The following is a 72,089-nucleotide window of genomic DNA, read 5'->3' as shown; positions in this document are numbered from 1 at the left end:
ATAAAACAGTGTCTGTATAATTACATGCGGCAGTGTCTGTGTTTTTACATGATACAATGTCTGTGTTTTTACATGCGACAGTAGCTATGTTGTTACATGACTCTGGGTTTGTGTTTTTACATTACAGTGTTGTGGTATGTGATGCAGCGTCTGTGTTGTTACTTGATAGTATCTGAGTTTTTACATAATGCAGTGTCTGTGTTTTCATATAACTAAGGATCTGTGTTACACGATGCAATGTCAGTGTTGTTACATGATGCAGTGTCTGTGTTGTTACATGATGCAATGTCAGTGTTGTTACATGATGCAGTGTCTGTTGTTACATGATGCAGTGTCTGTTGTTACATGATGCAATGTCAGTGTTGTTACATGATGCAGTGTCTGTTGTTACATGATGCAGTGTCTGTTGTTACATGATGCAATGTCAGTGTTGTTACATGATGCAATGTCAGTGTTGTTACATGATGCAGTGTCTGTGTTGTTACACGATGCAATGTCAGTGTTGTTACACCATGCAATGTCAGTGTTGTTACATGATGCAGTGTCTGTGTTGTTACATGATGCAATGTCAGTGTTGTTACATGATGCAGTGTCTGTTGTTACATGATGCAGTGTCTGTTGTTACATGATGCAATGTCAGTGTTGTTACATGATGCAGTGTCTGTGTTGTTACACGATGCAATGTCAGTGTTGTTACACCATGCAGTGTCAGTGTTGTTACATGATGCAGTGTCTGTTGTTACATGATGCAGTGTCTGTTGTTACATGATGCAGTGTCTGTGTTGTTACATGATGCAGTGTCTGTTGTTACATGATGCAGTGTCTGTTGTTACATGATGCAGTGTCTGTTGTTACATGATGCAGTGTCTGTGTTGTTACATGATGCAGTGTCTGTGTTGTTACATGACTCAGTATTTGTGATGTCTGTTGTTATTTTACATGTTGTTACATGATGCAGTGTCTGTGTTGTTACACGATGCAGTGTCTGTGTTGTTACATGATGCAGTGTCTGTTGTTACATGATGCAGTGTCTGTGTTGTTACATGATGCAGTGTCTGTGTTGTTACATGACTCAGTATTTGTGATGTCTGTTGTTATTTTACATGTTGTTACGTGAGGCAGTGTCTTTGTTATTAAAAGTTTCAGTATTTGAGTAATTGAATGTTTCAGTGTCGATTATAAGATGAAATGGTAGTGTTATTACAAGATGCAGTGTTTGTTTTATTACATGATGTCATATTTTTACCCACTGTGCTAATACACACCTCCACCTCTAGTGAGGTGCTATTACACTTTGTAATTGTTGTTAATACATGATTGAGTACTTTATTACATGATGCACTGTTATTACAAACTACAGATTCTGCTATTACAGTTTGTTTTGTCAGTTATTACGTTATGCTCTGTTATTATATGGTGCACTGTAGAGTGTGTTATTACATGTTGTGGTGTTTGTCTAATTACTTGATTCAGAGTTTGTGCCTCACAACTAGCAACAATCAATCAATCAATCAATCAATCAATCAATCAATCAATCAATAAATCAATCAACATTTATTTGTATAGCACCTTACAACAACTCACGTTAACCCAAAATGCTATGCTTAAGGCATTGGACGACGGTACGGAAGATCCCAGGTTCAAATCCAACAACCACCAAGTTGCCACTGTTGGGCCCTTGATCAAGGCCCTTAACCCTCAACTGCTCAGATGTGTAATGAGATAAACAAAAATGTAAGAGCGTCTGACAAATGGCTAAATGTAAAATAAAACATAAAATAAATAAAAAAACACATTAAATTACAAATATCCAAAGTTATATCTCACTACTTTAGCCATGCTAGCAGGCCTGGTTCTGTAAACATATTTTAAATTCAGGTTACCAAAATTTAGGAATTCTTAATGTTAAGACCATCAGTTGTTTCGTGTAGAGGAAGGCTGGGTACAGAGCCAATAGTCTTATTAGTGTTAATACTGCTGTACTGTACCATATTATGGCTAGAAACACTTATTTAAGCAAAGAGAACAGACAGTCCATCATTACTTTAAGAAATGAAGATTAATCAATCTGGAAAATCTCAAGAACTTTGAATGTATCCCTAAGTGCAGTCACCAAACCCCTTAAATGGTATGATGAAATTGTCTCATCCTAGGAAAGTAGGACCAGGAGCAATTGCAGCAAAGAAACCATTACTTCAGAAAAACAACAAGCATAGACTTGGTAGCGCCAAGAAACACAAGAAACGGACATTAGATCAGTGGAAGACTGTCCTTTAGTCTGATGAGTCCAACTTTGAGATTTTTTGACCTCTAACCAGATCTTTGTTTGACCTAGAGACAAAGGTGAACAGACATTTCCTGAATCTGTGTTTCCCATTGTGAAGCATGGAGGAGGAGATGTGATGGTGTGGGGTGTTACTCCTGCTGGTGATACTCTTGGCGACTTAGTCTAAATTGAGGGCGCATTTAATCAGCATGACTACAACAGCATTATTCAGTGACATGCCATCCTATCTAGTTTGCACTTAGTGGAAGCATCGTTTGATTTCCAACAGAACAATGACCCCAAACACACCTCTAGGTTACGTAAGTGCTATTTGTCTAAGAAGAAGACGGATGAAGTGCGACATCAGATGACCGGGCCTCCACACTGACCTGATCTAAATCCAGTTGAGATGGTTTGGGATGATCCGGACCAGAGGTTAAAATAAAAGCAGCCAACAAATACTCAACACCTTTCTGAACTCCTTCAAGATAGTTGGAAAACCATTTCAGGTGACTACTTTATGAGGCTGACTCAGAGATCAAATCATCGCATCAAAGCAAAAGGTGGCTGCTTTGTAGAAACGAAACTTTAAAATATGTTCTGGGTTATTTAACACATTTTTGTTGACCACATAATTCCATATTCGTTCTGTCATAATAACATATATTATATATATTACACTTACTCACTCTCATATATATATGAGAGAGAGAGAGAGAGAGAGCAGATACAAAAGTGAATTAAATATACAGTCAGTATTTGGCAGACCTACTGGAAATGAAGATATCTTCAAAGACAGAGAGAGAGAGAGAGACAGAGAGAGGGAGCACATATGGAAGTGCTCCTTCTGTGTCTAATCCTAATTGGAGTCAGGCAGAAGGCAGACGCACTGCAGGAAGTAAAGCTTGCCGCCTCTGAAGGATCATGTGCCGAGGGCGATGAGCTAAGAGGGCGGCCTGCAGTTTACTGCGTCCTCATATATGTACTCGTATACCCTCTGGATCGCTTCAAATTAACAGTTCGCTCTCAATAGCGGCGACGAATGCTGTAAATGAAAAGGCAGCTGGGGTGAATTTAAAACAGTGACACCAATGTGACAATTATGCGCACAAACACACAACACTAGAGCTGCAGTCGAAGTAGTTCCTCCTCTGCCTCTCAATCTCTCTCGAACTGTTTGGCAAAGGCAACCCAGTGTTAAGTGGCTTTTCTAGTTTATCTTAAGAGGTCAGTGGGAAAAATAAAACATCACTCGAGATGTGCAATTACAGCCCTCCAACATGACAAACGTCTGCTCTGACTCCCCCTCCACCTTTTTTTTTTTTTTTCTTTTTTAAAGCGGTTCCCCTTTTTAATGGCTGGTTCTTGACACTGCGTAAACAAACATGGAGGGCTGGTGGTGTGGTGTGTATGTGTGTCTCTTCAGGAGCAGCCAGCACAGGCAGTAGCAACAGCGACGGTGGTTTCGTGGTGAGTGAATTACAGCCTGCTGCAAAGCTGTGGTTTATGCTGCACGCACACACACACACACTCACACATACACACACTGAGCCTGACGTGGTCTCTGTGATGCTCCATTGACTCACTGCTCTCTCATTAAAGGCTCGTATTTCATAGGCCCTGGTGCGTAGCGTCGCTGTAGGCCATGGACAAGAACACACACACACACAAACACACACACACACACCAGTGGTGTGCACTCTTACTTGGGTGGGCCCTGGGTAAGAACCTAAGCTACTGTAGATTCAGCTTAGCCACAGGTGCTGCTCTGTTCTGTCTGTGTGGGCAGCGTGACTACACACACACAGTGGCTCATTACTAAACTGTTTTCACTACAGCCCTGGACGTAAACTCAGCCAGATTTATTGGAGTCTGTCGTCTGCCCGCCTTTCTGGCATGTGCGTAGTTGCGGCTGCGGAGAAAGAAATTAAGCCACGTCCGACCGCACCGTAAACACAGGGTTGATGTTGGAAGCATGAGAAGCATATTATGATGGAGTTTACCCATTAGATTTAATCTGCGGGGAGACTTTTGACTCTTACTTTGGTTGATTTTGAAATTTTGACTGCGGTTAGCCTAAGCTAGCTGTTTTGAAACTTTAAAAACCTCACCCCCACCCCCCCACCCCAACAATAAAAAACGCACGTCTGTGTTAAAATGATTGAACGATTGCTTTATGATTTAACAAGTAATCCGAGAGGCCTTGTCCTGAATGGTTGGATGCTAGTCATCCACATCATTTGTATGTTTTCCAGGCTAGACAGTAATCAAATCTTTTTCTTCTCTTTGAGTAAACGTGCCTACAGTCTGGGCACAGCTGTCAAAAGTTGTTGCAATCATTTTTGTCAAACAGCCAAAAAAAAATGCCATGGAAATAGTTTTCCCAGACCAGGCTTCAATCCAGTGGTTGAATTTTCTTAGGAACGTCCGGCTGGTGTTGCACCTGACCCCGATCCTGCAGGTAGTGAGCCCAGGAGATGGCTCCACAATGCCACTTCCCAGTTACAGACACTTGCATGTCTATGGACATGGTGTGTCCTGGTCCCCTAGTCACGTTTCACGTCTCATGGAGGTCATTAGCATTGCCCTTTATCTGCTCACATTTATCACCCCTCACATCGGTTCACCACAAGTGACCCAAGTAGGAGTATTAATCTCACGAGTTACATGAGTCCTTTCAACCTGACAAGATCTCCACTCACGAAGGGGTTTTCCCAGCCTACTGTGCATATTTAAGTTTTTTTTTTTAGACTAGTGTCACAGTATGTAGGAAGCCAGAAAAACCCGATATTTTTTTCAAATTATCTGGCTCTTTGCCAGAAAACTGTCATAGTGATATCTGATGGGTTTTCCCACCCTGCCATCCATCCATCCATCCATCCATACATACATGCATACATTATATACAGTATGGAATGGGGACTTTATAAAATATTACAACAAATTCCTTTGACTCCACATTAACATCAAGCCACCTTTCATCGTACAGTATAACTGCCTATCAAACAGGATACATCAGCTATATTTTTAGTCCGGTTCTGCAGTTCTCCTCCTGTTCTCGTAGGCCCCAGTAAAGGTTTCATAAGGTAGAAGTGAGAACAACATCAGAGTGTTTTCTCAAACCGATACTCCGCTCTGTATGTCTTGCAGACAATAGATTTGCTAACGGCTAGGTTTCGGTGTCTGCGCCTCATGTTGCTGTGGTTAAAGTTAAAGCTTCTGAGTGGTCTGTTTGTGTTCCACTGCAAAAGTGCACTAGCGCTGTAAGCGATACAAATTTTAGACTGCGGTCAATCTGTGGTGTTCCAAGACATGCAGCAGCCCTGCTAATCTGTGACGCACTTCCTGTGTAGTGCCATTTTCTGTTTCTCAAAACTCTTGACCTCAGCACCCACTTCCTGTTTGAAAAGAGCATGTTCTCCCAGGGAGAGTGGAACATGGAGGCGGTAAAGTGTCCTCAAAAGACAGAAAGAGAGCAAAACAATGTATATTGTTTGTTTTCTGCTGATTCTCGGAAATAATCATGTTTAAATAAGGCCTTTTTGCACGCTTACGAACCGCTGTGCTAATTTAGAAATGAAGTAACATATAGAGCGCAGATATTCTGTGTTTTATGAAGGCTTTCATCTGGTTTTGGTGTTTTTTTGTTTTTTTTTGCTGATTCCAACCTATTTGTTTTTCTTGTCGTCTGCATGCTCATTTTGATTGACATGCATGTGCTCAGCGTACAGTGCAAGAAAGTACTGTACTGTCTTTCATTGCAGCAACTGAATCCGCTGATTAAAAACAAAATCCCTCCCCTACTGCTCCCTTGCCTTCCAACTGTACTCTTACACACAAGTGTGCATAACCACAAGTTACAAAACGCTGATTTAAAAAAAAAAAAAAAAAAGAAGCACAGCTGGTTGCATTGACATGTAAGATGCTTCTGCCTTTTTGTGAGCATACTATTAGCTAATTTCTGCGAGTAAGCCACATTACAGTTAAACAGACTACTACTGATAACCTGTTCCTCATTTTGAAGCAATTAACTTTCAGTGACTCAAGTATAAAATTCTCTTTACTATAAAAATGTTCAATGGATATCTCCTAAAAGAAAATGCCACCATTTCAGTTTTTTCTTCGTTAAAAAAATTTAATTTTATTACTCTCACTAGACTTAGGCGTAGTTTAAGCAAAACCTCCTCCATACAAGTCTCAGGGAAGGAGTTACTACAGCACATTACATTATGTGCATTGATACAAATGGGGTAACAATCCATGACAGGGCACACATACACACACTCACCCGCTCATTTACACACAATCGGCAATGTGGGAGCGCCAATGAGCCTAATTTGCATGTCTTTGTGGGAGGAAAACCACAATGCACAGGGAGAACATGCAAACTCCATGCATGCAGACCTTGAGGCGGGAATCGAACCTGGAACCTGGAGGTGTAAGGCAACAGTGCTAACCACTAAGCCGCTGCGCTGCAAATTAGAAATCTATCGTTGGAATAATTGCACTGGAATTACGATGGATGGATGGATGGATGGATGGATGGATGGATGGATGGATAATTAATTCATAAAACCTAAGGTGCCATAGATACCGCTTTTTTACATTTGTTTTTATCATAAGGAGAACTTTACCACATATAAAAAGTCAGCAAATGAAAAAAAAAGAATAAAGCCCACGGCCTAAAGATTCCACAGGAAGGATTACGGCACATTATTTTCAAGCCTCTCTTAGAGAGAATACAGTTGTTTACATCCAGTAACTAATTGGCAGACCTCAGTGAGTGGTTTTAATGCAGCTCTTTGCGGCTGCTCCTTCACTGGTCCCTGAAGCTCATTATCGATAGAGCTGTTGTGTAGTCAGCATCCTCTTGACACAATGCATTCACCGGTGATGCACACACACACACACACACAGAACACAACACAAAACATCCCTGGCCAGAAATAAGAAGGCAATGCATGTGTAAAAAGCTGTGGTAAGTGTTAGTACTGTGTCATTGGGCGATATGGATTTATTGGCCTGTCCAAAAGTGAAAAAAAAGCACTTGGGGAAGGAGGAGAAGAGACAAGCAGCTCAGCACATCCTTACAGTCGATTGCTCACCGGAGCTGAAAATGTGTTTTCAGATCTGGGTTTGACATGCCTGTTGTCCCTTGGGGGAAGGAAGGACGAGTGGGGCTGAGAGAGAGAGAGAGAGCGCGAAAGCGAGAGAGAGAGAAGTACTCAGACCAAACATCTTAGGGGTGACTCAATGTTTTGGGGAGGTCAGGTCTCTCAGGGAGAATACCAGTAGAAATAGATTATTTGACATCAGGGACATCTGGGACATCAGGGACATCAAGAACACAGAACCTGTATGTGTGAGATTGTGTGCAAATGTGTGTGTCTGTGAATTGATGCAGCTAATAGGCATGTGGTCAGGACTCAGTAAGATGGCCTGCATATTTGATAGACAGTTAAGTCACACTGTGTGTGTGTGTGTGTGTGCGTGCGTGTGTGTGTGTGTGTGTGTGTGTGTGTTGTAGTGAGTGCAAAGTGTCAAACTGAGAGCCCTCAACCTGACAGAGACACTCCACACTTCAGTGATTGCCATGCAGCGGGATAAAGCGGAGAATTTACCCATCATGCCGTTGTTTTTCCAGTGTGCTGACAATCTAGTCTGACAGCCAACTGACGAGCCAGTGTCAAAAAACCCAGTGCAGTGTAAGTTAACATTTGGAGTATTTCAATTCTGTATAGAACAGAATATTGATCAAGATATGGAGTAGAACAAACAAAAACACTTCAGATGTAAAATTTTTATATCTTATTTTGTGAGTTTATGTTTAGAGATATTTCTACTTCTGATGGTAAAAACATAAAGTCTCCAGAATGGGGTCCTCTTGAGCCATCGTGCTACTCAGGTCTTTAGGAATTATCCTCACTTACCCAGCCTCGTTCACAGTCTTGCTTTGCAACCACCTACTGGTTAGCAAGTTACAATTTTTTGCTAATTTATACTGTATGTTTTACCTCGAGGGGGAAAAAAACTCCTGCTTTTTTAATATCTTCTCAGAATAAGTATAATGTTAGATATTGTGCACCATACCTGAAGCAACTGAGGCCTTGTGGAAAGAGAGGGAATATATATATATATATAGTAATATTTACTAAAGTCAAGTAAAAAAAACTTGGTTTTATTACATATTTGTAAAAAAAAAAAAAAAAAACATAAATATAGATGCAATCTAAGGGTTAACAAGCTTATAAACCCATGGTATTAGATATATTAGATCTTGGGAAACGATTTCCCAGTCACCTAGTGGAGAAGTCATAGGCTAACACAACCCCATAAGGGCAGAGCACCACAAAGTTTGAACTCCATTTCAATATGTACCACATGACCTGCATGATCTGTGAATATGGATGTTGTTTTAAGTCCAACTAAAATCAGACTTCAAGCTTTGAAGTCTGGTTAAGCTAATCTTGTACGTATACCTCAAGCAGACATAGAAATCGACTGTGCACTCTCCGCCTGCTCCACAATTCCTGCTACGGGCTTTGACCCGGATGTCGAACAAAATGTGGACAAGAAGAAGACACCGCTAACAATACGGTGGTGTTGTCCGCCTTTGGATAACACCATAACCACAAGGGACAGCCTGCATCCAACCCACTCACTCACTCATTGTTTATACCACTTTATCCTGGATACAAGGTTGCAAAAAGCCTAAAGCCTCTCCAAGGAGACTTAGAGCCCTTAGGATGGGGAACACCCTGAATAGGTTAGGGTTAGGGTTCGGGTTCGGGTTAGGGTACACGCATAGACACACACTACGGGCAATTTGGGAATGCCAATTTGCCTAATCTGCATGGCTTTGGACTGTGGGAAGAAACCGGAGTACCTGAAGGAAACCCACCAATCAAAGAGAAGGGGTAGCTCAGTGATTAAGGTATTGGACTATGGTTTGGAAGGTCCCAGGTTCATCCCAGGTTCAAATCCTGTGACCACCAAGTTGCCCCTTGAGAGAGTCCTTTAACCATTAACTGCTCAAATGTATAATGAGAAATGGATGAGGATGTCTGCTAAAAGAAAACATGCAAACTCCATACAAACAGACTCAAGGCAGGAATCAATCCCATGACCCTGGAGGTGACAGTGTGCATCTAATTTATACATAAAATAAAGTGTGCTTGACGTAACAGTGCATGTAAATGTATTGAATAAAAAATAAATAAAATCACTGAATTGTCTTAAATGTGGCCCTAAGTTAATTTGCTCACATGTGAGGACTTTTGGAAACATGACCCTCATATGGTACTCAAAGACTACATTATGCCCTAGCACCTTGTGTGTGATGTTTTGACATAGCCAACAGCAAAACATCCTAATAAAGGTCATCATACAGTAATCAGCTGCCCACACCAATGTGTTCTGTCTGATCCAGGAGCTCTCTCTTTTCTCAGTCCGGACAGTTGTGTTTCCAGGGCAACAGCTGCATGCAGCTTATTACCAGCACCGCGGGTATGAGTCCCGCAGCCTTGGTAACAGTTAAGCATTTATTCAAGGCCAAAGTATTATCGACAGCATTGCTGAACTGGGGATTCATGCTTGATTCAGTTATAATCCTTGCCTCAACTCTGTTCAAATCCCCCATCAATTGCTTGAAAACTGTACAATCCAAAAGCAGGGCTAATATGAACCCCGGCTTGCGGTTGTGCTTCATTTCCCCAAGTAAGTTGTTTTGGCTGCACCGATTTGTTCCAGTAGAGACAAAAAAGATGAAGTAGAGGGCTGCGTCCCAAACCAAACTGCCATTTGGGACTTAACCCAACACATATCACTGCTCAGAGCAATGATTAAAAGAGTCGTACCTCTAGCATGATGTCACATCCATTGCCTGGCTCGGTATCATTAAGCTGTGAATGCAATCATAACAGCAACAATTGGACTCCAAGCCTAACTGAACCGCTTGTTTCTTGCCAAGCCTCACAGCTCAACACGTGGACAGAGGATATATGTCACAAACAGTGACATTTATTACCCTGTAAATCAGCGGTTGCTGCTTCTGCGCAAACTCTTCCAAATATCGGCCTTCCTCCAAAGTCATATATTCTGCATCATAAGTCTTAGTAGAAAATAGTCCTGATGGTATATTCCACAGCCTTTGCCCATGCTAATCTGAAAGACTGAGGTGAGACCATACTCTATCAAGGCGTGTGTAAAATGAGATTGGCATACAGCCATTAAAAGCTTATTGCACCATCATGGTGTTCAGGGCTTTAATGGATATCCAGGGCAAAGCCAGGCTAAAACATTTATACATCAGAGAATGAAAGAGCTGCCATTAAATTCACATATTTCAGAGCAGTAACTGAATATTACATGACTTTATCTCATTAAAGCAAACTGAGTATTCTATTTGTTTATAGCTTGCCATCAGTGCTACTTATGCTAATTGCCAAGAAACCGCAGGCTAGTTGGAGAGACATTAACATGCACAGGCTTGTAATTAGAGAACTAAGAGAAAGCACATTTTTAATCTCCTTTGGTAAAGAAGACTAATGGTTTTTGCCTCACACACACAGTCAAAGCATTAATCTCTGTTGATTTGGCTAATTGCTTTCTGTCTCTCACATAAAGACCATAGAATGATGATTATAGTGCTGCCTTACGGGAAAATATGGTTATATCTGAAGCATCAGAGTTGCAGTTTTGTTTTTGTTTCTGCCAGGGCCTGGAGGAGAGTGTTGTAGATCAATGGCTCGAACAAAGTCATAACCCCAACGTTAAAACTCAGGGAAAGGATTCGAAAGGAAGCAGAGAGACTGAAGTGTTTAACAGGTAACAGTGCATGCACAGTCAGGCTAACTAGCACTGTGGTTATATGTACGATAAATCTCTGAAGAAACAGTTTGATTATTGAACATTATGGAAGGAGTCTCCAGTGTCAGAGTTCGCACAAATAATAGGCAAAGCTGTAACTAAACATTTTCTAACTCCGTAAACCCTTCAGAGGGCCCCAGGAAAAGGTGGCACGGTGGCTTAGTGCTGTGGCCTCACACTTCCCAGGGTGGGGTATTTGAAATCTCGCCTCTCTGGTCCTGTGTCTGGGTGGAGTTTGCATGTTTCCTCTGTGCTTGGTGGTTTTTCTCCCACAGTTCAAAGACATGCATAGTAGTTTGAGTGGCGTTTCCATATTCCCCGTAGTGTGTGTGTGTGGCTTGCCACAATAGATATTATGGACAGGGGACAACATTTTCCAGACTGGGCCCCTCATCCGCTCCCAGTCCAGCACCCCCACCACCAAGCTGTACTGTCATTTTCAAATAAGTGTGGCCTGCACCCATTTACAAATTCATAATGTGAAAGTCCCATCCAGGCCATGCTCTGTTTTGCATACATATACTCCATATGGTTAGAAATCACACATTATGACACATAACTCAATGGTCATTTCAATTCACAGAGAGAAAAAACATCAGATTGATCTATAACAATAACATTAATCTTTTAATCAGACAACAAAACAAGGAGGAGCAAAATAGACCAGAGAATAATAATTAGATGAAAGTGAAAGTGTTTTAGTCCTTACCTGACTTTTCTTGCATCAAACTCTCTAATAATGTTCTTGAAGTGTAGTTTTTGGACCTTTTTTGTCAGTGGAACAGATGGGAGTCCCTTAATTGTTTCCTGGCTAACTATGGTTTTCATATAGTTTTAATATGGGCGCATATAGTAGTTTGATGTTGTCTAAAGCACGCTCACCCTAAGGACCAATAACTGACAATATGATTGGCCAAGGGTTTAAACCGCACAGTTGTCACAATAACAGTGCAGGAGGGGTATAAAATGACAAATTATAATCATAACATGAAAATTTATTCATCATGTTTATGATCATGTTCATCATTATTACACATCAGAAAGTAAATTGCTGCACTTGATCCCATTTAAGGATCATCCATGGGCCTTTGCATGGGCCCCACTGGGACTTGGGCCAGGATCATCTGTACCCCATGACCCCTTCGACAGAATAATAGAATCACTCATTGTTAGCTTATACTGTAACAAATATCATTATATTTACTATAATTTAGTGTTAAACGGTTAATTTTATTATGACTGCTAGTATAATTCTTGGCAATAGCCCCAGATTATCCAAATAACTTACAACCAGGATAGCATATACAACCATGTTAGTAGGGCCTCATTATGATGGTGTATTACATTATGATTATGTCCCACATAATTATCAATCAGTACACCAAAATAATACTGGCAGGTGAACAATCTCTGGATTTTGTTTTTTAAAATCAAATACAGACTACTGCCACCACCTGGTACGGAGAGTCGTTTCCTTAGACACAAGCATGGAATCGAGAGACTACATGAACCACAGTTACGCATTGTCTAACTGCCAAATATGTTGCGTCTGGGAACTTGGAACACACTCAGACTTCTGCTATGCACACATCATTTCCATCAATCCCACCTCCTTCAGTATGTGTTTGAGAAGTATGAGTGGAAGGTTTTTGTTTTGTGTGTGCGTGTCTGTCTGAGTGTGTGTGTGTGCGTGTGTGTATTCTGTGAGGCAGCCTCAGGCTTGTCTGATCCTGTGTCTCAACCCCTGCTTGGTGCTGCTTGATAACTCCATGTTCAGAGGGCACACTGTTTTCCCACTGCTGTCAGTTTTCTCGTTCCTTTTCTCATTCTTGCCACTCCTCCCCCGCCACACACACATACACACATACACATTTCATTCTGTATTCGAGTGTGTTCTGACAGGAGGTGCAGCTCGAAAGCAATCCATTGCTGGTGAAGGAGATATTTTTAGAGAACTCATGTCAGTCACCAGACGTGGAAGTGATCGTGTGAAGTCAATTTCGCCTGGAGGGGAACTTCTCGATCTTAGCACGGCAGTGTGCATGAGACACAGTGAGTGGGGCTTGAAACAGTGAAAGACGGCTTTTTCCGTCTTTTCTTTCTCTCTTTATTCTGGTATGGTCACAAAATTAGAACCTAGGAAGGCTGACAGACAGAAGCCCTGCAGGGACAGATAGCCTTTATGTGCAGCATGCTGCCTGGTACTGAGAGTGAAATACACTGGGCTTGATTGTCTTGCCATGTCAGCCTGCTCCAGTCTCCTCGCTGCTCATGCACATTAATACTTCCTAAACAGCGTCCAGCCTGAGAAATGGCCTGCGGGACACACAAGACAATGCGGTAGTTCAAATTCGATAAAGGAATAAATCCACAATAATAACGAGCTACTGGACTAATTCCAGCTTAAAGGAGCACTCCAATGTTTTTCAGCTTTATCTCCGTCCACCACATTTAGCACACATATCCTGATCTCCACGGATAAATTCAGCTTTCCTATTTTGAGAAAAGTCGCATCAACCATTTGAAAAGTATGACTATACAGTATCACACAGATTCAAACCTACCAAATGTTCTCTTAATAAAGAATTAAAAAAAAATTACTCTTAATAAAGTTCTAGTTGTTTTTTGGGGCTTTAATGCAAGTTTCCATTTTTATGATGTTTGTAACTAATTACTCTAAAAATAAAATTGTGACTTGCCATGCATCGCACCTCGGGTCTGCGTACAAGGAGTTAGCTTGGTGGGTTTTTCCTTCTGGTACTCTGGTTTCCTCCCACATTCTAAAGACTTGCAGACTTGGCATTCCCAAATTACCCATTGTGTGTGTGTGTGTGCCCTGCAATGGATTGGCACCCTGTCCAGGGTGTACTCCACCTCATGCCCTAATCCTCCTTGGATAGGTTCCAGGCCCCAACGATCCTGTACTCAAGATAATCGGTCTAGAAGATGAATTAACGAATGAATGGCTTGCCATGGTTTCCTCATGGTCTCATGTCATTAGCTACGGCAAGGCAATGAAGCACTTTATCAAAATGACTATATCAAGATGTTACACTGGATGATCCTTCTATACAGATGCTTTCAATCAACATCTGCTTACAGAAAAATTCATCATATTAACGTATGATGATTTCAGTTCATGTCACAACAATAATTAGTTCATTAAAGAACAACTGCATTGATAAAAACAGTGACGTGACGCTTTCTAATCTGTGCTATTATATAAAAAATCAAATTGTGTTTAAAAAAGCTTTTTCGCAGATAACAACTTCTCTTAGACTGCCATTATGCACTGATCAGCCATAACAGTAACACCAACTTCGGGTCAATTAAATAACATTGGTTATTAATTACATACCAGTAAAATGGTGACAGGATTATGGGCACCCATGCCTGTGAAGACCAAAGACTCGCCCGTGTGGTCCAATCCCACAAAAAACCCAATGCAGCATAACTTGCTGGAACTAAGTTTAATCTGGCTATGACAGAAAGGTACCCGAACACCCAGTCCATCACATCCTACTCCATGCGTGCCTGCAGCTCTAATTTTAAATTGTGAGATAATCATAATGTTTTTTTCTAACTTTTTTTTTTATAACATCAAGGGTTTCAATGAACATTTCTAGCTTATTTACTTCACAGTTGGCTTACCTTGTATGTTAGTTGGCAAATGAGTAGCCTTGAAATTAGCTAAAGAAAACAATTGAACATTTTTTCAGCTTTTGAAAATAGAATGATTCTGCCAAGAGCAACGGTAGCACCGAGTCTGGCTTTGAAATGCAAGCAGGAGTCAGAGTTTTATGGTGGTGTTGTATTGTTAAAGTGCAAAAAAAAAAAAAAAACTTTTGTTCTTGCTCACTCACTCACTCATACCTGCACATGTTGGACCTAGACATTAAAGGTATGTAATAAGATGATTTTCATTTATACTATGAAATAATATGAAATATACATTCCTGTACAGTATATGCATAATATGCACTATATAATCCTGCCAGGGAAAAGGTATAAGGTTGTTGATTCGGCTTACAAATGTATCAATCCGATCGGGGATCCACGGGCATCCTTTGCAAACAAGTCTGATCCACGGAGGCCCCAACTTGCAACAGCTTTAAAGGATCTGCTGCTAACATACTGGTGACAGATACAACAGCACAGGTCTTGTAGAGTCGTGCCTTGGGGGGAACATACACAATATCAAGTGTGATGTGGGTTTTATGGTTATGGTTATACGAGTAAGGTTTGAGTAAAGAGAAATCTAATATGATTATTAAGTTTCAATCAAGCAAACCATCAGTACGCTTTGTTGGTAGAAATTTGATTGTGACCATTACTTTATCGAATTATTTCACAATTGAATGTAGTGCACATGATCGTAGAGGCACATTCTTAAATTCTTAGTTTTCCTCCTTTGGCCCTTTATGAGAAAGGTGCAAAGAGAAGGTGGCAAATTAACTCACACGTTTAACACTTAGTTAAAACCCATCCCAAGGAGTTGCCTTCCTGTAATTATCACTTACAGCCAGCGGTATAAGATGAAGATGTTAGTAAAGCATCTATATATAAACCAGCAAATCTCCGCTTCACTATGGCACCGCCATTCCGCTCCCATCAGCGGCAGATTGGCTCTCCACTCCATGCAGATACATACGCAGCAAATTAGGGCTCACTACAGATTGCTTTGAGGAATTGCATGCTTGTGTGTGTGTGTCCGTCGATATTTCCCAGCTCTCCCTCCTACTCGAAACACCCTTCACGCAGCTGAAGTGTATATATGTGTGTGAGAGATAGCCAGACAGAGAGGCTCTTGGCTGTGACCTCATGCTGTTGATCACGTTTTGTCTGAAACTCATCTGCTCTGGCCAGGCTCTGAAGAGGTCTGTGAGAGTCTCTGTCATTCATAGGGATCCACTCGAACCCTGATGCCCTCAGCCTCCCCAAATCCCAATTAATGAGCAAAAAGCCTGAGAGGAGGTGCTTGACTTCGACAGACGTACTTTAATTGTTCTTCTCCATCCCCCTGGAAACTGCCTGTCTAACAGACACGGACTCGGACACGCAGACCCGGCCTCTCTCGGCTTTCTGTGTGGGTTGCCAGATGAAACACTAAAGCCTGATACGCACAAAGGAAATGAATTGTTCCTGCGTGCTGTTTCTTTTTAAGTGACTTTTAAGTGTTTTCTATACATTGTTTGCAGCAGAGATCATATTATATCAGACTAGACTTGTATTTTTCACTCTGTCTCAATCACCAGACCTTGAAGATCTCTTTATCTCCATTACCACTTCATCTTATCCATCCTGAGCTCATGGGAAATTTGAATGAAATGGAACAAGCAAGAATGATGTAGTTGGATTTAAATTTGTTTCATAATAAGTTTAAGGTGCAAAAGAGAAAAGAATCCACAAAGTACATAAGAAATGTTTTAACTCTTTTTTTTTTTTGTGCAAACTGCTCCACATTTCCAGACATTTATTGTGTAAACTTTGAAACTTTGGACTAAACTTTAGATATATATTCTTTGGAAAGTCGGAAAAGCATTTCAGAGGATGTTTGGAGAATTTGCCATCTCAGAAAACTCGTCATCAACTCGAGTTATTAGCCTGAAAAATGACCAATTAACAGCACCTCAGATTAGAGGCATTATGAAGTCTTTACAGAGCAGAAGTAGCAAAAACATTTCAACATTAACTATTCAAAAGAGATTACTGCATTTTTTGGACGCCTTCAGTATTTCTTTACAATGTAGAAAGAAATAAAAATCAGGAACCATCATGGAGTTAGAAAGTGTTCCAAAACTTTTGAACGGTACTGTATATATAGCATTCCACTCACGAAGGTACAGCCTTCTTTAAAGTATTTAAACCATTCAAAAGTTTTACTGTGGCTAAAAATCACATCCCTATTTTGTGCTTTTAAAGTCTTCTGTAAATGTCATCACAAGTCCCGGGTTGACTTAAACACCTTTTGCACCTGCATCTCATCCAGAGTTTATTCCTGCATTGTGTCCAGTATTCCCGGGATAATCTCCACAGTGATTCCAAGGTTAATTCAATTTAATTCAAATTTATTTGTATAGCGTTTTTACAATTGTTATTGTTACAAAGCAGCTTTACACAATCAAAAGAATTATTTAAGTTTGTATGGAATGTGAATGTCCCTGATGTCCCTGCAAGCCAAAGGCGACAGTGACAAGGAAAAACTCCCTGAGATGGTAATAGGAAGAAACCTTGAGAGGAACCGGACTCAACAGGGAACCCATCGTCATCTGGCTGAAACAGAAAGCGGGAACTGATCTACATTCATACTGTGTGTTAGGTGGCAGCCAGTTCAGCATAACAGTTGATGTTAATTGATGTTAATATGGAGTCCAGGTAGTTGTTGTAGGCTCAGGTAGACTTCCAGTCCTGAACTATCGAGCGACTGCAGACAAGTCAAGTCCTCAGAGAAATGCTGTCAACATCAGTCAAAGCCAGAACCATCTTCATAGTAGAGTGAAACTACTACTGGCGTCCCCAGACACCAGACTTAGCCCAAAGAGACACACGGGGCATCCATGTGACGAGATCTCCAACCAGAAGCGGGACACCAGGATGAGTCAGACAGGTCCAGAGGGAGTCTGGATCACTGGGAGCTCAGGAACGACAAGTGTAGCTCGACAGCGAGAGGAAGAGAGAGAGATAACAGTTAGGTATGGTCACAGTTACATAATGTATAATGTGAATGTATATTTACTCTAGAGTGCAAGAAGGGACTCCGACAGGACTAACCATGACACCATAACTAAAAGGGAGAGCCAGAAGGAAACACAGACATGAGGGCTTTCTGAAATGTAAAGCAACCAATCACCTTACAGTCAACAAACCTGAGTGATCAATGAGAGTGAGGAAGACAGCATCTAAACATACCAGTTCACCATAATACTCTACGTCCATGAGTCCCCCAGATCTGCGCCTTTACCTAAGGCAAATCTATTTACAAAAAATGCTTGGCTAAATAAATAGGTTTTTAGCCTGGACTTAAACACTGAGACTGTGTCCAGGTCCTATTTGGAAAGCTATTCCATAACTTTGGGGCTTTGTAAAAACTACTGCTGTAGTTTTCATAATACGCAGTACTGACAAGCAGCCTGCATCCTTTGATCGAAGTAGGTGTGGTGGATCGTAAGTCACTAGCAGTTCACTCAGATACTGCGGCGTGAGACAATTTAATGTTTTATATGTTAAAAGTAGCATTTTAAAATCAATGCGGAATTTCACAGGGAGCCAATAAAGTGAAGATAAGATAGGTGTGATGTTCTCATATCTTCTGGTTCTAATGAGGACTCTCGCTGCTGTCTCACTGTGTGTCGTCAGCATAACAATGAAAACTAATACCATGTTTACGGATTATGTAAGGTTACTGAAGATGCATGAAATCTATAAAGACTTTTGCTATGTAGCATATATTATAATGTAAAAAAAAAATCCCAACAGTGTTTGATTGATGGTACTTCTATTCAGTAACCTAGTGAACCAGTGTAAGGATATATTTTTTAATGGCGACTTAAAAGGTACTTATGTAAGTCGCTTTGGATAAGGGCGTCTGCCAAATGCTGTAAATGTACATGTAATGTCGCCGGCAACATCTCTCTGACTTTAATGTACCTAAGCCGAATTGTCAGAGTAGTTTATAACTTGGCTAAGCACATTGTTACAATAGATTCTACAAACACTGCTGAGATTGTGTCATTTTCTATCATCTTCTTGGGGAAATAGCGGAAAACTGCAATATAAACTGCGACATCCTCATCCCTGCTGAAGCGTGCCACTATTTGGTTTAGACAGATAAGAGTGAAATGTGCTTTCACTTATTACTACATGCTGTTTTCCATCCCACTTGGTTATTGGCATGAAAATTGCCTACTTTTCTGAAAATCGTCATCGACTTTCAGGAGCTCGTCTTGGGTGCTTCTCAAAAGCACTTCTAAAGAAGCATTTACCTCAGTATGGGATGCTGGAGTGTGCAGAGTACAAAGTTTGCCTCTACATCTTTTTAAGACACAGGTTGCCATTTTTCGAAAACGCTGAGCCTCTTTGTAGCCTATTGGCATTCACTTCTCACTCAAGGTTACATGCACTGATATTGATTTGACTCACTTTGTCTTTTTTGTCTTAACAATTTTTGAGCAATTTTACTTATGTACGGCGCAAATCAGATTTCATGGCCGAGGACACGGTCCTGCACAGGCTTTTCTTTTCTGGTAACCCTAGTGGGCTTCTGAGAATTAATCTTGTGGCGAGGAACCTGATCCGAAATCAGATTTTTCACCTCTCACCTCCGTGAGTCTGTAAACACACCAGTGATCAGAAATTCCCGTTATCTCCTGGCCCCGAGCTACTTTTAAACTCGATTTAATACCCCATTTGTGATTAAACTGTGTGTGAGAGAGAGTTTGTGTTGTCTGTGATACATTGCAGCTTGAGCCTCCATCACTGTGCCATTAGAGCTTCATGCATGCTAGGAAAAGTGCTGCGCCGACCATTAATGGAGGCTTTAAAACCGAAGGTTAAAAGCGTTCCATCTTGCTCGGATCAATTCTTTATTGTGCCTGATGAACATGGCCGCCATGACTTTTTCACCTTGTTAACATAATGCAAGCTTTAAAAAGCAATTGAATAGATTTTTTTGGCATAAATAATGCAAGTGGCAGGAGCTCACTAACGGCAACAGGTTATGAGTAAGTCATCGTTTTTAGAGCTGTTTCAGTCCAAGCTTTTAAAAGCTTTTTTTAGGTACAGAGTGCCTTAAGACCTAAAAGAAATACAAAAGAAACACACCAATTTTTATACGAAAAGTACAATACCGTCCACGTAGAATAAAATGACCCGACTGCAACATTATTTGTTTAGGTTAGTCCAATAATTTCAAATCAACCCTGTTTATGGAGATCTACTCATCTGCAGAACTTAGTTATAGCATTAGTTCTACACAAATTTAATTTAATTATCAGGCTGCTACATTAAGCAGTGTGTCACATGTTTCTCTTTGGGTCCTACAGTATGCATGATCTGTGGGATATATGACAGTGCGTTCATTTCCCAGCATCCTATGTTTCAGTTCATGGTTTCAATGAACCATGTTTCGGGTCATGGTTCATTTCCTGTGTTATTTCCTGTTCGCGTTTTTAATCGTCTTCAGGTTTTGCGTCATTGTTATTCTATGCTCATGCTATGTTAGCTCAGATGTCATTTCTGCTAAGGCTGAGCTAATGCTATGCTAATTGCTATCACAAATTCACGGCCAAGTCCTGAGTTTTTCTTTAACGTTATGTTTACCTTTGGTAAACGGTTCCTTGCAACCTAACCCCCCTTTTCACCAATGCACCAAACACCAGATTTATCCCATGATCACAAACAGTCTAAGTTAGTGTCCCTGCCATTAAAGAGAAATATGATTCTGAGGATGTTGGGCACTGATACAATACTCACCTAAAAGCTACCAATAATAAGATGCCATGTTAGAACCTAAGGACCTTTTTTTAAATTTTAGAAATGTTAAGGGTCTATCATTAAAGGATCTGAATTGTGTAATCTGGCATGGAAAGTATATTTTAGAATTCTGTCAGATTGTATTGGAATTATTTGTACATTGAGAAACCACACGGTCCTAAACTGGCTTTTTGTTGGATTTGATTAGATTTGGGTTTAAATTCAAATTCAAAATGTTGGTCATTCTTCAATACTGGACCAGCAATCACTTGTCTTACTTTCAATAGTTTTGAGTTTTAATCAATTTTTTGACTAATAACTCATTCTACGTAACAGCTAGAATGATAAGAGCTACTGTACATATGCTAGCATAGACTGGGCAATATAGTTAGCACAAAATAAAATGACCACATTCCTCTATTTAACCCAGAGACTTTTTTGTCATTTGTCTTTAAATAAATTTTGCAAAGTAACATTATTACGTTATTAGGTAAAGATGACTAGGACTTATGTCCTAGGGTAGGATTATATTGTATGCAGCAATTTTTAGCCATAGATCCTAGCTAGCAAAATTACCGATGGTGATTAATAAGCAAAATGTTGACTAGTAATACCTAGATCCTGGTTTCTTGCTTTTGTCAACTTGGAAAATATAAACTGGATAGCTGCCAGTTAGCTAGTTGATTATGCAATCAAATAGTGTTAATTATAATTGGGCTATTTAATACTATTGTATAATTGTAGTCACATATCCTTGCATGTGTATCAGAAGGAAGATATATGGAGGTCCCTGGGAAAATTTGTGAACATGGATAACTTTTGGGCATTGGTGGTTCAGTGGTAGGCTTCACGCCTGTTATGAGGAAGGCATGCGTTCAATACCCAGCCAATGCCAAACCCAGCTACTGGATGCTGGTCTCAAACCCAGATTAAAAAGGGAGTGGTGTATCAGTAAGGGCATCCAGTGTAAAACCTGTGCCAAGTCAAATGTGAGGATCGGATGGGACAGGATCAGCCTAAAGAGCAACACTCGAACATGGATTGTTTTTAATACGGAGAAAATAAATGTTTGGGTTTACATTATGATAATAAGGTGCAGAGTGGCCATGTGTCCGTGTTGCTGGTTGTTTTTCTATATTGATGTAGGTCATAAATGTCAATGTATTTAATTACTGCATAACATCAACATTTACTTTTTAAATATGCCTAATAAATACATTTAACCACTTAAACTCTCTAAGGATCCATCACTGCATCCGGGGTAACATTCCTCACACTCATAGCTACATAATGTTCCTACTAGACGCACCTTAATGATATGCATTAAACGTATAAAATGAGAGTTTAAGTGGGTAATGAGTGTCCTTTTACTGAACACTTAACCTCAGTGCTCCTACTGCGTCCCCCTCTTGTGGTCAGCTTTTGGGAAGTAAGTCTTGCTGTGTAATGGAAGCCATTCAAACATTTCAGGCCCCTATTGATAAACTAATCATCCATGAGGCATAAGACCATAGTTATAGGTTGGGCAAATAAGGATCGAGCTCAGTGGGAGTTCTCGGATCTTTAGCCAAGCAAAAGTAAGTTTTACTTTACAGTCTGGCTATAATGAAATTTATATAGAGCCAATAATGGTATTTGGAGTGATGTGTAAGGGGATATTTGAATATAATGAAAGTGGATGTAGCATGAAATGGCCATAGTGTGTGTATGTGTGTGTATTATAAAGGCAGTAGCAGTCAGAAGCCTCTGAGTGAATGAGATGGACCTTGGGCAGTTTTCCAGGCTTTTGATAAGAGGACTAAAGACTGATAACTGGGTAGCGGCAGCACTCAGGGAAGTCAACAGCGAGGCAGGATGGGGATTCTCCCAAGCCTAAGATAATCCTACCAGCTCCCATTTAGAGCCACATTAACATGCTAATGTGCTGAGAGCTGTTGGTTGGAACCGGGTCAGGGGCGTGAATAAGCCACACACACATTCGCCTGAGATTCTCTCAAATCACAAAACCACATTATCGCCCTTTTAATGATTGAGTTATTCATTTTGTGCAGGCGGCCGTCATCTATCTCGGTTTTAGTTGTGTTAAATCCTCAGTACAGCTGCAGGCACTGAGGTGTTCTCGTTCTGCTCACTTCTTCATTTTAATAAGGCTTATCAGTAGAGCCCAGAAAGAGGTAGATCTTTCCTTTTTTCCTGATCCCCCCACATTCGGGATTTCTGATTGTCTTACTTGTACTGGACGAGACAAGTGTTTTGTTTTTGGTTTAGCAGCAGTCCGGCCTGTATTGAAGTAAGCAGCATTGAGAAGATCTTGTCTTTTTTTATTTATTCCACTCAGTATTGCAACATAATTAGGATATTTACAGAGTGTCCAAACGACACGGAAAAAAATAACTTTCTTAAAAATATGCATATAAATTTTTTATTGCGTTGCAACTTTTATAAGATCAGATCTTGGGATCCAAGTGTTGATGTACTGAATGAGAATTTTGTCCTTCATATTATTTTTCCTGTATGTAGCAGAAGTAGGTATGATATCTGTTCACTATACAATACACAATAGCAAACACAAAAAGTAAGCGATTTAATTCATAAAATAAGCCTTAAAATATGGTAGTTTGTATCTACATATAGATAGTCAGCCACAAAAAATGTATACACACCTCAGGGAAAGAAAGCTTGTATAAATAGTTTAATACGAAATGTATTATATATGATAATATTATATTAATATAATATCGACCCATCCATCTAGGAACCTCTGTAGTCCAACAAGGGGCCGTGGAGTATTAATATAAATATTAATAAAAAAATCACAGCATCTAGAATTTCCGTTATCAGTGTGGCAGCTCTGGACCATTTGTTGGTGACCCGATTGGATTGAGATCTGGGGAATTTAGTTGCCAGTCAGCGACCTTGGACTCTTTACCTGCTGGGTCAAGAGTTTACGGTGGGCTGTGGTGACTGGTGTTCTGCCTTCCTATTTTGGGCAGCGTTGACTTTCCTATGGACAGGGATGGACAGACTGGTCCATGGTGCCAGTGGGCATGGGTGAGCCTTAGGTGCCTGTGGTCCGCTCACCAGTTTGCTGGAATATAGTTGATGATCAGTGTTGTTCAGTTGGTGGTTGTGTTAAAGGTATTGTTAATTGGTGTAAATTGTGTGTGTGTGTGTGTGTGTATACCTATATCTACTCACTTCATGATTACAGTATTTTCTCATGTGCAGTACACTGGTGTAGGAGGACAGAAAGTGGAAGGAAAAAGACATGTGAGTTATCATAAAGCATACTCAGTTACTAAACCAGAAACTAACTTTGTTCCCCTTTTCAGTATTTTCTGCTGTAAATGCAGTCTCAGGCTCGGCATCCCTTTGCTGTTGACCTTTGCTATTGTTGCTTTTTCTTCGAATGTCCTCCTTTTCTGGCTTTTCACTCTATGACAATAAGCACTTCCATTTTTTCCCCCCTAACAGAAACTCTAAAGTCCCCAGAGAGATGCACTGATTTTACCCATTGGCCTTTGGGGACTAGAACACATTCTCTTGTTCCCTTGGAAACGGTACCGAGGGCCAGAGAGGCCGTAGATCTGTTCTGACCTGAACAACAAAAGATCGTTGACCTTTTTTTCCCCAGCGCTAAAAAGCCGCAGCCAAAACCCAGCTCTTGTTTTGTCTCAGCATGGCATGTTGCAACCACAATGTGGAAGGAGAGAAGTAGTTTTCTCTTTCGGCTTCTGTAGAATACTTTAAGCTGAGGCGAATAATCACACATTTCATCGCAGTCAGAACTGGTATATCTGCTTATTTATTACATCGGATGTCATCATTTCCATTTTGAGAAGCTTGTGGTGCCGTGAGGGATGTGAGATGGAGCGTTCTAACCGCTCGGCCCTAAGGCGAGTGTGTGTTAATGAGACTCCTAGGACAAGCCTAAGGGACTCCTGCTTGCTGTGTGTCTCTTGTGACACTTGGGGAAGTGATACCTCAGTCTTACTGGATATATGGTTACCGTGACAACTTTGAGAGACTCGGAAAGACAGGGTCATCTGTCATTCACACGTAATAAAAAGACCAAAGTGTCCACAATGACATTCATTAGGTAGGTGTCTCTGTGTGTGTGTCTCTGTGTATGTGTGTGTGTGTGTGTGTGTGTGTATGAAAGGACAGCAGTCACACATTAACCAAGACACCCTTTTGTGTTGGCCTAACATTTGAGTATTGTCCTCGGGGGGACAATTTGGCCAGCACTTTGAAGTTTCCACAATGGGAAGGAACAGGACAAAATCAGGTGAGCTCCGAAGACAATGGAAGAGTGTGACCAATCAAAAGGAAAAAGCCAAGAGAGGCAAAAAGAAAAAAAAAATAGCACCTCTGAAGCACATGTGGTGAAAGCCACTCGTAGAGAAAGCAGTTGTGAAAAGCTTTTTAAAGGGAGATTTTACAGGCGGGGACGAGTGCTATTGTAAGGGCCGCTGTAAAGTATACAGAAGTACAAGCACGCATGAGTGTATGTGTGTAGGTGTGTAGGTGTGGACTGAGAGAGTATGGGAGCTCCCTCCTCTCTGCCAGGTGATAATGCTGGTTGGCATCATGAGTGCTGAAGAGGTGCTCCACTCGGCCGGCCCCACGCTTTCACACTCAGCATGAAGCACTGGACCACTTTGTTGACCTGCTTTTAAAGCCTTTCCACTTGTGTCTCAATCACCAAAAATAACACTACCTTTCTAAAGAGCTCTGGTCTCTCGCACTCTCTGTCTCGCTCTCAATCACTCACACTTGATGAACAGAGCTTGGTCAACTACATCTCAAATACCAGATATATGATAGTCCTTTAAATAAGATAGATTTGGAAATGAGATCTTTTTTTTTTCCCGTAATCGTTTTCAGCCGGTATCCTCCTAAGTAGATAGCGTTACGCATCCGGTTTCCCACAGCACCACTTCCCCGTTGTTAGTATTGCTAAATTATGCCCATGGTCTGGGAAACCCGCTGCGTGAATTTGTCACCTCATCCTCATATTTTTATAACAGAATCTAATGTACTGCATATATATTACAACATATCCTTTTTATAGTCATGCATTACAATATAGTACTACATACGTAATATACAAAATACATAGAAATTGCTGTATTTAGTTCCCATACTGACAGAAAGTGGTCTCTTGAGCCAACATTTATACAGTAATAATAAAGAAGTACAAGGTTGTTGTTGAAAGTTAAAGTGACTTTAAAATGACTTTCGAACTTGTCACTGAATACAATACAATAAAGTCGTATGTTTCTGCGCGGCCATTTTTCAAGCATTCTGATTTTAACATCAAAGATGCTGGAAAAATTTCTTGCAAGTCTCTGATCTCATGAGCCTTTATTATTCTATAGAATGTACATGTACATCATGAGCTGCGTTGACCTTACATTTGTATTTGGCAAAACATTACAATAAACCTTTTTTTTAATTCCATATCAATTTGATTAAAATAAAATTTTTATTTTGTCAAATTATTAATATAATGTTGAGATGATGTTGAATAAGTGCCTCAAACACAATGTTGCAAATACAACCTCGAATCTGCAGAATTAATTTGTTCATTCATCTACACCGCTTATCCTATAAAAGGTCATGGAAAGCCCATGAGACTTTGTGCACAAGGCAGGGTTCACCCTGGACATGGTGCCAATCCACCACAGGGTGGACACACACACTACTGGCAATTTTGGGAATTCCATTCAATCTAAATTGAATGAGGGCCAGGGGTAGCTCAGTGGTTAAGGCATTGGACTATGGTTTGAAAGATCCCAGGTTCAAACTCCACAACCACCAAGTTGCCACTGTTGGGCTCATTTTTAATGAGATAAAAATGTAAGTCGCTCTGGATAAGAGTGTCTGCCAAATGCCTAAATGTAAATTGCATTCTTTTGAAGTGTGGGAGAAAACCCACCAAGCATAAGGAGAACATGCAAACTCCACACACACCAAGGCAAGAATCGAACCCAGATCCTGGAGGTGCAAGGCCACAGTGCTATCTTTAATTGAATATCTTTAAGTGTTTTACCACTGCCTCTCTGTTTCATCTTTTTTCTTGGAGTGCATCTTAGCTCACAAATTAATGTAGTGTAATATGGTATTTGCAAAATATCCAAACTTCTCATCGTCCAGTTTTGCACAACAGATCTCGGACATTAATGGTTTTCTCTGATTTAATGTTTTGGTAAAGTGCAGTTATCCGGTATTATTTATATACTTATTCATTCATTTGATTTGGAGAAGCTACTATCTAGCACTTGTTGATTGACAAAGCACTATATGTGCATTGACTAGCATCAGATTGTTCCCAAGTGGTCCATTCAGTGCTTGAACTGCACCAACTGGAGTTCGAGTCCCTCTCAGACCATCGGCTTAGTTGCAAAAAGGACAAGTGTAACATAGAGTTGGGTTTGTTCATACAACGTTTTCTCAACGTCATGTAGTCAACATTGACCAAACATCATTTCATCAATTCTAACTTTCAAAAACAACCTAATACCAGCAGTGTCACAACTTCTGTAACCTTGCAAAATTAGCATTGACACAACATTAGGGCAACAACAACAAAAAAAATCTGGGCACTCTCAATCTATAAATTCCTTACGATTACTCCAGTCAAGAGTTTCAACATTTCTTCTGGAAGTAAAACCAGTTTTACATGAATCTCACTTAATGAAAGCCTAAGTGTAGGTGAAGACAGAACCAAAATCGTCACACTCTCTCAGAAGAAGAATGTGGAAGAAGGTGTAAGAATGTGTCAGATAGGATAGAATGCATTATAAAAGTCTTAAGTAGAAGGTTTAGCCAATTTCGCAACGGAATAAAATGAAGCAATAGTAGTTGAGTAGTTGAGCACTTAAGACATGTTAACAGACATCGTAAATCTACAGTCTGGTCTAGGAAGAAATCAGCCACAGACTGGATGTCCTGAACATGTGTTTTTTTCCCCCTACACCTGCTGGCAGTGCTGGTAAGTCCAGTGACACCAATGTAAATAATCAATCCATGCCATTTGCTAGCATGAAAATAAATCAACGAACAGTTCCAGTCAAAAGTTTGGACACACCTTTGTTATTCAGTGCTTTTTCTGGGATTTATTTTCTACATTCTAGAACAATACTGGAGATTTCAAATTTATCAAATGACACGTATAGCATTAGGTAATGAAGTAACAACATGGACACCAGTCAGTCGTGATTTTAGGACGTCATGATGAAACATACTGGAGCTATTGTGGACAGGAATGTGTCTCTTTTCAGAGCCGGAGCCCACGAATGAAAGCATGTCAATAATCCCGAGACACCGACAATGCACAATGCAGACATGCCACACAGAGTCAGGCCTCCTTTTTTCTGCTCCACTACCGGGCAAATCAGGCGAAGATGAGCGAGCATGAGAGAGAGAGAGAGAGAGAGAGAGAGAGAGGGAGGGAGGAGGAAGAGAAAGGAGCATTCCCCCCATGGTGAGGATAATCCTACCAGCTATCAGTTAGAACCACATTACCATGCAAACACACTGAGAGCTTTTTTGCTACAACAGGCTAAAGAGGTGTGAATCATCCACACAGATCCTGTCAAATTATGCTTAGATATGCACAGTATGCATCGCCACTTTCCGATGCGCACTCGTCACACCTAAATCGCCTGGATTCCTTTGACGAAGTGTCATTTTTGTACTTGAGAAGAACGAGCTATCGACACGCAGGCTCCTGTTGGAAGTGATGGAGCTTGTGTTCTGGCTTTACACCACGGTTTGTGTAAATGGAGGGTAATTAGAAAAGCAGGACGGGCAAATGGCAGCCATGCTGAGGACCGGGTTTGTTTTAAAGCCCTGGTTTGTTTTAAGTTTGTCAAGACAGCATTTTTTCACAGAGGAATGAAATACCTCGATTTTTTTGGAATCACGTGTCGGCATGATGATAAAAAATGAAGCTTTAATTTGGACAAATAAAGAATGATTTCCTTTTGTTTATTGAGGTTATGGTTTGGGTTTAGGGTAGAAGTATTTAGCTAGGAAAAATACACAAGTCAAAGGAAATACCTTACAAATATAGTGTGTGTGTGTGTGTGTGTGTGTGCATGCTTAAGACCACATGGTGGAAATTTCACAGCATCTGGGATTACTGTGTAAATAAACAGTACTAGGGTCGCAATTATATATGCATGCACACACACACACACACACACACACACACACATACAGAGAGTGTCCTGGTTTCCATTTGTTTTCACTAATAGCACTTTCTATAGAGGAGGATAAAGGGCTGTCCACAAGAGATTAGGAAGCCAACTTCTCTCTCTCTCTCTCTCTCTCTCTCTCTCTCTCTCTCTCACACACACACACACACACACACACACACAAAGGGCAGTATTTACTGTGAGTGGTAATCAAATAAAATAAATGTCCATTCATTGCATGTTGCTGTGTAGGGACAGATGTCTCTACTGGCCTCTTCTGAAAAGAAGACCTCCAACAAACTTTGCTGTGAAAGGCTGTACAGGCTTCTCATAGGATTCAATTCCAATTAAATATAAAAGTCTGTTCTAACTTTTTATGGACATGCGAGTTATTTATTTTCCGTCTTGAAATCATTAACCTACTCTCTATGCAATCCGCATGAGAATTTGTATGCATGAGAAGTGACATGACCATGACTGGATCTAACACACAGTATATACACTGCTGTAATGTTGTGATGCAAAGTTTCTTAAAATGTAGCAACCCCTAATTAATCATGAAATAAACATTTCAAGGAGCCCCTAAATACATATTTATTTGATGAATATTGTATGTGAATATTTACAATAGTCACAAAATGTTCTATTAGTGAACGTCCTACTGATTAAAAGCATAAGGGTTGGAACTTGACATTATTTACAGGCTTTATTGTTGTTCAGTTTAAGTAGAGAGAATGACATTACAATGTCAATAATAATGGCGAATTGTGATTTCCACTCCTCCACTTGTGTGTATATATATATATGGTTATGATTGACAAGCACAAAGGTTTGTGAACACCTGACCATCACACCCATTTGTGAATCCTCCTCAAACTGTTGCCACAGAGTTATAAACACACAATTGTCTTTGTATGCTGTAACTCCCTTTCACTGGAATTAAAAGACTAAACCTGTTCCGGCATGACAATGTCTCTGTATTCAAAGTGAACACCGTAAAGATGTGGTTGGTTTTTCAAGGTTGGAGTCGAAGAACTTGGGTTTCCGGCACAGAACATCAACTGCACTAAAGACTTTTGGGATGAACTGGAACACCAAGTGCAACAATTGTATTTTCGGAATGGAAGTCCAACACTCTCTTTTTCTCTCTTACTCTTACTCATTCTCTATAGCCATTATCCTGTACATGGTCAGAGGATAGGCCGCATTTTGAAAATGCCACTTATCCTGATCTGCATGTTTTTGGACTGTGGGAGGAAACAAGAGTACCAGGAGGACATGCAAACTCCAAAGTGGGGTTCAAACCCATGACCATGGAGTTGCGAGGTCACAATGCTTACCACTATGCCACTATCCACAAACATGTGCTATGAAATGATATTAATTATTCACCATTAACAATTAGAGTCTAAAACAGCATTTATAGATTTATGTAGAATATTGTTTAAGCTTCTTAACAGAGTCATTTAATATCATTTGCCACTTTAACTGAAACAAGAACAGATCCTTGTTGGAGTATGTTACCCTCAACGGTACATCTTTCGTTAATCAGTATGTTCATTTTTTCTGGTCAAAGTGAATATTGTAAATTTAACACACATACACCATTATCCTGGTAACATTATAATTTATAGGGTTTGTACGTTCAGAATCATAAACGCGCTTGTACAGTATCTTTTCTGACAGTAAGTGACATGAGGCAACACTATATAGGAATGAAGTCACTGGAAGTAATGGTTTGTAAATTATTACTGGTGACAGTGGTAAAAGCATCTGCTTCTTTGTTTACAGCACACATTCTACATCTAACTGTTCCATTTTTATGATTTATTTGCAGTCAAGAAAAGTTATCTAAAATGTTTTTTTAATATGTTTGCACTGTGATTGTGTGAATTGTGTTATACGTTATGACACGGTAGACAAAAACAATCAGGAATACAGCCTTTTTATACAGCAGTAGAGCAGTTCTATTGTTTTTATTAAAAATAAAAGATAGAATTTCTGGGGTGGTATCGTTAAGCACATACACTTAGTACCTACAACATACAGAATCTGGGTACCACATGTGTACCACCAGTTGGGAGCAACATTGAGCAGGTATTGAGTAATTGTGATATTATTGAGCAAAAAAAACACAGAAATTTGATCCTAGTGCTATATGTAAAAAAAGGCCTTACGGCCTACACTCAGTCTGGGCTAAAACATCCACCTTCTACCATCCTTAACCTTAGTCTTTCCATCTCTCTCTCTTCTCTTTCGCACTCTCTCAGTTTATGATTAATCAACTTGTGAACTCGGCTTACACCGACAACCGACCCTACAGCTACATAAACATTTAAAGGTCTGAGAGCGTTCAAAGATTAAACAAAAGCCAAGTCCATGTTTCCATTTGACGTATCATTCGCTTTTTCTGTTATACTACAAGCTATTCATTTGCCAGATTTCACCCACACTAGTTTTCACATGTCTGTCAAGAGGATGTTGAATTAATAACAGACCAGTTGTAGATTACGGTGTTTAACTATCACAGACATCGAAAAAAATTGTTTAAACTGTAGAGTCTGGCCATTTAATTTCCAGTTGGAGATAATTCCATGGAATATTTGAATACAGCTGACTTTTTAAATAGGTTTACTTTTGATAATGTAATTTGGTGTAATATTAATAATAATAATAATAATAGGCAGCATGGTGGCATAGTGGTTAGCACTGTGGCCTCACACCTCCAGGGTTGATGATTTGATTCCTGCCCGGGTCTGTATGGGTACTCAGGTTTGCCCCCACATTCCAAAGACATGCAGATTAGGCTAAGCGGTTTTCCCAAATAGTATGTATTAACATAGTACGATAATGAGTGTGTGGTGTATGCATGTCTGCCTTGTGATGGATTGCCACCTTGTCCAGGATGTTCCCCGTCTTGTCCCTAATAATCATTATTATCATTATTATTATTATTATTATTATTATAAGATTTTACTACTGTTTTATAAATCAATTACGTGACAATACAATTAAAGACTAATTTATTTATTTTCCAAAGTAGTTATACTGTGCTCACATGGTGCTTTGAGCCAATCCCAGGATAACGCTCAGAGACTTGCACACCACAGGAAATTTTGAGAGACAAATCAGGAAGAAAACCGGAGCACCCAGATGAACATAAAACAGAGCTGAGATTCGAACACACAACTATGAAGGTGTGAAGCAACCGTACTAACCAATGTGCCTCTCAAATTTGGTTTCCTAGCACTTAACTAGCTTGCTATCTACTGTAAATGAGCTAATCCCAATGATATGAGGCTATTTAAAAGGGAAGGAGGACATTAGGTGTCACTAAATCTCATGTTTATGTATGACAAAAGGTCTCCTGACAGCTCCCTGGTTTAGGCCTGAACTCTGGTTTCTTCCTGGTTCTCTTGTTTCCTCTGACACACATGTAGGTTAAATTTGGTGGTCTTAGGTGTGGATATGTGTCTGAACGCTACCCTGTGATGGATTGGTAGCCCATGCAGGCTGCGTCTCTGGATCACATAAAGATCCACTGTGACCCTGAACAGGAGAAAGACCTTACTGAAGGTGAATGAACGATGTGTATTCATAAACCCTAGTATAGAGATGTTCATGAGGCATTTTTAATTCTTGTGAATTTATCCAAGTTGATTGCAAAAGCTTGATTCCATGGTGTAAAACGACACGTTTATGGGGGCTTTATGCATTTTAAATGAGACTGTTTTTTTTTTTACTCAGATTAGTGAAGGCTGAAATGGGCCAGTGTTTGAGAGGAATAAACGCTTTGTTTAATACAAATGCAGACGTGGTTAAAAAAAATAAAAATCAAACTGATATTTAGTCCCTGCTAGCTTTTCCCTCTTTTGTTTTACGCAAAGCTCTCTTTTTTACCACATGGTAGTGACAGATTGTTTGAGCTGGAAGGAAAAGCCATTCGAAGCTAATTAAGCAGCCATTCCGAGCGCTATTCGCAGGCGGGAGGCTGAGAGGCGCAGGCATTTGTCAGCGCTCTACCCCTCGTGGGCTTGATTGACAACCCAGCGGTCGGTCTGACAGGCTTTGCCGCTTTCCACCAATGAGGTGCGGGCACGGAAATGGATCGTGATGTTATTCGTCGGTGGAACAGAGTGACGTCGGAGATGAGCCCACGTGGGGCGGAGTAGCGCGAGCAACTCGTGATAGGTTGATTTGCTCGCGCGCAGACATGTCGGGTTTGGGTTGTTGTTGAGCTGACAGCATGAATCAAGTGATCGCGGATGATCGTTTTTTTTCTGTTAATTTGAGCTCTCTGAAGTAAACCGTCGAAGAACTGTTTAATACGTTTACACCAAGCTCGCACTGAAAATTATCAGTGTGTCTGTGTGCACGCCTTTGCTTCAGCGCTGTTTAAACACCCTGCTTTGCGTACGATTTGCCTGATCACTTGTGTCGTTTTAGCTGTTAGTTTCTCCATCAGAACGAATTTCTTCACGAGATTTCAGCTTCCGTGGTTACGATTTCGAACAATCCTATCTCGTGTAAGCTGTTTGTCTGAAGAAGGGGGAGGGGGAGGAAGGAAATAAATAAATAAAAAAAAAATAAATAGAAGAAGAAGCACGTTTAGATCCAAGATGGCGAACATGAGGTCAGATGTTTACAGTCCAATCAGTGCACAAGGCGGCGGCTTGGCCCCACGTGGGGACTCCGCGCTCTGATTGGTGCGCGTAGATAAACTCCTTGCTGTGCTCTGATTGGCCGTGTCGCGTCTTTCTCGCGGCAGTTGAATCGTTGTGTCAGTGGGCAGTCTGTGTGTGGTACGGTGCGGAGTGGAACCGGGGCGCGAGCTTTAGTGCGCGAGGACTAAGTGCGACGCGTTCCGGTGTTCACTTTGTTCTTATTTGATTCGTCGAACAAAGAAGAAGAAGAAGAAAAAAAAAAACAACAACCCGAACGGTTTAAATATTCGAATGTCGGCTTTGGAGTTTTGAGCGACGGCTGGGATTAGGATTTGAGCTCTTATTTGTTTGTTTGTTTGTCAGAGCGCGAGAAGAAAGAAGCAAGAAAGTCGACAGTTTAAACGAAGCTTCGACGGTTGGAGCGGCGCGCGCGGCTGGAAAGGCGTTGCAGCAGCCTGAGAGTGATTTCCTCTAAGACTTGAGACAGATATACACACACACACACACACACACACAGGCAGGGCACGGAGTGAGTGTGCACGGTTGGGTTTGGACGCGTTCCTCAGTGCTGGGACTTCATTCTGCGGGGATCTAGTGGAGACTAAAAAGGTATAACGGATATACAGTAACACCAGGATCCCTGTCTTCTTGTTGTTGTTGTTGTTGTTTTTCAGAGCTGTCAGTTATTGCTCTGCATCTGGAGATAACCTTGTAAATCAGTGATTTATCCGTGTAACACTGTGTCGCTACATTGTCCGAGTGAAAACAGACCGAGAGTAAGCGACTAAAACCGAGCAGAACTCGTGCGAGATCTTGTTAGAGATCGTTTCTTCGCATTCTAATTCATCCATATATTAATGAACACACTGCTGCAACATTGTGTGTTTTCTTTTCTCTTCGACTGTTTGTGATCTTCAAGTCTACCACAGAGGGCAGGACTCCTCAGGTGGAAGCTCACCTCTGATACCGAGGGGGATCTTGTCCACCTGCTCATACAGGGATCACCGGATCACACAGGATGTATCCACAGGGCCGGCATCCGGTAAGTAATGTCTCTGATATCTCTTGTTTTTTTTCCCCCCCACAACTCAGTGATGTGCACTTTGTTGTACGGGGTTTGTGTAAGGCTCCTCCGAGCACAAAGTGCCTCTTTATATCTGTTCTTCACAGGCAGAATAAACAAAGGGGCGCTTCTTGTTTGCGCCCGAGTGCACCCCAATTGCCCGATTATATGCTTAAAATAAAATAAAAAGCCCAACTTCAGCACCCTGGTGCAGTTTGAGCTCACACAATGAGAGGGTTACGGTCTCTGTGTTGAGCTGGTGAGGGTTAGAGACAAGAGACCAAGCAGGGAGGGGGTGAAGGAGAGAGAGAGAGAGGAAGGGAGGAGGAGAAGGGTGGGGGTAAGTCAGGTTACAATTTTTCTCCGAGGCCATTTAGACGCAGTGACCCGTCTGTGTGACAGAGAACGCTGTTGAGTGATGGCAGCTATTCCCACCAGCAAGAAAACGACCAGCGGGCCGAGCTCCAGGGGAACGCACAGGCAGCTTTGACAGACCACGACTCAGCCCGCAGATGAAATATAATTTCCCCAAGAATCAGGAAGCATGAAATGTGTTATTGACACCAGCGGCAGTTATTTCCATGAGTCACATTACTCTCCTGGTGTCTGAAACATAGCCACTGCACAGGAGCCTAATGGCAAAGATTGGTCTGATTGTTTGGGTAACGGTGGCAGGGTGCAGCCTGGAAGTATCGCTCGACTCTGTGACAGATTGCATGAACGAAAATGATCTCGGTTTTCGCAGGCGCCTCATCAGCCCGGCCAACCCGGGTTCAAGTTCACGGTGGCAGAATCGTGCGACCGGATCAAAGACGAGTTCCAGTTCCTGCAAGCCCAGTATCACAGGTAAAGCACTCCTGAATATTAATGACAGTCAAAGGCACATGCTGCGCTGTCCACATCTTTACACATCACATGCTTGTTCTTTTTGTCTGTTTGCTTCAGCTTGAAGGTGGAGTATGACAAGCTGGCCAACGAGAAGACCGAGATGCAGCGTCACTATGTCATGGTGAGAGCCAGATGTGTTTCTTTTTATCCCAAACATGTACACATACGCATGCTTTATCAGAGTGTTAGCTGTGATTAGAGGTGTGTGATAAAGGTAATTAGAGTCAGTGTTTGGGATGGAGCATAATTCGTGTAATTTATGGTTTTCTGCATAGCAAACACAACAGGTTAGATTGTACGTTGCTTTCTGCCTCTCTGTAATTTTCCATTATACGTTGTGCGCCATACAGACCAGTGTGTAGTCTAGCAAAGCTTAAATTTCATCTCTTTACAGTTTAAGGTAGTTTGTGTACGCGTGGCTCGACTGGGCCAGGTGAAATATGGGTGGCATCCCAAGTGTTTAACTCATGCAAAAGGTATTTAAAACAGTGTTAAGAAAGGGATGGACTTGCTCGCAGGTAAGAAGGTAACAAAGCATACATTAGATTGTCGTTTAAGGTGGTGCTGCCAATCAGACACGTTGTGTACCTTACTTAGAAAAAAAAACACTGAGGTATATAACTGTACTGTGAAACCCAATTATATTTACACTGCAATTACTTTTTCAAGTGTAAAAGATACACAGCATGATTAAAATGTCTTTATTCTGAGACTGCCTCTGTAATTAGACTTGCTTGAAAAAATTCACCAGGCGCGCAATTACAAGTTTCTCCAACATAACACGAGCAATAAAGTGCCAGCAAACACGAACCCGCCCCATAGTGCTGTTTCATCCTGATCGATACTTTAATGGCTCACCGTTCACCCTTGTTTGGAATCTCGTGTTTCTGGAAACTCGGGAGCGGCAAGAGGAAAAGCAGTTCCTGCAGTCAGTGATGTAAGAACCGGCGCTCTGTTGGACAGTGTTAACCAGCCCCTGTTATCTTATTTGGCCATGCAGAGATTGACTTGACATACCGGTACTTTGGTTAAATATTATTTTTCGTAGGAATGCCGGATGAAAAGGGATAAAGGGCAGCGTTAGATAAACAAGGTAAAGCAGCCAGTAGTGGGGGGGGGGCTTTTTCCTGGTGTTCAGAGAATTAGCTGATGTTAGCGGTTGGGGTGACGGTCATCCTTCTTTAGTACAGATTAGATATCTACAACTCGAAGGGTTGCGTGTTGCACGACATGTCAGTAGCTATAATAAACGCTCTTGTACAGCAGCGATGTAATGCTAGTGGATCAGTGTTGGACTGAGGTTTAGTTTGTTTTTGAACAGAAATTGTCTTTTCAACAGTAGTTACTTGTGTACACTCTAGAACCAGTATACACTTGATCTCTGAAAGGTATCGAACCTGCGATGAGTATAATCTCACAAGATTATCGATCGAAAATAAAAACAATGAACTTTATCCCAGGTGTTCAGGAAGAGTATATAAGTGAATACTTTACTTAATAAGCCCTTATTTATACAAATGCATGAGATCAAGTGTATTCACATGTATTGCAATTCTACCTCCGACATGTAAATATTAAGTGTACCAGTTTGTATCTATTCATATTGATCTAGGCTAACAGCAAATAATTGGACAAATGATCTCATTAATAGGATGTTTGCCAATATTTATTTATCACCTCAACAGTATTTAAGTAAAAATAAAAATATTTAATTTATTTACAAAAGCTATATTAATTCCTGACGGCGTAGATTATCTGCAACAAATAGCCTTTTTTTCACGATTAAGTTGCAATTTTTTAAATTGTCTAGCTTTGGTGTAATATGGTGTAATCTATTACATTTTTCACCAGACTGTGCAACTACAAACACTTAAACTGTTTGTATTGACTTGCACCACAAGCTAGCAATTTAAACACCTACTAATTAGCCAACTTTAGCTAAGCTCACCAATGTCGCAATCGAGTGTATGATTAATAAAGGGTGGCAAATCACAATTAAAATGCAATTAATTTTACACTCCCTTTTTCTTTCCAAAGCACTCGTACTCTTACTTAGTGACAGACTTTTTACATATGGAGGCTTAAGGTTAAGGTTGCGTGCCAGTAACCTAATGGTCATGAGGTCAAATCCCAAATGATCAACTTCTATTCTGACCTCATTTGTATGTCACTTTGGTTAAGAACATCTGCCAAATGAGGACATGGAAATGTGATGGGAGCAAAACAAAAAAAGTAGTTTCTTTATTCTAAGAATGTGCACTAACAAAAGCATAGAACGCGGGAGAGAGATCTAAGCCGATATGTATCTCTAAATCCTGAGGAATGTTCTTGTTCGGGTTCAAATTCCAGTAGGCTGATGAAAAGCACTCGCTTGGTCGGTCAAAGTAGCTGCGCTCGAGAACAGATGAGCTCGCAAGGCTCACGTGGGGCAAGATCAGATTGCAGTGCGGTCACCTTGAGAGGAGGTGTGGACAACGTGTGACTTGTCAATGAAACCATTAGTTTGTGTGAAGTCTGACTCAAAGCAAAATTGAGTGACTGTATCTGAACATTAAACAGTACTGTGTGTTCTGATCCGTCACTGCATTTAACACAGAGCTCTGGATTATATTATGTGTGTGTGGGTTACCTGATGTTTGTAGGACAGAAAGGGAATTAAACATCACTTTGGATGCCTCATTTTTTATTGGTTTTAGTATATACAGGAATTAATTGTAAATTTCATCTTTCCGTGTTCCTCAGTATAAACACACTAAAGGTAAACAAATTACACCATTTGAAATGCAAAGAAAAAAGTCAGGAGCATTTCGGATGCTCTAGGTGACTTTCATGAACAATTATCAGTTAGAAACTTGTATTATTGTGCAGTGCATTAAATCTTTGTAAAAAGCTGTCTGGTTAATCGTTTCAATAACAAGAATGGGCAATAACTTGCACGTCATGATCATCCCCTTAATTATTCCAGTTAATGCGTGTGTACACGCCACAGTGATTCATCTGTTAATAATAAAAGAAAGCACATTTTTTCCATTCTTCCTTAAGGCCATGAATACATCAGTGCAATCCAGCAACAACCTCTGGTGTTATACGATGCACCGTTGAACTATTTGTATCTTTTGTGTTCCAAATCCTCTTTGCATTCCTGTCTCGGTTATTATATTTAGATAAGGGGTGTGTGTGTGCGTCTGTGTGTGTAGTGCATGTTTGTTTGCTTATTCTTATCCGTTTCTTCTTTTGCAGTACTACGAGATGTCCTATGGGCTCAACATCGAAATGCACAAACAGGTATGTGACCCATCCCAAACACCTTTTGAAAACGTATTTAATGCCGGTTGTGTTACTGTGTTGGTGTGCTGCCTGATGTTAAGGCTCAGCTAGGCTACATTTATGTGCTGCATGGGAAGAATTACCAGAAGTAAATGTACACTTTGTGTAAGATGGTATGTTCGGTAATGATAGTGAGGCGTTACTTTGGAGAGATTTTCTACAGCTTAAGGTTAAGTATGACTTTTGTTTGTTTAAAGTGCCCCGTGTGTGTATAGATATATCTCGAATCGAGTGCATGCGGCTGAAGTTATTTCGCTAGAAATTTTGTTTTAATACAGATTTGAGGATTGCTATATAAATGCTTAATTACCGAGTGCTGTTGTGCTAACTAATCAATTGTAGATAAGAAAAGGCTATGTTGCTAATTGAGGTTAAAAAAAGGCTATTTGGCTAATTTAGGAGGCTGAGGTAAAAATAAAAGGCTGTGATGCTAACAGGGGGACCTGAGGTAAAAATGAGAGGCTATATTGCTAACTGAGGCACATAAGGTAAAAATGCTAAGATGCTAATTGGGGGAACTGGGGTAAAAATAAAAGGCTGTGATGCTAACTGGGGTAAAATAAAAAAGCCTATTGTGTTCTCTGAGAGAGCTGAGGTAAAAAGAGGAAAGACATTGTGTTAATTAAAGGACCTAAGGAAAAAGCTAACTGAGGTAAAAATAAAAAGGCTATGATGCTAAGTGAATAAAGTGATCTGGGGTATAAATTTTTTTTTTTAAAAGGCTATGAGGCTAATTGGGCGACCTGAGGTAAAAAGGCTATTGTTCCTATTTTATAATTAATGTAGGCTATTACTGTAATGGTATACTTTAAAAAGTCCAGCGAAGCAACGTACACAGTCCGATAGATTACTTAAAATATGGATTGTTTTGAGCAATCTATCGGGCTTCTGTATACGCTGCCTCGCTGGAGTTTCTACAGGTAAAAAAAAAGTATTTTTTAGCTTTATAATGCAATAAATGATCCAAACCACAAAGACTGAATTAATCGCACGGGCATTTCTCCAAATTTTTTTTATATTATTATGAATAACCATCATGGGCGATTGTATTTGGCCTTCCACACAGAGAAGTGAATAGTCTGCTGCACAAGCATTAATCTGCTTGCCGTGAAAAGGCTGAAGAAACAAGACTTGTGGTTCTAAGTGAACTGCAGTGATTCTTCAGACAGAGTGATTACGTTTTGGATGCAAGATATGCGTTACACCTGAATTAAATATATGGTGAGATCTTACGGGACAGTTTTCTTTTTCCTCACTCACACTGCTGATTAATGAGATGAAGAGGCTCAGTTGTTAGTAAACGCCTCATCACTCTCACTCCAAGGCTGCACAAGGTTAATGTTGTGAGTTAAAGATTTGGAACACCAACAACTAGTCATCCGTCACGCTGTGTGTGTAGTGGATGGCATGAAGAGTGTCCGTTAAGCTCCTCTGTCCAGCTGAGTGGTCTGAAAGTAAACAGGTTAATCCACTGGCCTGTTTGCGACCTTCCGTTGTGTCATCAAAGTCCAAAGCGAATAGAATGACACCTGTGTGTGCCGCGGTGCGCTTTAGCTGATGATCTAACCCCCCCCCCAAAAAAAGCAAAAAATGGACATTCATAGTCTGTTAAAGTTGATTGTGAGCATGTGGATGGTCTTTTCAGTCTGCTCTGGTTATTCGTTACAGCCTCGGGCAAGGTAAAATGGCCGTGTGAGTAGCGGGGCATCATTAAGGAGGATTGTATTGGTCTGAGTGTCAGTGAGGAGCTTTAATTATCGTGCCTCATTGGGCTGCCTCGTTACAGCGGCACCCTGCTGCTTTTTGCTACAAAGCCTCCTCGCTTTCCTTGTCTGTTTTCTTGTTTTCGTTCTCACTAAAATACTCCTAATCTGTAATTTACATCATGGAAAGCAATCTAAAATGATAAATTGTTTGTTTTAATGTTCAGGAAACCACTAAAATTGTGTTTATTAATGGCCTCTACACCTTTACCCTTATAAAAAAATGGCAGGATCTACAAGCATGAATGTTTCCCTTTGTTTCTGGCAGTTAAATAGCTAGCTCTTGTTAGCTAAGAAGTAGTTCAACAGCCTTTTTAACAGCAAGGAAAATGTTCAGCGCCCAGCAGAACATCTCACAAAATGTTTCAACTGCTCAAAGTTTCCAAGTTCTATGTTGCTCTCTACTAACCAAGGTGAACTATTTTGTCTGTCTTGTGACATCACAAGTACTGAGGCATAGTCTGTTTTAGATCTGTTTAGTTTAAGCAGAAGCTTTTGCTTCTAATTAAGGAGCTCAGAAAGAACATCTGCTTCATTAAGTGAATCTCGATCGGTGTTAAAAGAGGTGAAGCGAATGGGTTTAAGAGGATAGATAGAGAGGAGGAGAGAGATAGAAAAAGGGCTTGTTCAATGAATAATTTATTGAAGTTTCCGGGAATTGTTTGCCAAGGTGATGATAGTTGATTTGTCCTAGAGCCAAAGCAAACTATCTCAGAATATGGCAGTCTTCTTTGTGCGTGAGTGCATGTGTTTGTGTGTGGGTGCACACTTTCATTGGTTGCATCATGGGTTGATGTATGCAGTGTACAGACCAACTATGAGCTGTTAGAGTTAAAGCAGACGCTCCTCAGCATGTCAGCTTGCAGACTGGAGGAAGTGCCTGGTTATTGCGGGTGGCACAGAGTGTTGCATTAGTGGAAATGGGTTTACACCCTGAAGTGAGCACTCCAGAGGGAGAGCAAAGGGACCGCATTCAATGTTTTGCTTTGTTTATTACCTAATTGAAAGTGCACTTATTTCCTGCGTTGATTTCAAAACAGTGTGGTGCAGAGATATGGTGTAAACATGCTGCCTGACTAGTGCAGCTTCAGCAGTCTACTCAACTGGTGTTAAAGAACATCTGTGTCGAAATATTTACAATGCACAATGATATTCTTCGGCCTTAAAAAATATATGACAAATGCTAGTTGGGGGTGTATTTAAATTATAAAAAATAATTTATATATATACTTATTATTTTATGTTTGGATTCGGGTACATATTGCAATTTTGTGTGGCAGTTTGTGTCGCAGACTATCATTGACCAACACGGACTTCAAAAGACTTTATTTGTATATAGTGGTAAAATGTTGCAGTGTGTGTGGGAGGAGCAAATCATTTTAATAAGAAAACATAAATTAATAATCCAATCAGAATCTTTTATAAAAACATAATTATTAACAGAATTGAAATACAAATCGAATCTAGGTATCCCGGTAATATCCCATCGGGTGATCCCTGGTGATTCCCATCCGATAGAGTATCTTACTAATCTCAACAGGAAATTGTAATGTTACAGTAGCCAGGACTTTTATGCATTTAAGATTATACAACAAGATACAAGCAAACAAGGTGCAGAAGAATATTAACGGCTTGGTTAAAATAAAATAAAGAAAAAAAGAGGTAAAAATAAATAACAAAAAGACAATACCATTACAAAGAATGAGACCTATGATGCACTGTGTATGGTAGTGTAGTTGGGTGGGCTTCTAAGAACTGCACAGTAAGGTGCGTTAATGAGGTAATGTATTGAATAATAAAAATAATACACTGTTCCGACGTACCTGTGTTTATGCAATTCAAAGGAATTGCTTCTATTCTATTACTATTACTGCTATATAAATACTCCTGTTAAGATAACATTTGTTTTTCCTAAACCCTGTTGCCCCTGTTTCAGATTTTAGCTCATTAATGATTTTTGATGAACCTTTTGTAATTGTTGTAACCAGTATTTTTTCTGTGGCTGAGTCTCGGGTACTCTGTGGCTAATTTCAGCTGTGCTCTTGAACATTTATAATCTTAAAAATATTGTTGTTTCTGATATCATTTCAATCTTCGTTCTTGAATGTTTTCCTGGTTGACATGGAAACCTGACGTGGATGTGTCGGTGCCAGTGTTTCCACACACATGCATATCATCATGCGTCAGGTATAAACCAGATCTAATATACAGGCTTATGTAATGTAATATGTAGAAGCTTTAGAATGCTGAATGTTTAAGGGCTTGTTAACTCAGCAGGTTGAGACTCTGGGTTACTGATTAGGAGGTCGGCAGTTCAAGCTCTATCTCCACCACTGTTAGGTCCTAAAGCAAGGCCCTTAACCCAGGTATCATGTATGACCCTGCTCTCTGACCCACGCTTCCTAATCTGGGATATGAAAAGAAAAGTATTTCACTATGCACTAATAAGTATATGTGACTAATAAAGGCTTAAATTAAATTTAGGTATTTAACAGGTTAATGCATTTTTTTTTTTAATGAGTTTTTATAGACAAAGTCGAAATAATCAGCCGTTTGCAGGCGTGTTTTTAATTCTCTGGTGTGTTAATGAACCGTAACTTAGTTCATGGTAAACTGTATGTGTTGCTCTGGCCTGAGAATGTAATGAGTTTTAAATGATTCTGACGTTTCTGCTTTAATGTAATGTATTTTTTTATGCTGTTGTTGAGGTGCGAGTGTGTTGCTGAGGTTTCAGAAGCATCTGGCTGGTTTCTTTGCTCCTTGAGTTGGGCCAGTGGGGTTGTGACCCTTGGCCTCACTCCCAGGAGATGAGCGCTCAGGGAAACACAGACGTCAATAAACTGTTAGAGCGGGATTTGCTGCACATTAACAATGGGCCGAGAAGAGCAGTGATCTCCTCCCCACTCACACACAGCTTCACTGCTCAATACAGCCATTCTGCCTCGAGCCAGAGGGGATTAGAGATGCAGGGGGTGGGGTTGTGCTTGTGTGTGGGGTGACAGTTGTACAGTTATTTACAGGTGTTAAATACACTTATGACAAATCAGTTAATAATGTTTTTTTTAAACCTTTATTTTGTGCGTGTGTGTTTTTACTGATTCATTTGAGAGGTGCTGCTTCAGTCCCTTGTTGTTGTGGCCCATATTTAATCCTCATCAGTGTCTCCATCCACTCAGCTAACGCCAGTAGCAACAAGCAAATGGCTCCCTGTGTGCCCTGACACAGCCCTGCTTATGTATGTGCGTGTGTGTGTGTGTGAGAGTGCTCTTCACGGGGTGCTAGACAGCTCTGAGCACCTGGAATTGTGAAGCCGAGCAAAAAGCCTCCTCAGCGCTCAAGGGCTCTGTTTTCACAGCCCTATTTTTTATCGCGCTGCGTGACGGAGCGGCACTAAAAGCTTTCAACACGCCTCGATGGAAACGGCCACCAAACGAGGAACTCGTCACCTACCCATAAGCCCTTTCTTCCTCAGCCCGCTCTTGTACCGCAGAACGAAACGCACGAGGCGGGAACGGTTATTACAGCTTCCTCATGAGACGGCTGAGATCTCGCTGCGTGTGATGATGGCGAACGGTGGAGGAAATTGACCCAACTGTCTCGATTTTCAGAAGCTTATTATAGCTGTTCTGCGACGTTTAGCGTGACCGTGGCGCGATGCCTTCAGCTTTTGTGACTGATATTTCACATTTGCGTCAGCTGCCTTGATATGATGCAAATTTTATGGAAAGTAGTACCATTTAAAGAACTAGTCCAACATTTTTTTTTTTTACCCCCATATTTTTTTTTTTAAACCTATCTCAGCATCTGTGTAGTGGGTGAGCAGTTGGCATGGAAAAGGACTTCAGTGTTTCTCTGCGGTGAGGGGCAGAAACCCTGTTTACTCAGATCTTGCTTCTAGTCGAAGAAGTCTGAACGTCACTAACACGAAACAAATGTACAATTATTAAACGATTATCGTTCTTTTTATTCTCTTGCCAAAGGTCTTATTCATGTTTCGAACGATGCAAAATAAAACATGCTCTCTGTGCCGAGTCAGAATACAGCTAAACCCACAAATCCTTCCTTGTAAAAAATAGTTCCATGTCTGAAAGGTTTTACAGTGAAATATAAAAGCGTCTTTAAACAATCTTTGGAAGATTTTGCTAGAAATACGCTTTCACACAAGCCCTGAATTAGCTTCCATTAGGCCTTTTATTATAGTTCAAAATTCATTTCAAGTCTCTTGCTATTATTTTTTTTGAGTACAGGGAAATTAATTGATTATTAATTGATTTATTACCATGGTGATCACACAAGCGCTACAGATCTGGGGGGGGGGTTAGTAATGTCTTGTTTCTGTAAGTGTGTCATTTAAGAGATCTTGTTAATGCAGTGCTGAATCTGTAAGGAGAGGCTTGTGCTCTTGATTGAGGTTTGCTTGTGTGTAGCCATGTGTTGGCTATAGCACAGTACTGTATATAAGTGTGTGTGTGGGGGGGGGTTCTTTCAGTGTTACGGATCATAAAGGGGGGAAAAAATCAGCTCTTGTTAGTGTTACCAGCTTGTCCTATTCGTTCATACACCCCGTTATTGAAGAGCCGTCAGTTGTTCCCCTCCCTCCTTCTCCCGCCCTCCCTTCGACCCGTTTATCTGCATTAATTGGCTGAGTTGATCTGACGGACAGGCTGAAAATCCGGTTTAATGACCCGCCACTGTGTGCATAATATGATTTCGCTGCCTGCCCTGGTCAAACAGAGCTCCAATTTCCATAATGATCTTAGAGCCGGATAGGGCCAGCTCAGTTGCTGGGGCAACATGGGAGAACGGCTCAGGAACGGAGGCGCTGAGGCTCAAAAGGGGGCTGTGGAGAGAGGGGTGTGTGTGTGTGTGAGGCAGTCGGTGTGCATGAGGTGCTGGGATGCAGTGTGTTTGTGAGATTTGTGAGTATGTGAGGCAGGCTGTGCATGATGGACTTTGTGTGTGATTGAGTGGGCACCTCTCAGGCTGACACGCCACACACCCCACTCCCACAATCTTCCTGACTCCACAGAGACTCCGCGAGCAGCAGGACAGGGTCAGCACCCTCCCACAATCCCACAGGGCAAACAGGCCGAGAAATGAGCGGAATGTGAAAGAAAAGGGTTTCTCTCCTGCCTCACCTGCTGGGCCATCTGCTCTGTCCTATAATCAATTTGTTCACCGCGTCGCTTTTCATCCGCCCTCTGACACACTCATCTCTCTCTCTCTCTCTCTCTCTCTCTCTCTCTCTCTCTCTGTCACATCCCCCCACTCTTTCTCTAACCACCACCGTTTTTCTCCCCCCATATCCCCCCCCCCCCTCTCCATCCAAGCTTCCTCTTTATCCTTCATCCTCGTGTCCACAAGGCTCATTCCAGAGCGTGCATGTGGAATATGGGGGAATTGGGAAACGATAATTGTTCGGCATTACCATCGTTTATCTCACAGCCCCAAATCAGCATTAGCATATTTCAGCATCTTAATGAAATAATCTGTCTAGGTAATGAGGGAGAGCTGTGGAGATGATGCCAGATGCTTCTGTGCATTTCCTTCGATCTCTCTTTTTTGCATTCTCTCTCTCTGTCTTGTTGAGAGGCAGAGAGAAGAGATCTCCCACTCTTCCTCCAGCCAGATGGGCAGAAGGTGCAAGGCCTAGCCAGCCACATTTAACTCCTTTTGGAGAGGCACATTATAGCCCTGGTGCATGTTTTGGACTGGGTTGATGTAATCTTGCAGTAGAGACTGTTATCATGGCTGATGATGCAACTTCTTGCTCGTCAGTTGAGATGATCACAACTTTTCTTTAGGAGGTAAAACAGAGTTCCATCCATGCGTGCTTTAAAAACTATTTAATGTACTGTTTAGTAATGTTTTTTTTTTTTTTTTCCTTTTCTCTTTTAGACCGAGATTGCAAAGCGGCTCAATGCAATTCTTGCTCAAATCATGCCTTTTCTGTCACAAGAGGTAAACACAAGCTTTACTTTCTTAACTCCTTCTGTCATACTTCCTTATGTCCTTAAAGTCACCCTAAAGATGTATTGTTAGCCATCATGCATGTTTGTTTTCTTATTAATGTGGCATGTTTAATGGTAGTGAACCATATGTAGAGTATTTCACAAAGACTTTCTTTATAATGAGATTTCCCAATTCAAAACACACCCTCTGCCTCCCCCTAATGATAATAATAAAGAAAAAGTCACCCTCTTCCCTTGGAAAGGAAATGAAGTAATGAAACACATTTGCTTCCTGATTCCGATAGGCTCTTCTGTTTTGTGGTGTAATAACATCCTGTTGCTTGGTGCAAATTTCCCAATCAAATGTTCACCCTCTGTATCCTTTTCTTCCTAATGATTTAATCAACACTCATTTTAAACCGAGGGTGACTTTAACGATTGCTGACATCCATTTTTCTGAGCGAGTTATAAGAGAAATGCTAATGCCCAGCTCGTCCTTGCTGAAATGTTAATGGTTTTTCTTTCTTTCTTTTTTTCCCCTCTCTATCCTCGTCTCTTGCAGCACCAACAGCAGGTAGCGCAGGCTGTTGAGCGTGCTAAGCAAGTGACAATGACCGAGTTGAATGCCATCATCGGGGTACGTGGACTTCCCAATCTGCCTCTCACCGTGTGTATACCCCTCTTACTCCTTCATTTGGCCAAGGCTTGGGGTAAATCTGCACTGACCTTATACTGAACCAAAAAAAAGAAAACCCCCAAAAAAGTCTCCCAAGGCTGTTTCGAGGTTTAATTAGCATCCTGTGTCTTTTAATGTTCGATGCTGGATCAGACTCTCATTTAATATGCCGGAGGATGTACCTCACGCACAGCAGGAATGATTTAATTTAATCTCATCAATTGAAATGTAGCAGCAGATAAGATCCTAGAGGTTAGTTAATACGTCATGGTTTTAGTACGTATTTTAGCGTTGTGCAGATTTGCCCTGTCTGTAATGGTCTAATTATTATTTTAATTATTATTATTATTATTATTATTATTCTTTTTTGTAACATGTGATGTGATCTGATGTTTGGATGCCATATTTTATTTGTGCCATCATTTTTCTCAGAATGCGTCATGTGATATAGTTTACATTGTGGCACTGTTTGAGACTGTGTGTGTGTTTAGAGCATTTTTGGAGGTATTCCCCATAACCTTGCGTAGCTGCAGGGATAGAACACATTAAGGTTTTTTCAACAGGAAGTTGAATTTGCAGGAATTGACCAGTCTCGGATGAAATCAAAGTAAATAAATGATCATGTTCAGTTGGTTAAAGGAATGGTCACACAATTTTTCCTCCTACTCAAGATTGATTCATCTGAATGTTAGTTTCAAGAGATAATATAATAGTTTTATTAGTTGTTCGACTTCCATTACTCCATTGATGTATAATCTTGCTTTTACCAAAATGTCTCGGGTGACCCAGACATTCATTATGTGATTATAACCCTCATATCTCCAGTAATAGAGGTGGAATTATTTTAGAAATCTGGACACATCCTTTGAAGATATCTATATTATCGTGGTGAGATTAAATTGGGGGGAAAAAGGCAAAAAATGCGATCATCCACACCACCCAATTACATGGGCTTTTCTGATTTTGTATTTTTGTAAAACAATGCTCAAGGCGTTCCAAATATGCAATAATCTCCTTTGAACAGTTGATCTTGAGATCTGTCTGCTACTTATGCTCTGTAAACCCTCTAACGACTCTAAACTGAGGTGATGTTTGTTAATTGGTGATTTATTTGAGGCTGGTAACTCTAAATGATGGAGAGAAGTTTTGGTCTTGATTTCCCTGGATAGTTTTCACGAGAGCCCGTTCCATCAAATGCACTTGACAATACTGTATTTGAAAGAACTATTCCAGAACAGATTACCGTCATGGCTTGAAATAACAACTGAAGTTATTGTTGATCATAATTCTTAATTACATTTGTGTGCCCAAAGTTTTGACTGGTACATTACTGCTTAATGTCGTTAGAAGCAATAATGAAGGATAAGGAACATATCGATTCACAGATTTTTATTAGATCCCCCTTTTTTTTTTTTTATAAATACCACCTTGCTTTCCTTTCTGACACAATGAGATGATTGGTGAGTGATGTGAAAACATTGCCGACTTCTCCAAGCCATTGACCTTTGGTCACCTTTTGCAGCTTACGTTTCTTTGAGCTTTAGTCTATTTTAGGGTTATGATGATGGTGGAGGTGGTGGTGGTGAGTAGTGAGCGGTGTAGTAGGAGGTTAGAGGGACTGACCCTTCGTGATTACTCCAGCTCGAGGGCAGGGCAGCCCATGAGGCCTCTCTTAGCCAGGCCCGGGCCAGCTCGAGCCAGATATCGGAATTCAATTAAAGCAAATGAGCCAAGACTCTGACCCCCATTTTAAAGGTAATTGCTTCCTCCAGTCCAGCTGAATACAACTGTCCCCAGGACCGTGCCATTTAGCAGACGGCTATTCAGTAGAGCAGTCTGGAGAGAAGGGGGGGTGGGGGGTGTTTAGGGTTGTGTGTGAGCAGTTTAATGCAACTGCTCACACACACTTGTCCTCAGTGTCTCCTTGTTATCCTGATGTTTGGAAAATAGTGGGAGGCAGTCAGGCGGACACATGGTACACACACATTAATGTGCACATGTGTGCACACACACACACACGGTGGTTGAAAAAACAAGCTTTTATATGTTTGATAAAAAGATGGCAAAAGATCAATCTGTGCCCTGGCAGTGAGTAGGAGGGATATGGGAGGGGGTGGAGGTGGGAGGGTTGGTGGGGTGACGGCAATGGGGTCATTAAAGATTCACTGGTAATCGGGAGCCAGCAGCGTTTGGCGCAAACACGCATGCACACATGCACTCACATGCATGCACGCACACACACACTCACACTGGGGTGAGACTGAGGGAGGGAGGAGGTGTAGGGAAGCATGGAATAGAAAAATTGAAAGAGAAGTGGAGAGGAAAGCAGGAGGCAGCAGGTATGGAGATACAGCGAAGGAATGAAAGAGAGGAAATAAGCGTCCAGTTTGTTTTCTGCGATTATTTCAGAAGGTTCCACTTGAAGTGCAGTTAGAGATGTAACAGAAAGCTGTCTCTCCACATAGCCACTTCCACTCTCCTGATAGTACCCTGGCACTTATTTTAATGGGTTTTGCCATTTAAGGGGTGAAGATGTCAGAACTGTAATTTTTCCATATGCTTTCTAGCAGCTTCTGGCGTTTTTTTTAAGCGTAAAGGAAGGAAGTCTGAGAAGGATTTAATTGAGGTGTATACATGGGTCTCAGTTGTTTTGCATGCATGGGCTCCTTTAGCTGTTGGGTAAATTGAAAGCATCCCATTTTGAATGTTCATTCAGTGATCCAGAGCATTAAACCTGCTAAGTAAATAACATTTTGATTTATCTCATTACATTGGCTCTTGTCAAGAGGTTGCCTACATCAGGTACCAAGTGAACACTTAGTTCTCGAAGTTGATGTGTTTTAACATGTGTAAAAATCTGAACGACGCTGACAAGACACAAATTATGATGGATAGCAACTCCAAAAGTGTAGCTCTTGTGCTGTATTCCTGGTGTGCAGTCGTTTGTTTACCAAAAGTCATCCAAGGAAAGGACATCATCTGGATCTGCGTCAGGATCATGGCTCACTGATAGACGTAGGGAGTTAAGGCTGGTCTGTTTGGTGCGATCCAACTGAAGTGCTACTGTAACATAAATTGCTGGAAAAGTTAACGCTGTGCCCATGCTGATCCATGATCTACTGCCAAATGCACCTACGATGGGGATCAGAACTGGACCACAGAGCAATGGAAGAAGGTGGTCTGAAGAATCACATTTTCTTATGCATTATGTCTAGGCCCAGATGCGCGTGTTGTTTAACTGCGGAAGAAATGACGCCAGAATGCACTATTGGATGGAGCCGAGCTGGCGGAGGTAGTGTGATGCTCTGGGCAATGTTCTGCTAAAAAATCCTGAGTTCTGGCATTTACATAGATGTTACTTTGACACCTACCACCTGCCCAAACAATTCTGCTGACCAAATACCACCCCTTCCTGGAAACGGTGTTCCCTGATCGCGGTGTCTTCTTTCAGCCGGGTAATGCACCCTGACACGCTGCACAAAACAGTTCACGAATTGGTTTAAAAACACGACAGAGTTCAAGGTGTTGCTCCGGCCTCCAGATCGACTCCAGATCTCAATGCGACCGAGCTTTTGTGGGATTTGACTTGCAGGACTTAAAGTATCTGCTCCTGACCACTTGGCGTGAGATACAACAGCATACCTTCAGAGGTCTAGGGGAGTCCAGGGCTTGACGGATCAGATCTGATTTGATTGCACCCTGGGGAGGTACTCCATATTAGACAGGTGGTTTTAGTGTTATGGCTGAACTGCTCTTCCTGCTGTAGAGCTATTTATTCCCGAAGACAAAACTTGCACACAGGTGGATGTTATTTGTAGACCACCATTATTGAATGGTTGGAAGTTTGGATTAAGCCCATTTTATATAACTGGCCTGTTAAACAGGTTAAAAACTTGTTAATGAATAGAATACTTTTGTTAAGCATGGGCTTTAATGCTAAGCTTTGTAAAAGCAAATCCAGATCTCTGTTTGCTCTTTGGGTTAAAGGGTATGGGTGTCGAGAAATGGCTCGACTTTGGGTTGAAGCATGCGTTTCCTTAAATTTCATAAAGATGAATAGTTGTTTATTTTCTGTGAAGAATTTCAATGCTTTGAGTGACAGCAAGAAATTAATGTTAGAGGCTCAGTAAAGAAAGCTATTTTATAAGGTATTTTGGTATGTTGGTATTTTCCCCTTAAATCTCCAAAAAGTTTTGGTTTCCTCACATACTTTTTCTGTTCATGCCTGTGCTTGTTTTTTTTTTTATATATATATCATTAACATTTGTTAAACACTGCAGGCATATTTACACATGGGCGTAGCTTCTACACCCATGCTCTTACACACACTCTCTCTCACACGCGCACACACACACCTGTTTGAACAGACAGTCTGCCGCATTGGTTATCTATTCTAGCCAATGTAAATGGTAATCTTTACACTTATCAGTCAACACGTCCCTCATATGCAAAGCAGCCCAGGTTGTGTTATTGCCGTGGTCTTTGTTATAATGAGGAACCCCGCGCTCTCTTTGCATGCTGTTGCTGCAGATTTGGGTTTCAAATTCGGATTTCCATAGAAGCCTACAAGCCGAATCGAGTCTCTCTGATAACACAGCCCTGCGTTTTACATACGATGGGCAGTAAGGTGGGAAGCTTTATCTCAGGGTGAGGTGTGTCACCAGAACACAAATTAAACAGTAGCGTGTGTTTGTGTGGTGTATGACCACTCTGTTGTAATGCGTGTCATATTTATTATGTTGTGTAGCGATGCTTTTTATAGTAACAGAGTGTAGGATATTGTACATTACACTTCAGTAACCTTGGGTAAAGTAGAGAGTGTAATGGCACCTTTTTTTTTTTTTTTTTGGAAACGGATTTGCACAACTAACACAGTGTGTATCATTTTAATTGGCCGTGGAAAGTTAAAAGCACAAGTGAACCTTTAAACGAATAAGGAATGTTTCGAATGCAATTCGATTTAATGATGAGGTGTTATTACAATTATAAAAAATAATAATTATACTCGCCCATATAATTATTATTATTGTATAATGATAATTCTTGATGATGATGATTTATATTATAAGCTTTTGGTCCATACGGGAACGTATGTATAGCAGAGCGTTTCTCTTATTAAAAAATACTAGGTTTAACACCATGCCTTGTTTGAAATAAATGTTTTACTTTGTGCACGAGAGAGCGAATCGTGAGTCAGTTCTGAATGTCTGCGTGTCTTTTTCGTCCTCCACAGCAACAGTCCCATGCTGTCTATCCCACTCTGATGGTCAGTGTGTTGAGCAGTGTGTGTGTGTATGTGTGTGCATGTACAGCAGGAGGCTCGGTCTGGTCGAGACACTGCTCTAACAGTTGCTTTATGCGTTCATGAACTTGCGTGGTACGAGTTTGGTGACGGTACTGGCTTAACTCACGACTGATGTTAATGTAACGACTGAACCGGCTTGCGTTCTTGCCGCTTCTCTGTGTGTGTGAGCGTGTGCGCAAGATCTTTATTAGCCTTAATTCTGTCACACGGCATGGTTTGACGATTATTTCTTTATTTCGCGATGTGTCTCTCCGGAGGGAGGCGATGCATCTGTAATGAGGCAGTTTTATGATTCTTATGGTGCAGAACTCATTAACAACTCCCACCGCACAAGAGTTGTCTTTTTTTTTTTTTTTTTTTCCTCTCTCTCTTTCTGTCGCTCTCTCTCACTTTCTCTTTGTCTTCTCTGTTTTTTCTCCCCGTCATTACCTCTCTCCTTCACAGCTGTAAATGGGGACTATTTAGTTCCGGCCACATTATTGATGACTGAATTAACAAGAACACAACGTAACAGCTAATTGCCCGTTGTTAAATAGGCGTGTCGAAGAGTTTAGACCTGTTTTATTTCTTTCTCTCTCTCTCTCTCTCTCTCTCTCTCTCTCTCTCTCTCTCTCTCTCTCTCTCTCTCTGCACCTGGCTTCTAGCAGAGTTTGTTGATTTTCTCGTTCGCACACACCTAATTCAGTGATTCAATTCATCAGTTAATTATGGGTTTGAGTCGTGTTTAAAACAATGTACTGCCTTAACGTTTCTCATTTCTTCCTTAATGCTCAGATGTTTTTGGTGTGTGTATTGACATGATTTGCACTCTATAACGTACTTCATCGACTGTTCAGCCGATGTATTGCTAACAGCGGATGCTGGGACACAGCGCTCCTGGACATGTTCTCATGAATCCATTTTCCACTGACAAGGTGCTTAAGCCTGAACCTGGAACAGAGTCCAAGGACTCGGAAACGGTGTTGTTTTTGTCACCATGGCAACGGGGTATTTTTATCCCCCTCATGTAAAAAGACTCGAAGCGTGTAGGGGATCTGAAAGATTATCGATGTAACAAAAATGCAGAAGTTCAAGCAAGCGTAAATCAATGGAGTAATAAACATGAGCTAATGTGATGTGTCGTTATGCAAGCTTGTAGCAGTTTTTTTTTTTTTTTTTTTTTTTTTTTAATAATTAATATTCAGCGTTATAATACGAATTATTCAATCTGCACCTTGTGGATGGAAAGGAGGTTCAATCTGAAGACTAACTCAAGTGTCCTGGTGCGTGTACGCACATGTGCGCGTACACGCACGCTTCTCCAGCATTTGTTGTCTCTGTACCTTTTCCCAGCGACCCACTTGGACTTCTCTTTGTGTTTGTGTTGTGTGTTTCTTGCCCTTTCCCACAGCAGCAGCAGCTTCAGGCCCAGCACCTCTCCCACGCGGCACACGGGCCGCCCGTCCAGCTGCCACCTCACCCCTCCAGCCTGCAGCCCCCCGGCCTTCCCCCAGTCACAGGAGCCGGATCCGGTCTGCTCGCACTCGGCGCGCTGGGAAGTCAGGCCCACTTACCGGTCAAAGACGAGAAGAATCATCACGATCTGGAGCACAGAGGTATTTACACAGACTTCATTGCTCATTATCAAGTAGAAATCATACGGTATAAATGTCGAATTTGACTGACTTTAAATGAAATGCAAAGTACTAACTTTATTTATTTATTTTTTCCATGTTTGCCTCCTGCAATCTCATCTTCCTCTTCCCTCATGGGCGCAAACGCAGACCGGGAGTCGAGCACGGTGAGTGTGACGAGGGCATCTGCTTGACATTGACTCTGTTTGCCGACGGCCGCTCCTCGCGTGGTATTAGAGAGCCGAGCCGCATTACTGCACGCTAAGCCCTTTTAAATAAAGTAATGAAAAGGAAATGGAGTCGGGGGGTTTAATCCTGCGTCGCCTTTAATCCAGGTGAAAAATGAGCGACGGCACAGGCCAGGGATTAGCAGCTCCTATAATTTCATCACAATTAAAAAAGACTTTGACTCCGTGTCTTAAAGGATTTGTCCTCTGCACTCCCCCTTGTTCTAGCCTTTCTCCGTCTCGGTGTGTCTCTAGACTCGCAGGACGTTCCAGCTTTCATTCAGGCTTCATTTGTTTTCTGTCTCATCAGACAGGGGCAAGGTTTGCAGCCCCCGAGGCAGCTTCATCTTTCTCTTTATTGTCTGATCCCTCTGTTCTGTTCTGTATCAAATGCCCACTTGTATTCTCTTTGTCCAGTATGCTGGATATGAGTGTGTGTGTGTGTTTGTGTAATTGGCAAGCAGCTTGAATGGGTGCAGTCATGTCTGCAGAAATCAGAGCCTGTTGCTGATTAGCGCTTAGCGCCGCAGTGGCCATTCCGCTCTGCGCCTTCCTGTTGTCACGGGTCATCTGATAGGCCGTCCCAGCTTCACTTATTGAGTGATGTTAAGCCGGCCTTAAAAGGGCAGCCAATTAAACCTGCTGTGGGGCACCAGACATATATATATATATATATACACACACACACACACACACACTCTCTCTTTCTTTCCTCCTCCCTGTCGTGTCATGTTGTCAGTGCTGTCTAGATTTATTTATTATTTTTGGATTAAGATGAGATTGAGACAAGACGCGTAGGCTTGCACTGACAAAGGCTACATTGAGGTGTGGTGTGGCATGGCCAGTCTTCGCCTGGCACCAGTGCCCGGCATCTCTTTGTTTCATCTCCAGGCAGGAGGAGAATTCTTTCTGTCTGGAGGACACTTCCCATAGCCTGACCACATCCTCCTTTTCATCCCCCCTCTTCTCTCTCTCTCTCTCGCTCACTCTTTTCTGGATGAATAGGGCCTAGTGAGAGCCTGGCCTTGGCATATGTGCCCTGGCAGCACCTCTCTCTGGTTTGGGTTGGATGCCATCCTGCTCAGGCATGCCCACAGCCAGTGGCACCGAGTGCCCAGCCAATATGGCTGCCAATTCTCTTTTGCTTGTTTTTTTCCCCCCTTCTTTTCTTCTCCTATCCATCGTATAGTTTTGATTCATTACTAAGCCTTTCTGTTTTGCCATCTCTCTCTTTCTTGTATACACACACAAAACCAGTCTCTAAGTACCTCATTCAGTTTCCTCCTCCCTGTACACCCACTCTCTCTTCCTCACTCCTTTCCTGTCTCTTTTTTTTTTGTGTGGTGGAAACCCACCAAGAGCAATAAAGCGAGTGAGTGGTCTTGGCAAAAGGCCAAACAGCATGGGTAAGACGAACACTCAGTCAGTCTCTTTCCTGCGGTGCCCTTGTTCAGCCCTGCTAAATGTAGAGAGAGGTTAACTGTTGGCTTGTGTTTGGCTTGGTGGATACAGGAGGAGAGGAAAACAAGCTGTCCTCTGGCTGGTTAACTCTCAGGGAGGGAGGCTGTTGATTCTGGTCAGCTTGTTTACGTTTCGCTCGGTCGCCCCTCCTCCTTCCCTCTCGTCCATCCCATCATGTCGCCGTATCCTTGCTGTCAGGACCGCTTCCCTCCTGCCTCACTGTCCACTTGGCGTGTCGTGCCTGGGCGAGGCTGCGTGCCTACAGGGTTGGCGCGGAGCATTCGAAGCGTAGTGCCCCTCGACCCGCTCCTGTCTTCAGCCCCGAGTTTGTTCAGCTGTCCTTCCTGCTTCGCATCAGTGAGCCTGGACGCCCCTGAGCTCCTCTCCGGCTGCCAGTCCAGCGTTGATGTAACACGGCATGGAGCTTAACCCTCTGCTCTGGCCGTGTTTACTTTCGACAAGGGCTGGATTTACACACGCATATGTCCCAGTGGCCTCGAGTTACCTCTGATATTTGTGTTAGAGTTATTTAGAGCGCCATCCATCCCTCCAGGTTGTACCTTTGCGGCTACAGAGAGGTTCTTTTATGTTCTCAAGCCTCTGAATGATGTTCAGCGGCACCAAGGGTGTTAAAACAGTCATTAAATGTCATAACTATAATCTACGCAGCAGTGAGTGGCATTATGATATCATAGTACTTAGCAATAGATGTTCTAGCTTAACATGTTTTAAATCAAATTAGTCATAACGTGTTGATTAATTTTTCTGTAACAGAAGCTCTGACCGTAGTGTCAGCTCTATTTCACTTGGTTACTTTATATTCCACAGCATTAAATTTTCAAATAGGTTAAAAAAAAAAAAAAGACGTGTTGTTCCCTAAATTAAAATTGCCAGTACTTGTTTGACTGCTTAGCCATAAAAGAAATAAAAACGTGTCCAAATATACTGCTATTATAAGGAAATTTTAAAAAATAATGTTTTTTTTTTTTTTTTTGGTACAATAACAAAGCCCCCTCACACCACCTGATTGTAGATAATTTTTTTACAAAGGCGTGCTCCGGCATGTTACGTTTCCAGCTAGACAGTTCTGAAGATTTCAACAAACCTTTCAGAAGCGTCTCACAATATCGATGATCTATTTTAACGTTCCTCCAGGTGCCATGAATAGATGTCCAAACTTTCAGAATTGTCATCTGCTTGTAGCTACTTTTAAGCAATGAAGAAAACTACACTGTGACTTGTTTAAGCCTTCGTCATGTCATTAGCAAACGCCCTGACCGCTTTCTGTTCCCTCGTTCCTGCAGAATAACTCGGTGTCGCCGTCGGACAGCCTGAGGGCCAGCGAGAAACACAGGGCCTCGTCCGATTACAGCTTGGATCCAAAGAAACGCAAAATGGAGGAGAAGGACAACTTGAGATACGTAAGTACACATGCTTACAACGCTGGTGGTTTGTTTTTGGAACTTAGAGAAAGCACCTCTTCTCAGGTTTCTCAGGCTGTTTTTTAAAAAAGCAGACCACCGGCATCCAGATGTTCAGCATTCCAACCTAAATCATTCACTATACCTTTTAATGAATTTTGGTTGTTTTTCATGCTTGTATACACCGACCAGCCGCAACATTAGCACCGCCGGCAGGTCACCGGAATAACATTATCAGTTATATACCAGTAAACTGCTGACCGGATCATGGGCACCCAGGGCTCAACTATGTTTGTAGCCTGTCTGGTCCGATCCCACAGGAAAGCAAATGTAGTTTACTCTTCCTGAGATAGAAAGGTATCAGAATGCTCAGCGCATAATTGCCTGCTGCATATGGGACTTGGCAGGCAATGTTTTTGATCCAGCCACTAAATTCCCCCAGATCCCAATCCAATCAAGCACCCATGGAATACGCTGGACCAAAAAAAAAAAGTCTGATCTGAGGTGGAGATACTGGGCTTTAAGGTTTTGTGTTTTACTGATGTAGCTGATTGCTATACACTTCCTAAGTTTTTTTTTCTGTTTTGTTTTTTGGCTGTAGGACAGCGACGGTGACAAAAGCGATGACCTGGTGGTTGACGTTTCCAATGAGGTTTGTAAACCACTCGGCGCTAAAAACAATGTTTATACTGATATCTTTGATATGATTAGCGATTAGAAGACACTGTGCTACTTTCCTCACTCACGCCCATCTAGTTAGTAAACATTTAAAAGTTAGTGTTGGTGTGAAAGCCAAAGGTAAATAGCAATGTTACTCAAGCACTTATCATGTTTGCTTTCTCTCTACAGGACCCACCCACTCCGAGGGGAAGCCCCTCCCACTCTCCCCCAGAGAACGGCCTGGACAAAGCCCGCGTGCTGAAGAAAGACGCCCCGAACAGTCCAGCCTCTGTGGCTTCATCCGGGAGCACGCCGTCTTCCAAAGCCAAGGATCATGCTCATGTAAGAGCCGAGCCTTAACCCCCTGTCGCCCTGCTGTCTCTACGCCAGTTCTTTGTTATTACAGTGACATCATAGAGATAACGGACTCGCCGTTTCTCTGCATATAAACCAGCCGAGTAAAGAGATTAAAAAGAGAGTGCAAAGATAAAGCGGCTTTTCCTTCTTCTCTTCCTGTCTGGATGGTGCAGGAGCGTCGATTTAATCCAGATTATAATAAGCTGTCAAGATTTGATTGGATTAGCAAGAGAGAGCTCTCTGATCATCTGTGGATTTGTGCTTTTGCAGTTTTTAGCTTGGCTGTTTTTGTAATTCTGGGCTGCTGATTTGTTTAGAATGATAAATCCTCGACGCCGGGCCTGAAGTCCAACACTCCCACCCCACGCAACGACGCACCCACCCCAGGAACCAGCAGTACCCCAGGACTCAGGCCCATCCCAGGGCCCAAACCTCTTGGCATGGAGGTGTTGGGTAAGAACACGCACACATCTACATAAAATTGTTTACTTTAGTGTGTGTGCGCATGTGTATGTCTGTGTGCTATGATAATTTTTTTTTAAACAAATTTCCAAAACAGTGTCTGTGATGTGCTGCTCTATGCTTCACTAAAACTTTGTTATGCAAATGTGCCTCGTTGCACTCCGGCAAACCAAATGACGGTATTAAAATGTTTTTGCAGCTCCTGCACTGCGGACTCCTCTGTCCTACGCCGCTCCATTTGCGATGATGGGTCATCACCCAGAGATGAACGGCTCGCTCTCCAGTACAGGTGTCTACGGCCTCATCTCGCCTCAGATGAGTGCAGCGGCCACGGCGGCAGCTTATGGTCGACCGCCCATGGTGAGATTCCTCCCTCCCTCCCCCTCTCTCCTATCACCACCTGCGTCTCCCGGTCACATAATCTTCCTTTAAATATCACCTTGGCGTGTGTGCTGTCTCACTTGATCTTTTGAACTGGGTGTGACTGGCTTAGTGCGGAGAAGTGCTGCCTGCATGTTTTCACAAGCCTTCCTGTAGTGAAGAGAAGAGGGTTAGTGTGGCGATACAAGCTGTGCTCTGTTGTTCAGTTGTGCGCACGTTTGTTTTCACAGCCTGGATTCGATCCACATCCTCACATGCGGGCTCCAGGGCTCCCAACCGGCCTGACGTCCATCTCTGGAGGAAAACCGTAAGTGCATCTGTCAATGTTTTGTTGCGTAGATGTGCGTGAATTAGCTAGCAGTTCAGGTTGGAGCATTCAGAGGGCGGAGCCTAGTGGGTTTTACAGCATCACTAGTATAAATATGAGCACGACATGTAGTGTAGAACATTAGTTTGTATTAATGTCAAGTACAGCTGCGGAAGTCAAACGCTACAATGCTTGTTTATATATATATATATATATATATATATATATATATATATATATATATAATTTATTTATTTATATATATATATATATATATATATATATATAATTTATTTATTTATATATATATATATATATATATATATATATATATATATATATAATTTATTTATTTATATATATATTTTATATATATAAACAATTGATGGTATCCGAGCACTAATGAAACGCTGGGATTAATGCAATTTTTTTTTTTTAGTAGATGGCAAATGTATTGAGAAATAAAGCTTGTTTTCACTCATAGTAATAGTATTTGTAGTTACTAGGTTTTAACTTGAATGCCCCTCATACAGTACAATAAATCATGGTCTCCTAAAGAATACCACTTATTATAGACACATTGCAACTTTAAAGCAATTATTATTGGACACTTGGATGTTACATTAGGGTTTACATAGAAAAAAAAAACTGTGCAGGTTTTTTATTTTACTAAACAATTTTTTCTTCTGACTTTCTGTTCCAAACAGAGCGTACTCGTTCCACGTCAGTGCAGACGGTCAGATGCAGCCCGTCCCTTTTCCTCCAGATGCGCTGATCGGCCCAGGCATCCCCCGCCATGCACGTCAGATTAACACGCTAAGCCACGGTGAGGTGGTCTGTGCTGTCACCATCAGCAACCCAACACGCCACGTTTACACGGGTGGAAAGGGATGTGTCAAGATCTGGGACATCAGCCAGCCTGGCAGCAAGAGCCCCGTCTCCCAACTGGACTGCCTGGTAATGACCTGGGGCTTTGGGTTAAGCTCGAGTTCGCTGCTTGAAATGACGTGTAGGAAACATTTGACTAGCGACTAGTGCTAAGTAAAAGACCGACTCTGCGGGTACCGCGCACATGGTTTTATTAGAATTATGCAAACCTGTGGGTAAAAGCTGGCGAGCAAGGTCAACGGTGTTGCTTTTAATAATTCCTTATTTGTAAACCCTAACCAGTGAGTTGTTCCTGTAGGGCTAATCAATCCCAGTACTTCCCATCTGCACCATTGTGGTCTTAGGCATAGCAGGCTGCAAGGTTTTAACAGAAGGCTGTCAGTCAGCCATAGCCCGTAAAAATATGCATCAGAATTGGTCTAATGAACTGCTGCTGCTGTCATTAGTTTTTTTTATATATTTAAATTTAATCATCATCATCAGTGTTACTATGCTTTCACCCCTCCGAATCAAGACACGACCAGGTCGTATATACAAGGTGTATATTTAATAAACAAATTAAACCTATGCATATTTTTTAAAGGATGAAGAAGCTCCAAAATGTCTTCCATAAAGCATATACTTTTGATCTGCCCAAGTTTTAATACCATAAGAAAACAATTTCTACCAGAACAAGATTAAAAAAGATATTCTGCAAGACAAAATCAGAAACTTTTACAATTTATCAAAAATGCACCTAAAGAACCTAATGTAAAGTCTTGTTCATCTGGCCAAGGCCATGCTATAATGTGATACTTGTTTATTTTTATTTACTTTTCCCACAATTCTTAAATCCATTACATTATAACATAATATTGTATTGGTTCTAATAAATCAGTTTAATGTTTGATATGTATCTGCCATTAAATAGCCTGGGAAGCTGATAGGGCAATAAATCACAATACAAACAAACATCAGTGTTACTGGGTATTTAGTGTAAGTTTGGAATGTTAATCATTTTTTTCCCTCTTTACTAAGACTTTATTAGGAACAGACAGCTTTATCGACAGCCATCTGTTTTATATCTGTACACAAACTAACTTTTTAACTCTTAAAAATCCGTCTCAAATGATTATTGCGATATAGCTCATGCAATTTCATTGATGCTTATTATTTTTTTTTTTAGAGGTTAAAGTTTTCCTGCATGTTAGTATTTCTCCACAGCGAAGAGAAAGGTGTGGTGGGCGGAGGGGGGTTGAAAGGACAGCGTAGATGTGATGAGCTGTTCAGTGGCTATCATAAAGTGATTTAATTTGTCTGAAAGCTCCCGGTTATCGATCCGGCCCTGCCAGTGATCCAGGCTTCTGTTAATCTGAAAATGTGCTGCATCCTCTCTGGAACTCCAACTAGAAACCTTTTAAAAGATACCCACCACAACCGCCCCCGACCACCCCCGCTTGCATGCATTTAGCTCCAAGCTCTTATCAGGCTTTTCTCCTTCTCCAATAACCTTCATAATCACCACGCTGAAAGGGAAAGGCTGCGGAAAGAAAGGCTGCTTGCTCTCTTGAAACCGTGGCATTTTGTTTTCACTTCTTGCAAAGCACCGATTATTACAGGGAGTCGAGAAGGAGATGCATTACAAAAGACTGGGCGGGGAAAATTACATTAGATTACATGGTGTTCCCGGAATATTCGAGAAGAAATTTCCTTAGGGTACTTGAACAATTGCGTTTTTATAAACTAGCACTTTTTGACTCGCATTGTTCTCAGTCTCTCTCTCTCTCTCTCGTTCTCTCTCGCCGTCTTTAGAACAGAGATAATTACATTCGCTCGTGTAAGCTGCTCCCAGACGGTCGCACACTGATCGTGGGTGGCGAGGCCAGCACTCTGACCATTTGGGACCTGGCCTCTCAGACGCCGCGCATCAAGGCTGAGCTGACCTCGTCGGCCCCGGCCTGCTACGCTCTGGCCATCAGCCCTGACGCCAAGGTCTGCTTCTCCTGCTGCAGTGACGGAAATATCGCCGTGTGGGACTTGCACAACCAGACCCTTGTCAGGTGAGGATGGTGTTTTAGTGGCTTGTCATGAGCAAATCTCCTGTGTACAATTACTGTGGAAGAGGAGGAAAATCAACAACACTGCATCTCTGTCTCTCTATTGTGTCCTTATACATCACCTGTAGTCAGTACACAAAGTGTAAAATCCTTTTTTGTTTTGCTGCTGGTTCTTCAGGCAGTTCCAGGGTCACACAGATGGTGCAAGTTGTATAGATATTTCTCATGACGGCACCAAGCTGTGGACGGGAGGCCTAGACAACACTGTCCGTTCCTGGGACCTGAGAGAGGGACGACAGCTCCAGCAGCATGACTTCACCTCACAGGTAAAACTCATTAACCTCTCATTAATTATGTAATCGTGACATGACTTGACAGAAAACCGCTGTTTTTAGACAATTATGACTTTGATTATCATGCTTAGGGCACGCTGTGTCGACCCTCTGAAACGTGAAAGCCAGACTTCTAGTCTTCATTAGAGATTAATTTCAGCAACATGTCTAGAAATTTGACTGACTGACCCATAGACCTTTCTCTTTCCTCATTGAGTGCAGTCAGTTTGCATTGTGCAAGACAGTTCTGAAGAACATGGCCAGAAAAGTTTACCGAGTGTGACCGTATGTGAGTGAATAACTTCTGACATCTCTTTTGCAGATCTTCTCTCTGGGCTACTGTCCGACTGGTGAGTGGTTGGCCGTAGGGATGGAGAGCAGTAACGTGGAGGTTCTCCACCACACCAAACCAGACAAATACCAGCTACACCTGCATGAGAGCTGTGTTCTCTCCCTCAAATTTGCCTACTGTGGTAAGGCATCTGATAGTTCTTTTTTCTTTTTTCTTTTTTGTTTTCTGTTGATTGCCTTTTTGCATGCACTAAGCTGCTCTGCTGGGCTGTACACAAAACAAGCTGGTGCTTTAAATGGAAATGCCTCCATCACCTTGCTTCTGTCCTTGGCCATTCAAGTGTTTCCTTTCAGAGCAGCAAGAGTGTATGCATATGTTCTCTCTCTCCTCCCGTTCTAACTCTTGATGTTTCCGCTCTGAAGGTAAATGGTTTGTGAGCACAGGGAAGGACAATCTGCTGAATGCCTGGAGGACGCCGTACGGCGCCAGCATTTTCCAGGTACGTGACTCAATAACTGACTCGCTCTCATTCCGCACCGCAGTGTGGCCCCGATGGGACCGAGATTGATGTGTTCTTTAGCAGAAGCCGTGCAGGCTGGGATGGTAATTTCAAAGCTTTTAACTCGCTGACTGGGAAGAGCGTAGGTGGCGATGATGTGCATGAAGCAACATGAGAGGTTGAAGAACCTTCGCGCGAGATTGACACGTTTGAAATGCCACCAGAACGAAAGCTTCTATATTTAAGAAACAAAAGAGCTTTGTTATTATTATTTTAGTATACCAGAGTACTTTTGTCATGTTTTGTTGGTCAGAAGGTGTTGGTTAACAGCAGCATTGATAGAATTACTAACAAATCACAGGTTTACAGTATGAGTCAAAAGTTTGGACATGTATTACATAATGTTTTTATTGTCAACACTGTATTTTAATAGGTAAAAAATAATAAAATGATGACAGAACAACTATAAAATATTTTGAGCTATTTAAAACATTGATTACATAATTCCATAATTGTTCTGTCATCAGTTTAATATCTTCACCTATTAAAATACAATGTTTTAAATGGCTCAAAATATTTTATAGTTTCGATTCTACAAAGTTGCCACTGTTTGCTTTGGCGACAGCTTTGTACACTCTTGGCATTTTCTGTCAGCCTCATGTGGTAGTCACCACCCAAAGGTGTTGGCTGCTTTTCCTTTCCTTTTCTTCGGTCCAACTCATTTTAAAACTACTTCAATTAAATTTGGATTGGGTGATTAGGGAGGACGGGTCATCCATCACTTTCCATCTTGGACACATAGCCTAGACCTAGAGGTGTGTTTGTGGTCATGGTCATGTTGGACAACGAATGATGGTCCCACTAAGTGCAAACCAGATGGGATGGTATGTCGCTGCAAAATGCTGTGGTAGCTGTGCTGGTTAAGTGTGCCAGTCTCAAACAGTGAGAACCACTTCATGTGAGAACCACACAATGAGAAACTGTCTGTTTATCCTCTCTATATCAAATAAAAACATGGCAGAACCGAAAATCTTAAATTCTGACTAATCAGACTAAAGGAAAGTTTTTCACAGATTTTAATGTCCTTGTGGTTTTTTGGCCTAACAAGTCCCATCTGCTGGTTGTTCTTCTGAAGTCACGGATTCTTTGCCGCAATTCAACCATGACTCTCCGTCTCCTCTTAGTCGTGGATGTTGAAATATGTTTGCCGCTTGAACTCCGAGAGACATTTACAGTATGTGGGCTCTAATCTGAGGTGCTGTAAACCTGTGGTTTCTGAGGCTGGACATTTTCATAAACTTATCCTCTGCAGCAGAGGTAGTTCTTGGCCTTTTCTTTCTGGTCAAGAAAGAGTGAAATGACACGGATTACCTTTTGGTTAGGCACCTCCATGAAGTGAAAACCTTTTTAATTAACTACCTTGTGTATATGACGGGAGAATCCCATGAGTATGCCAAGCTGTTATCAGTGCTAAATGTACTTTGGACAATCTAAAGTGAAAAACATGTTCTGGGTTGTTTAGCACTTTTTTTTTTTTTTGGTTTACTCTATTTCCATACGTGTTCTTTCAAAGTTTGAATTTCCTCGGTATTAATGTGCAATGTCGAAAGAAAAAAATAATAATAAATTGGAAAAAACCTGAAGGAGTCGGTGCGTCTGAACTATTTACTGGTAGTGTATTTTAGTGCTCATGTTAATAGATTTTTATTTTATTTTTTTATTTTTTTACCTGTTGTAATTGTAATTGTTGGGAAAGTGCTATAGTATAAGAGAAATAAACACTTTAGGACATGGAATTAATGGACAGTGATTAATCTCATTACCTGGTCTGATTGTTTTTATTCTTTGCTTTACATAATAATTATGCTTCAAAATAAGTTCTGGCTAAGTCAGTCTTTGATGATGAGTTTCTTAATCATGGTGATAGTAACACTTTTTATTTCCTTTTCTTTTACCAGTCTAAGGAGTCCTCATCTGTCCTGAGCTGTGACATCTCTGCTGATGACAAATACATCGTTACAGGATCTGGTGACAAAAAAGCCACAGTGTATGAAGTCATCTACTAGGTTTTGGAGCGATCCACTAAATTCAAGGACCTGCGACTAGAGCTTATTTTGAGCTCATTAACAGTTGAACCGGAGTGTGATCCCTTACCCTTCCTCCAAAGAACTCCAAGATACAAAACCATGCTGGGGTTCGATTTCAACTGGGAATTAATATGTGATGTTTTTGATCCTTTTTTTGTGATACTGGACTCGTCTGCTACAGAACCTTTTGGAGAGACCGCTCCAACAAATCTGAGGACCGCTACCGGATGGCACTGAAGAAGTCCGTTTTGTCTTGCCTTTTTACATTCAGTCTGGTTATAAGGTGTGTGTGTGTGTGTGTGTGTGTGTGTGTGTGTGTGTGTGTGTGTGTGTGTGTGTGTGTGTGTGTGTGTGTGTGTGTGTGCGCGCGCGTAAATGTGTGTGATTGTGTGCGAGTGTGTGAAGATTCCATCAGTTATTAGACTTTTTTGCTTTTGTTTTGTCGAAAAACTGATCTGTGATGCAACATGAAGCAGTGCTTCATTTTTAGCCTCTCGCTCCCTGGACGATTTGTGCAAAGTGTATATATGGAGTAATAAAAACATTTTATAAATATATATGATTATATGTACATATATATATTTCCTTGTCCTTGTATACTTGTGATAGGTTTTTTTTTGTCCTCATGTCCTCGATGCTTGATAAAACTGTAGAATAGGACCTGCTTTTTTTTCTTCTTTTTTTTTTTAGGTGGATATGTCTTCTTTTTCTTTTTTTTTTTTGTAAGCGGACTCTGGGTTGTCAATTAAACTGCCCACTTCAGGACGGACATGGTGTTGAACACGGACCTTTTAAAAAGCTTGGCTGGATTGTTTGGGACATTAAAGGTATGCCGCAGCTATGGATAATCCATTTTGGACATTAAGGATGGTAGTTTCACGGACAATGCCAAATAGCGTTAGACTCTGCCAAGTCCTGGAGAGAGAGAGACTGAGAGCACCCAGAGGAACTTGGAGAGATTTTTGTAAATTAAAACCAATATTAAAGTTGGACAGTTGACTAACTGTATCATTGTCTGTTCCTTTGGCCTCATTTGATGTTTTATTGATCTTAATGGAAACATGTGGGCAGGGCAGGTAAAGGGAGTTCCCTTCATCAGTCTGTTATTCGCTTGAAGCAAAAAAAAAAAAAAACATTTTAATCACTGTACACACAACAAAGAATTATGGCTGCTCTCTGATGGAGAGTGCAGGATTCCAAGTGTTTTTACAACCTCCTCTTGACCGTGGTGATGAGCTGAAGCATGCTGCTTTGTGTGGGAGTGTGTTTAAGCGAAAGTGGAACTTCTGAAATGTGATCTAATCCATTCACATTGGCCTGTGTTTGCACTACTGTAGAAGCAGCATTGAGTCCAGGTCCTCATGTCTTTCTTTTGCTCAGTACTCCTTACTTTCCTTTACACCAAATTGTGCAGCAATCTCTGTCAACACTGTCAACAAATCAATAAACTTTATAAAAAATAAAAAAAAAAAGAAGAAAAAGAAAGAATCCACTTGCAACTCCTCCTGAACATTTGGTGGATTCCTTTTGTTAAGTGTTAAGCTCTTATTTTTCTCCAGTGTGCATTAAAAATGAATGAATGTACCAGAACATTAGGAGTAGAGTTTTGAGGAGATAGAAGTTATATGCAGTAAACATAACCGTCGGATCGTTTAAAGTGCATGAGCAGCCGAATTGTGAGGAGATCGGAGTCTAATCAGACTTGTAGTTGAAAAGAAGCACTGTAAAAAGAAACCATGTGGAAAATAAATGACTAAGCAGTTAAACGGGTCACATCAGTAAATAAACAAGCAAAGCCTAATTTTCCGAGTAACACAGAGTGTGCTGCACTGGAAAGCTGCAAGTTTTTACTTCTCATTAGCTACATTAGCATTTTGTTTGATTTCTTTTTAAATCGTTTATTTAATTACTTTTTTTTTCGCTCAGTACATGGGTTTTAATTCTTTTGGCAAAGGCCTTTTTTAAATCTAACTGCTCATTTATTGTAGTCTTTGTTTTATATATATATATATATATATATATATATACACGCGCACACACAGGTAAAAAAAAAAATGTATATGTTCTAACCCTCATACTTGTATATTAGTGGGTGCAGCATACAACTTGAAGCTTCGAGGACTTTGCAACTATTTTTACATACCTAATGAGCTTTTGCAGGCATTGACTGTAAAATATCACCACTGAGTGTAATAAAAGAACCGGCAATACAGGAGCAGTACTAAGAAGAACAAAGTGTTTGTGCATTGATCTTACTGAGAACATTCTGGGAACATTTGGTTTTGGTTCTGAGAATCTGTCTTTAATACGTCACAGCTTTGTAAATGGTTGAAATAAAAAAAAAATCAAACCTAAAAGCAACCTTTGGTGAACTTTACTTTTAAGACAAAAATGCTTCCTTGAATGTTATGATTACCTAACAATGCCCAAAAGCAGTCAGCAGTAATCTTCCACTCAGTTATCATACAATCATATTCAGCGTTGTGTTTTAAATTGCTTTTAAATTCTTTGAAGTTTACATTTACCTTAAGTTACTAGATAATAAAGTCACTAGTCTAGCGCCTCCTTCTGAGAGGCGGTGTGTTACGTACAGGTGCATAGATGGGAGACAGATCGTTTGAATGTTTTTTTTTTTGTCATTTACATGGTAATCCCTTTAGAGATTAAAGTCTGCCCCTGTGTACGAGAATGGGTTTATAATGGAGTGTACCTCGAGCCACAGATTTGCATGTGTGAGGCAGCTTGGAAATACTATTAGCATGGTCAAGCTATGACATTTTCTGCTATACATATGCAGTATCTCACAAATTAGAATATTAAAACTTTTTTTTGTATATTGCCAATTTCTTACATGTAAATGTAATCCAACAATTCAGATGAGTGGAAGGCTGCTATTAAAGCAACCAGGTCTTCAATACCACCTCAGCAGTGCTATAGACTGATTGCCTTCATGCCGTACATAAGTTATCACACTTTTCAGAAGTTGGACATTTCTGTATTGTAAAATATTTTTCCATTTATTTTTTTAGATTAACTTCCCCGTGCTTTAAAACTGAAGATTTTCCTGAACTGAAATATATCTCTTTTGCATGTATCTTAACCAAAGCGTTCTTGCTTTGGGTATCATCCAAATCATTCAGGCTGTGTCCCGTCAGCTAAAGTCTCTCCTGGCATTTAAATACCAGCCACGTGGTAAATAATTGCTATTAACCTTAGTCAGTTTTACTTTATTGGCTAATTTATTGTTATTAATTGGTAATTAGGTAGTTTGAATATTTCAAAAATTGTCTACAATTGTCTGTAAGGAGTGCTCTTCTCTGTTTTAATGATGATGAGGATGAGCAGAAGTATCTCTAACATTTTACCAGCTAGAGTCTGATTACAAACTGCATTGATTAGGATTGTCAGTTTGGCTGTGCTATCTGACTTTATCAAATTGCGTTCAAAATGTTCACTCTTTGAGGGGTGTACACTTAGCCATAAAGGTTTTAGATGTACTGTATTTAAACAAACTGCCTTTTTGCATTTATTATTGCCTGCTTAGTTGATTTTGTCTTTGAAGGTAGATGCCAATACGAGGTTAAATAGTCACCTAAAAAATTGACATAATTTTGGTAAAATATATCTGTTTTCTGAAAGTAGAGGCGCCCCAGCCTGTGGGCATATATAAAAATATGCAAAATATATTACATATATTTTTAATGAGTGGATCTCGTTTACCTTGACTTAGGAGATGATTAAGTGGCTTCGTTCGTCATTTTTACCTTAAATTGACAAAGTTTGAAATGACGACTGATGTTCAAGAGAGACAGAAAAACAGACAGAGGGAATACACTGAGGGTTTGAAACATAAGTATATATTCCAACATGGTGTCAGGCTATTAAAAAGACTGATAGAAGAAGCTGAGACATATAGCAGTATGTGTATGTGCACAAGAGAGAGAGAGAGAGAGAGATTCTGCTGTCTCAGGTTTGTGCTATAACTGATCTAGCTGACTCAAACATTGTCCTGTCCTCTTCCTCCAGACAGAAGCTCACAGACACATTAACACACAAATGTACTGGGAAGTGACCTTAAGATTAAGGTTGACAGTAAAGAGAGTAGATTCCTCTGCAGGAATGGTAAATCTTCCTTCCTGTGACATGATGAGGAGCAGAGGACAAAACCCCCAAAGCAGGACTTGCCGAAAATATACATCTCACAGTTGGTCTGGGGATTTTCAAGGAGGACCTGGAATTTCTAGCTGTGGATAGAGACTTCTGGGTTGACTTACTTTATTTTGTTGCCACCACAAACTTCACCAGGAAAATACGTGAATGAACAGGGTTGTGAGTATAGGCATTGAAAATGAGGTTCTTTCAAATAACTCTGGTCTCTGTTTAATAGGGTGATAATCCCAACAATCTGGGTGAGCCTGGAGGAGTCACTGCTAGAGTCACCATCTGAGGTGGTTCAAGCATCTAAGAATGAGCCCATGGTCAGCTTCTGCTAAATCTGGAAGGTCACTGGACAGAGACCTGGACAGTCGCATGACCTGCTGGAGACTATATCTCACAGGTGGATAGGAGGAGTTTGGATCTGTTGCTGGGAATAGAGAGGTCTGGGCTAACCGTCTCTCTGCAGGGTGCCTGGACTTGCTCTTAATGTTGGGATGAAAAGCCTCCTCATGGCTTGGAGTGGAGCTACTACACTTCTGGTAGAGCTGTATCAGACATGTTCAACTGGACAAATACCCTAGGGCAGAACCAGAAACTGCTGAAGATTCCATTTCGCAGGTGGATCGGACGGAGTTAGATTCTATGTTTGGGAATAGAGAGGTCTGGTCTAACTTTCTTGATAGACGATGTTTGGACCTGCTTTCCATGTTGGAACATGGAGCTTGGCAATCCCAAAGCAGAGCTACTATTCTTCTGATAAAGCTGTATCAGGCATGTCCAGCTGGGCAGAAAGCTTGTGGTACTTGGTGGACTGATTACATCTCATGGTTGGCTTTGGAATGCTTGAGGTCTTAGAAGCCAAACACACAAATGAAGATGATCCCAGTTTATCTGTGCCAGCAAAGCTTCCCTATTGTTTGGGGGGGGGGGGGGGGGGGGGGGTGTAACAAATGATGCTCTCATTGGTCCAATTAATAGATCTCTGTAGATAAATTAATGAATTCTGTGTAGCACTGTCAGAATAAGCCAATGAGGTAGGAACAGTGGAATACACTAAGCCATGAGGCTTAGTGTACTAGAGCAACTAGAGCTCTCTGTCACAGAGATTCATTCGGGTCTGCTAAAAAAAAAAAACATATCTGAAAATGTGTTGACTGAGAGCCAGCAAATCAGTTCACCTGTGCCTGGTTGAATTTTTCAAAGATCTAACAGCTGGCTTGGGAGCATTTGTTGATCTCATGAAGTAGCTGTTATCTGTGGCTGGGGATAGAGAAGTCTAGTCCACAGTATTCTGCAACAGTGACGGGGAAAAAAAATAAAAAACATTGATAAATCTATGTACACTCACCTTTTTCTATCTTTGGTCTGGACCTAGTGTCAGTGAGTGCGAGTTTGTCATTGTATGGGCGGAGCTTGCATTGGCAGCATGTGGTTGAGAGGTGGCAATTTTCTTGCTTGCAGTAGTCTCTCTCTCTATCTTTCTTTCTGTGTGTGCGTGTGTGTGTGTGTTCTGGTGTCATCTCACGCTATCAGCTCATGGGCCTAATGCTCTTTTGCATCACACTGTTTATCCATCTGCTTTCTTTCTATTTGTCTCTGCATCCCTCCACCCTGCCATTTTCCTTTCCCTAGCTTTCTCACTTTGTTACAAGTCTCCCTCTGTGTCTCTTCCTTCCCACCATCTCATTGCTCCTTCAGTAAGTCACAGGTAGTCCTTGAACTCATTTGCACTCAGGCTGGGGTGCCTGCATTGCTGAATCTCTCTCTCCCTCTCGCTCTTTGTCTCTCTCATAAAGAATAGACCCGCTGAGAGCTAATGCACTTTCAGTAGGACACTTTCTGCTTCTCTCTCAGTATGTGCAGAGAAATAAGTGTGCTTCAGCCCAATAAAAAAAAAACCTCTACCGAGTTCACTGCAAGGCCAATGGACTTCGAATATGGCCTAAATAGACCTGACCTTTTATTTATAGATGTGCAATTCTCTAACCCTGAAGCACTGCACATTATTCTCAAGTGCACACTGTATTAATGCTTAAAAGATACCAAACAGAAGCACTTTTCTAAAAAGCCTGAAAGTCTAAATCCAATCCTAAAAGCGTGGTCTAAAAATCCAGATTCCCAGTTAACGACAATCAATTTAATTTCAATGATCATTATAGTGTATGTGTCATACATTATCATAACTGTGTATGTGTGTAAATGTGACCATTTCCCCATTTTGGTTGTGGTCTCGTCGCACCAGTGACATGACTGACCTTGAAACAGACTTTCATTTTCATTTCATTTCAGGAGTGTGAATCTGTGAAAACAGTCACATACCGATACCCACGGATCCCACAAGCTCTTGTTCTCAATTCTGGAACTGGGATTGAATCACTTTCTACAAAGTACACATTCATTCTGTAAGTCATGACTGCAACAAATATTTTCGAAAGTCTATGGATTTAAGAATTGTATTAATT

At 41.1% G+C, this 72,089-nt stretch overlaps 1 protein-coding gene across 4 annotated transcripts; it reads left to right on the top strand.

Annotated features, from left to right (window-relative positions):
* Positions 1–33,452: 33,452 nt before the first annotated feature.
* Positions 33,453–65,781, top strand: tle3b (TLE family member 3, transcriptional corepressor b). Of its 4 annotated transcripts, none has more exons than XM_053492053.1 (21): positions 33,453–34,082; positions 34,393–34,515; positions 35,282–35,382; positions 35,482–35,545; positions 38,665–38,709; positions 46,413–46,475; positions 47,028–47,102; positions 53,840–54,041; positions 54,210–54,226; positions 57,052–57,168; positions 57,770–57,820; positions 58,018–58,170; positions 58,503–58,638; positions 58,847–59,007; positions 59,259–59,335; positions 60,043–60,292; positions 62,015–62,262; positions 62,438–62,585; positions 62,914–63,064; positions 63,306–63,382; positions 65,341–65,781. In XM_053492053.1, exons 2-21 carry the CDS (start codon positions 34,492–34,494, stop codon positions 65,446–65,448), a joined length of 2,268 nt encoding a protein of 755 aa, XP_053348028.1. In that variant the 5' UTR covers positions 33,453–34,082; positions 34,393–34,491; the 3' UTR covers positions 65,449–65,781. The 4 variants fall into 4 exon arrangements, with proteins under 4 accessions (XP_053348028.1, XP_053348027.1, XP_053348026.1 ...); XM_053492052.1 differs by having other exon boundaries at positions 53,837–54,041; XM_053492051.1 differs by having other exon boundaries at positions 47,028–47,132.
* The last annotated feature ends 6,308 nt before the right edge of the window (positions 65,782–72,089 follow it).

This window comes from Clarias gariepinus, chromosome 3, assembly GCF_024256425.1.
Source record: "Clarias gariepinus isolate MV-2021 ecotype Netherlands chromosome 3, CGAR_prim_01v2, whole genome shotgun sequence".
In the NCBI taxonomy this organism is placed as follows: Eukaryota; Metazoa; Chordata; class Actinopteri; order Siluriformes; family Clariidae; genus Clarias; species Clarias gariepinus.
The sequence above is the reverse complement of the archived record's forward strand: the minus strand, read 5'-3'. Positions and strand labels throughout refer to the sequence as shown.

Excerpts from the sequence above, each read along its gene's own strand:
- tle3b (XM_053492050.1), top strand. The coding sequence starts at position 34,492 with ATGTATCCACAGGGCCGGCATCCG. Across the intron at positions 38,710-46,412 it reads ACATCGAAATGCACAAACAG|ACCGAGATTGCAAAGCGGCT; the intron begins GTATGTGACCCA and ends TTTCTCTTTTAG. Across the intron at positions 58,639-58,846 it reads TCTTGGCATGGAGGTGTTGG|CTCCTGCACTGCGGACTCCT; the intron begins GTAAGAACACGC and ends ATGTTTTTGCAG.